Below are 72,089 nucleotides of genomic sequence, written 5' to 3'. Positions count from 1 at the left end.
ATTTCACTGTAGAAAGCATATACATCCATCATGCTTATGAATTCAAAACATGCCTTTATTAACCTTTCAGAAGAAATGTTTTGTGTACAAACAGAATATTGCATTTGAAGTAGTCCTATCTTCTCTTAAAATATTATGGGTATTTAAACGTTCAGGGAAAAAAGAATCCTTTTTTAAATTAGACAAATATAATTGATGGAGGACATGGAAAAATATTTAACATTTTTGCAAGTATACTTTTCTTATAAAGTAAGACTTGCTTTCCTGACAGAATTAACCTTATTGATCTGTTTCTCTGTCTTGAATTTAAACGGAAACTGTATGTTGTCCAGAAACACATTGGTCATGAATTAAAAAAAAAAGTCAACTTGGCTTTTTACACATGATGAAATGGAGTATTTCAAATCCCTTAAATCGTTTCCAAAATCAAAACAGATGGTATCTCAGAGCAGAGTCCCCACCTGCATTTGCCTGAGATTTGAACCAGTGCTGAGAGCTGTGTGTGAGAAAACAAGGTTTACCCCACCTTTCCCTGCTGGTCTAGAGTAGCATACTAGGGCTCAGAAAACAAAACCAGCCATGTCTACATCACAAAATGGGGAACTATTATGAAAACCTAGAGAGTCCTTGTTTTTAGGGGTCACATGTTCATGAGATTTTTTTTTTTGTTATTGTTGTTCATTTGATTCTTCTTGACTCTGAAGATAACAGCATATAAACATGCAGAGCTAATTAGAAGTTGGTTTCAGTTCTATGGAGGGTCAACCATGAATTAGTCATGTGACCTTTTGGGTAGCTTCTTGCCAAACACTTGTTCCAGATGAGTTTGGCTATCATTAAAATTTTTCTATGTCCATAAAATAAGATATGGAACCACTTACTTTAAATAACACAAGAGATAAATTAGCAAACAATATTTCTTTCTTTGGCCAACATTTTAATCATTATTAAGTTTGTTTTGTTTAAGTTTTCCAGTGGCTATCAAAGCAAGCAGAGTGAAATTTGGAAATTCAAAATTGATCTTATATATTCCCATTTGGCATGAGCTGAGAAATCATATAAAATCTGGGTTCTGGCTACAGTCAGAGAGAACTTTTTTTCCCCCCATTCCCCAAACACAGCATGCACTCTCCCTCCTAAGGTACATGAAGTTCCTCTGCCCACTATCCCTGCAAGCCTGGCTTTCCAGTACCTTCAGATCTAGATCAATATTCCCTTAGTATGGAATTTCTGAATATTATATCCAAAGTTGATGCTCCCTGTTTTTCCCTCTTATGGATCTTATTCTTTCACTTTATAACACTAGTTACAGTAATTTTTATTTATATTTTTTCAACTAGTCTATAAGATCCATCAAGGCAGAAAACGCATTGAGGTGGTTTTGTTCTGAATAATCAATCAGTTCAGTGATGGGCCCAGAGTAAACACTTAATAAATATCTGTTGAATAATTGTGTTGGTTAATGTTTTCATTTAATTAAAAAAATACTTTCAACTTCCCACAATTTATTTCTAATAGGGAAATTTTATTGCAATGATGTTTAGCATATGTTTCTAGTAACTTACCAGTCATTTAGCACACTTCAGTACTAAATGTGAAAGTATAAATTAATGGTTTTAAAATAATGAATATTTAATCAAAACTTTAAGAGAAAAATTTCTTGTTGTCAGAATGTCAACAAATTTAAGACTGTGAGTGTTCAGTAACAATAATATATGAAAACTGACTGCCAAAATGTAGTTTTCTGAGCAATGCTCTCTTCCATATTCTCTCTGCCCATCTGTGGATTGAGGGTTTCCATGAGTCTTTTTCAGAGCCCTAATATACCATAAATACAAGAAATCAATGACAAGAGGAATTTTGGAAGCTATAAAAACACTTGGAAATTAGACAATATGCTCGTGAAAGACCAATGAATCAACGAAGAAATTTTTTAAAATTGAAAAATTTATTGAAACAAATGATAATGGTAAGACAACATACCAAAACCTATGGAATACTGTAAAAGCAATACCAAGAGTGAAGTTTATAGGTATAAATGCCTACATCAAAAAAAAAAAAAAGAAAAGAAAAACTTCAAATAATTGACCTAATAATAATCTTAAAGAATTAGAGACACAAGAGCCAATCAAACCCAAAATAAGCAGAAGAAAAATAATAAAAGTCAGAGCAGAAATAAATAAAATTGATGCAAAAAAAATCAATGGAATAAAAAAGTCGTTTTTCTGAAAAGATACACAGAATCAACAAACCTTTAGCCAGACTAAGAAAAAAAAAAGAGGTACGAATAAAATCAGAGACCAAAAAAATTAAAATACGGCAATAATTCAAAGGATCATTAGTACCTACTCTGAGCAACTATATGCCTTACAGCAGAAAATATAAAAGAAATTGATAAATTCCTAGACACATGCAACCTATACACATTGAAACATGAAGAAATTCAAAAACTGAAAAGAACAGTAACAAGTAACAATGATTAAAGCTGTAATAAGCAGAGCTAATACCAATCCTACTCAAACTATTACAAAAAAATAAGAGGATAAGTGATGACTTCCAAACTCCTTCTACAAGACCAGTATTACCCTTACAGCAAAACCAGACAAAATCACAACAAAAGGAGGAGAGGAGAGGGGAGGGGAGAGGAGAGGAGGGGAGGGGAGAGATTACGAAGGAACAGGAGGAAATTTCTGGGATGGTGGATATAATCATTATCTTGATTGTGGCAATGGTTTCATGAGTGGATGCATATATCAAAACGTATCCAATTTGTGTACTTAATATACAGTTCATTATCTTCCTATTATACTTCAGGAAAGTTGTAAAAAGGGAAGAAAGAAATGTTGCTCATAAATATAGCATGTAACAGAATAATTCATAAAGATAAAAAGAGGATATATTTGTATTAATCCCTAGTGATGGGGCTGCTACTAGCATCTAATGAATAGAGGTCAGGGATGCTGCAAAACTTCCTGGAATGCACAGGACAGGCCTCACCACAAAAATGTATCTGATCCAAAATATCAGTAGTGCACAAGCTAAGAAACTCTACTTATTCAAATGTATCAAGGATCACAGTCTGGTTTCTTCCAAATCTGCCCTTGTTAATTTGTAGCACAATCTCATTTGTGACCCCTCAAAATTTTAATACCTTGGAATTGTCACAATCTACCTTTTCCATTAAATACTGACAAAAAGAAATTGTCATTATTGTGGTTTTTTGACAATCCTATATATTTAATTTAGCCTTCATATGTAAATTACAGCATTCAATGGATCATTTACAGCAGTAGTTTAAATTCCTGAATTAGTCTTATGTCAAATACAATTCATGTTTTTCCTCATAATTCAAAGCTCTGAAATGGCAGTGGCTATGATGTTGTTTTACTCTGTCTTGTAGAAAACTAGTTTCACAAACAGATAAAAGATTAAAAAATAAAATATTTAAATGAGTATTCTATTTTCTCTCTGTCTTTCCTCCTGTTATTCTATCTCACTAGAATGCCTGTGTCTAGCCCATCTCTGTTCTCACAAGTGTGCCCATTATTCAATCCAATCTTAAATGACACTCTTCCTAAAAGCCTTTGGGATAATTCCAATCTGAATCAAACTCTCCCTTATCAATGTACCAAAAGCACAAATATAAAAAACTCTATTATGGCATGTTGCACAGAGTAATTATTTTGGATATTTCCTTTTTCTTCTAGTATGTTAAAAACCACAAAGAAAAGGGAGCATTTCATTCATTCATTCATTCATTCATTTTTCTATTCTACACAGCACCTAGCATAGTGTCTCAGACATTGCGTATGCTTGGTCAATACTTCTTGACTGTAATTCTTTTGAATACTTGTCACATTTATGGCATTCAATAAATCACACATGTGTAAATAGCTTTGAAGAATCAATAAGAAAAAGATAAACATGCCAATAAAAAATGGCATATGAACAAAATTCACAGAAAAAATAGAAATGGTTAGGAAAACAAAATTCCGAACAGTGGTAACTTAAGCCAACAAATGCAATACTAATAAAAAAAACTCTCCTTATTTTATGCCAGGTACTATACTGAGAAATTTATACATATTGACTCATCTAATCTTCATGACTTTTTGCAGTATATGATATTATCCACTCTCCTTTTTTGTTTTTTTTAAATAATTTTTTATTTTTTAATTTTTGTGGGTACATATTGGGTGTATATATCTATGGGATACATGAGATGTTTTGATATAGGCATGCAATGCATAATAATTACATCATGGAAAATGGATGTAATTTTCTCAAGCCCTTTTACAAAGGAAGGAACTGTGGCATAGAAAAGGCAAGTAATTTGTCCAGCGCAATGTGATAACATTGCAGGTAGTTAGACCAGCATGGGTGGGACAGGAGAGGGATATCCCCCCACCTACTAGGAATATCAGGTGGTGGTTTGACAATTATCACACTGCCTCTCTAAAATGATATTTGGCAACCCACCCAGGGCACCAGGAGAGGCCATTTCCTGATAATCTATAGCTATTAACATTAAAATGGTAATTGAATATAGATGCCAGGGAGAAGAAAACTTCCTGGGCATGTGCACTAAGAGACTAAATGGCAAAGTATGGTCTTCTGAGGGTACTCCACCGGAAGAAGAAAGCTTCAGATGGGCCTGCATACAGCATCCCAAACACACTGCATGTGCTCACTTCCCAAGGATAAGGAGAGCACTGCACATGTGGGAAGCCCACTCTAAGGAGGAACCATGGAAAAGAGGTGAGCCTGTAAAGCCCTAGGATCAAGGTCAAATGCTCTCTTTGATCTTCAGGCACCCTCTTGGATCTCTTCCAAGTAAACTTTCCTGTTCTAAAGTCTTATTAAATAAACTTCCACTCCTACTCTGAAACTTGCCTTGGTCTTTTTTTCTGTTTTATGCCCCTCAGTAGAATTCTTTCTTCTGAGAAGGCAAGGGCTGAAGTTGCTGCAGACTGGCATGGATATGCTGCCAGTAACTCAGGGTAACTCTGATCTCTTGCACCGGTAACAATAAGTCACAAGGCTGACATGCAAACACAGATACTTTGGCTCCAGAGCCCAAAGAGTTCACCTAAGATTATGCCATTTTGCCACGTTTGAGAAATACATGTTCAATTATAATATTCAGAAAAATATAAATGAATATTTTCATATTAGATAAAAACGTTAAATGTCAAGCAAAAGAGTTAAAAAAAAATACTATAAAAATCCAGAAAGTCCAAGCAATTTAGTTTGATATTTTTTAGTAGAATAGGGAAGAATCCATTTTGACTGAATTACTTTAATCTCACCTAGTATCTTCATCCCTGATAGTACCCATGACAATCTCATTGAGACTATAACTATCTACATCTTGGCATACTGAGAAAGTAACCGTAACAGTGAAGATTACTCTCAAGCAGAGAATACAAATGAACACAAAAGAAAAAGTTCCAACTTAATTGAAGTGTGGTATGTGTAAAAGGTTAAAATAAATCCACCAACTCAATGGGTGAAAGTGTGACTTGTTTGGGGATTCAGGTAATTCTTGGGTATACATGCCACACATAATTACCAGTTGTCATGTTAATCATGACATTCAATATTTCAGGGATACTTTGTAATATTTAAAGTTTGAGTAATAACTTTGGACTTAGGCAAATAGGAATGCTCCTAGGGCATCTAAATGTCCAGGTTGTGTTTTGTTTTGAGTTTTGAAGTACAACTGTTGTCTTCACTATAACCCATAAGGCAAATCACAAAAATTAAAAAATGTATCCTTAAATGTTTTCTTATCCTTGGAAAAATTTGCCTATTCTGGATGTGATCATTGTTAGCTAATTTGTCTAACAGTTTGCTTGAGACTCATTATCTAGTATTTAAATTTCCTACAGCATTACCCAATAAAAAAGTTAATTTGTATAATTTGAGTAGACAATTTGAAAAATTAATAAAATAGATCTTTCTTACCTCCTAACAGAGAAAGGCAACTGAAGACTATTTTGCATTATTTTTACTATATATAAATTGTGGTTATGAGGAAAAATGTAAATATAAATATAATATATAAATTACTTATTTTGTCTTGCCAAAAGTTGTAACTCTGGCATTAGAGTAGTTTGTCTTCACTATTTAGTGGGAAGTAGACAGAACAAGCCACACCTCCTTGACCTTGGAAGTTTCCAACTAAGAAATAAATTGCCAACAACAAGCTGATGGCTACATGAGGAGCAATACAGAAAATAAGCCCATAGTTAAGATAGAAAATGTGGATATAAGTTTTCAAACTGACACTTTTTCTCTGAAACCTTTGCCAAGTCATTTAACCTGGCAAGATCTCTTATTCATCTGTAAAATGAGCCCGACTAGTCCCTGTCAAATTTCCAGAACTTTTAACCCAAACAATGAAGTAATTATCTCAAGAGCAGAAAACAACCTGTACCCCTTTTATCTATTATTGAAAATACACAAAAATGCGGCCAAGAGATGTTTTCCTCAGTGTTGCGTTTTCTGTTTGTTGATCACTGTTAGTTTCTCTACAAGGTTTTAAAACTCTCAACAACCCCATGAGATCTTGAACAAGCTACTTAACCTCTCTGTGCTTTAATTTACTTCTGTAAAATTGATGTAATAATTGAATATTCTCAAAAGGTTGTTGTGAGGATTCGATGTATTAATTAATATAAAGCTGTTAAAAACAATGCTGCACGTATGCTAAGTGATCAATTGAAGTTAACTCTTATGCATATTAATACCATCTTACAAATGAGAAAATTGAGGCTTAGAGATGTTTACTTACATGTCCCAAGATCAGAGTTTGGAAATGGTAGAAACAGGATTTGAAACCAGGTATTTTGTCTCCACAGTCCAAATCCAAGCACTGTCCTGTAGTGTTTTCCTTTGAACGTCCTGAACTAAGTAATGAGAAAAAAATGTCTGTTTACATATTTATTGACAGAACACAGAGAGTAGATACATAAGAAGATACAAATTACTACAATAGATAACATTTAAAAGAAAATAAGAGATCCTAAAATTTGTTATATGAAAGGCTGAGAAATCATATTTCCACAGTAAATACTGTAGTTATACGATTTTCCTTATTACTAGTAGAGAAACATCCACAGATGTGAAGAGGAAAAGCTACCATAAATCAGAGCTGAATAATCAACCTAAACCATGAAAAAATGCCAACAAGTACTGAACACATTTGTCTGCAAAGCTGTAATAAATGCAGTCTTATAAATATTATGCAATATAAGGTATAAATTATGCTGCTTTCTTTAAAAAATTAGTTTAAGTGCAAGCTGGAAGAATTCCCTGTGCTTAGGCTGATATAAAATTCAGTAGATACAGAAACTTTGAAGGAAGAGAAAATAATAGTAAAGACTTCTAAAAGGTTATATGAATATTGTAATTATCTGTGCATAAATGAGAACATTTTTTCTTTCTATGCCTAAACAGAAAATGAGTACAAAAAAGTATCCCCATGGGAAAATTTCTTCCAAAACCATTTTGAGAAATTGAACCATTTTCCATATACAAGTACTTAAACATTCAAGGTAAAATTTGGAATAAAAGAACATTGATTTTATCATACATATTTTAATATTTTTCTTTTAAAACTTTTATATTTCATATATAAAATTATATCTCAATAAGTGGAATATAGGTTCATATAGATGACTTCAGTGGAGACTTTAGCTAATGATAGAAAACAAGATTTAAATTGAAATAATTAGGGGATCATATACAATTAAGAGTTAAAATGGAATATGGCTATTTAGAATAGAGGCTAACAGATCGAAGTTGGTCAGGATGGGATATAAATTCCTGCTCTATGTCTTACTACTAGCTATATGACCTTAGGAAAGCTGCTTAACACTATTGAAAAGAAAAACCAAAATGAGAATAAAACTACCTTACAGATTTTTGAGAATTAAATGTAGTAATATTTATAAGGTATTTACAATACTGTCTGGCATATAGTTATATATTCAATAAACAGCAGTTAATTCAGTTAATATTACTACCTAATAGTAATATAAGAGATTGTAGTATTACAATTGTATTATCACTACTTAATACTACTTAGTAGTAATATTAACGCCTAAAGAATGGCACATGTGTAACTGAGGTCAGAAAATTTCAAGAGCAGGCAAATTATAAAGTTGTTGCTCTGGAACACAACAGGAGTCAACTAGTATTATCCACATCTACAAAAATAGGGCAGATAAAAGAGCCATCTCTCTAATGGCAATTACTAAAGAGCCCTGGCATTCCAGATGCAATCTGGAATCTAGAACTCTGCAGAAACACACTTCAGACACATGCCTTCGAACTGGGCTTCTCCCTGCAACACCTACAGCTTACTTTTAAGTACACTGCTGCATGATACCATCACATAAATAAACTATTAAAATAATTGTATGTATAACATTTAACAAAATAATTTTTATCATAGAAAATGAGTCGCATTGTACAAAGGGATGAATCTATTTGGAAGAATAATTAAAGTCATAAATATGTAAAGTCCAGAGAGAATCTGGAATCACAGATATCTCAGGGGGGAACAACAAATTGGGCTCTATTTTCTTCAAATGAGTATCAGGAGATATTTTGAGAAATGCATGCAGCCTGCTAAGGAAATAGATATGTTCATTTTCTCCTTCTGTCTTCCTAACTTTAGAAGTGGTCTACAATCTCTTGTACATGGTAGGCATTCAATAAATGTTTGATAAATGAATTAGTCAATTAAGAAATCCATATTAGCTTACTAAAAATACAGAATTAAAAATAAATACAAGGGTTTTAGCTGGAAGAAATTTAAAGGTCATTTTAAGCCAATTCACACACATGACATACTAGACTCAGAAAGGTAAGGAGATGTGTTCAAGGTCACTCAGTTAATTTGTGACCAGGCACTGCTACCAGAAATCAAACCTCAACTCCCAATTTAACCAGAGACACATGTAAACAGAATTAAAGTGGTAAAAAATGCTTGTTGAATTATAACATATTAAGGATTTGTTAGTAGTAAAGATCAAGTAAAGATCATTGATAACAAAATTAATATCCTGTATTTCTACAATGCTCTGGAGGCAGTGAAAAGGACTTCAAAGAAGTATAGAGGTTTAGTTTTAGTTCTGATTTTGCCTGAGTATGCCTAAGTGACCCTCAGTTTCTAAAGAGGTAAAATAAGGGATCTATATAAATAATACAATCTAATTCCCCTCCAAAATTTTATTAAGTACCCACACTATTTCTTGCCCAAGCTAGATACTGAGGATACAAAGAGACATAAAATTCAGGTCATGCTGTGAAAGGCATTCTCTGGTAGAGAATAGCACATATTTAATTCAAACTTTGTTCTGGACTCCTGGCTCTGCTATTTACCAACTGAATGACCTTAGGCATTTATTTTAATCTTTCTTGGCCTCAGTTTCCTCCTCTGTAAAGTGGAAATAATGATGAGAATACACCTAATTTATAGAGTTACAAGGACTACATTACTATGTATATGGTACTCAGAAAAATGCCTGTTACTGTTCTATAAATAATAGCAGTTTTTAACCACATGGAATCCATAATATAACATGGGAAGTTATATATATATATATATATATATATATATATATATATATATGTAGCTATAATCAACACAAGCTAACATAATGCTAAGTCACCAAAGCAAAGCATAAAATGTTGTCATAAGAGTTTTAGGAATCACTTTATTCCAACAACAAGAAAAAAGACAGGAATTAATGGAAGCATTGTTTTTCCTTTGAAGAACAGAATGATTAGAAAAGAAGGTGATGAAAAAAGCCAGAAAAATTATCAGGATGAGTTATGAATAGTGACTCCTGTATTTAGAAATTTGGTGGTCTCAAAGTCATTTTCAAGTTTTTGAAAAATCCATTCCTATGGAAAAGACAGGCAAACTATGTAATTGAAACTATGAAAGAAGGTGAGAAAAATATAACAGTAAATATAGAACACATTTTAATTTACTCATTCACCCACTCACTCACTCACTAGTTAATTCAACAAATAAGACAGCCTACTGTGCACAATATTTTCAGCACTCTGGCAAATATCTACCTGAAGTGTACACCCCTCAAAGGGGGATGATCACTGTCTTTCTAGATCTTAGCATATAGAAAAGAGTCCTCAGTAGAAGGAATACCGAATGTCTAGGCCTTGAGAAGTCTAGTATTAATGTAAATGAAAAGAAAAGACCAAGTTCTAAAGCATGCTATAACTGTGAAGCATAGCAAGAGAAATGGGTTCCTGGGGTTCAGTGAACATCAACAGGTGGAGGAAGTATTCCAGGAAAAAGAAACGTGCTAATGTTAAATGTGAGTTCCAACAGAACATGGTGGAAGAAAAGGAAAGGAAGGGGAGAGGCCAGGATGTATTGGTATGGGGTACAGTAGAAGGTGATAAATGTTGGTAGAGGAAGGTGTGAAGGAAGGAATGAAAAAAGAGGACACGACCTGTAAGGATCTTGCTGGGTTTGCAGTGGCAGAACAAGTAGGTGGCTGGTAGTGAGAAGAATTCTGCTTAGGGAATCCCCGATATTTGTTCCTGTTCTTTGATTCTGTGATTATCTCAAAAAAAGAAATGCAATTGAACATCTTAAAAACTGAAACAACATATGTTTCAATGTGTGTAGTTAATGAGCAATACTCTTTTCTTAAGGTGTGGCCTTAGTGGCTCATTTGGATTTCTGTGTTTCTGGCATCTGTAATTAAACACAGCTGCTTAACTCCAATTGTCAAACCAAAAGCCTCAGGAGACTTCAATTAGCATGACTGCTGGAGACTGGTGAAAGTTACGCCACTGGTTTCCAAGACCTAGTTCATTATTTGAACTTGAGCAAGCAAATTTAGTTTCCAACTATATATCTAGTAAGAAAACCATTAAATATTTTAAAGTTTGTCCTAAAAGCATATGCAGAGATAATAGTAATAAAGTTTGTGTTTTGTGATTTTGATGCTGCATAGCTTACAGGATCCTCACCCTGGAAAAGCTGTTCAATATTTGCCACATATCCAGGCAGGTTGCTCTCATTAAAACCAAGCACCATAATTTTACACTTGCTGTCATTCGTACTGTAATAAAGAGCAGAGCACATCAATCTCATGTGACACAGCCATATGCTCCTTATGATGTACAAGACTTACAAATGGAACTTCTACAGAGCTAAAGAAGAGCTTTACAGAGTGCCAGGCTTTAGAATTATTGATAAGAACTAAAAAAAAAAAAATCAGCAAAGAAATCTATTTTTCTCCAAAGTAAGAAAAAGTGGTGAAAAAACTGCACATACATGTACAATGCTAGCACAAGCACCCACATGCACAGTAACCCTATCCATTAGACTATATATATGGGAAAACCTTTTGTAGAATTATAAGAAGCACACCCGCTTTCTTTTCTCAAATGATGAACTGTAGAAACTCCCAGTTTCAACCATGACATAATATAGTAGTAACAGAATATTAATAGTAGGTTTCATGCCAGACAATGCTTCCACTGCAACTACTAAATATATATAAATATATATACATAGTATTAGTCTATTTTCACATTTCTATAAGAAACCACCAGAGACTGGGCAATTTATGAAGAAAAAAGGTTTAATTGACTCACTGTTCCACAGGCTGTTTAGGAAGCATGCCTGAGGAGGCCTCAGGGAACTTACAATTATGGCAGAAGGCAATAGGGAAACAGGAACATATTCACATGGCTGGCAGGAGAGAGACAGTGAAGGAGGAAGTGCTATACACTTTCAAACAACCAGCTCTCATAAGATCTCTATCATGAGACAGGACTAGGGGGATGGTGCTAAACCATTTGAAACCACCCTCATCATTCAATCACCTCCCACCAAGACCTTACCCAACATTGGGGATTACAATTCAACTTGAGACTTGGGTGGGGACACACAGCCAAATCATAAGTATATTATATATATATATATATATATATATACACACACGCACACTTATATATGTATATATATATGCACACACATATACATACATGCTAAATCATTAGAGAGCTATGAAGGAAAAGATGTACAATGGATTAAAATGTCAGGTGATAAAGGGAAGAGCCTCTCTTAGGGAGCAACCTGTTACTGGACACTTTCTTCTGTGATAAGGCTGCTAGATACACAGGCAACCCTATTCTGTGGGGACATTTGTCGATTTTACATGAAAGCTGAGAATGGCTTGGCTCACACAGAGGTACTCTGCTAGAAGAGAGAGAAACCTGAAAAAATTTTGACAGTCATGCAGGGCTATTGTAATAATATGGAAATGTCATGAGTTCTAAACATGCAATTAGGATTTCCTGATAGTGCACTTACTACTTTTCAGTGTTGCAGAGATAGTGACTCACTAGGCTCTCAGTAAAAAGCCTAGATAGGACATATCAGAAGAAAGAAAAGTCAAAGATATATAGAGTCTCAACAAACCTGCAATTCAACACTGACTCAACCCAGTCCCTATCTAGATTGAGATAATCAGCCCTCGCCCTATCATCTGTCTAATGGAAAAAGGCCAGTCCTTTCAGGTAAACAATAATATCATCTGGAGCTTCAACACAAAGTCTCCTTAAACAAAAAGCCCAGAGGTGGGGATAAGATGGCTATCTAGACAGAGCCAGGAAACAAAATACTGAGTAGAAAACAAAATACTGAGTAGACCTCCTACTGAGAGAAAACAAAATACCGAGTAGACCTTACACTTTGAACAGATCTCTTGAGAACAAACACTGAAAGTCAATAGAAAGATGACTCAGGGACAAAGGTTGAAGAGGCAGGAAGCTGGGAAGCCTGCATAGAATTACCAAGAATGAGGACCAGCTACAGGTCTGAACAGGACCTAAGTAAGGGGTGAGTGAAAAAACTGTGGGGCACCACACTCCTGTCACAGACCCTGGATCCTAGCTACAAGAGACCCACAACCCCCAGAGACATTTGAATTGGCAGGGGGAGCTGTCTACAGAGAAGGCAAAGGCAGAGGCTCAAACCTGTGCAGAGCTCGGGAGGTTTTCTGTGTGGCAGGCATGGTAAAATGCAACCATAGTGCCTATCCCCCAAGGCTCTCTGTCTGGCTCTGAGTGACTCTAGCCTCTGCTGAATGCTGGGCTGGGAGAGAGTAGGGCTTCCTTTCCCATGGGAGAGGGGAGCATCTGATCTGTTGTGGCCCCTTGTTTTCTGGTCCCTTCCAAGGCTCCTGCCTGACTGCTCCTGCAAGAGTATGCACAAAGCACAGCCTCCACTTGCCTGCCTAAGTCTTTTGCCAGTAGCCTGGGAGTAGTTAACAGCCCCCATCCCACCTGCAGTATAGTTGTGGCTGAACCTCAAGGGACCAGAGGACAAAGTTTCCACAAGCCTGGTCCCAACCTTCTAGGGTTCAGGCACACTGCACTCGGGGGTATTCAGCTTGGGTGTGGGAGGAGCCTCCAGTCTCAGAACAGTGAAAAGAATGAGGTGCAAGTTCAAGTGCTGGCATGGGAGCTGGGTGTTTCTCCCTCCACAAGAATGGTCCAGGAAGGGTGTAGCCTACAGGCCAGCTGCAGCCTCTGCCCAAGGGAGTCCCATAGCCCTGAGCACCTAACAGCCCAGCGATCTGGACAAAACTAGCTTGGTACAAAACTAGCAAGTTGGGCCTGCTCCTGGGGCAGACACCAGAGGGAGACCTAGTTGGGAAAGCATGAGCTGGCAGTCCCCACGGAGCTGTGGTATTGGGCAAAAAAACTCTGGGCCACATCTACAAATCTACAGCACCATGGCCTTGACTTTGGATCTTGTATCTTTGAATTACTGCATCAATAGACTACTCACAGACATACCCCACAACCTAGTCTAACTCTGTTAAGCTCAGAGGACCAGTGGGTCCCCAGGAAGCTGTGGGTCTCTAGGTGACCTAAGCTTCAACCTGGGCCACCCTGTGGGAAGGGGGAGTGTAGTCCTCCAGTGCCCACCTGGAGGCTAAGGAAATGTGGGTGTGGTGCCAGTGATTAGAGGGGGCTCTGCCAAGGTCCATGAATGGATTTGGTGAAGGGGTCATCTCTCATTCCCCTTGCCTGCCCCCTCTCCAGAGCACTGCTGTAAATGCACCAAATACAAAAGAGGTGCATAGGTGAATAAGAGCCTATCGGCCTGCCTCCACTCTTAAGAGTCATCTACTGGATCACAGCCCGAATGATACAACCAAACAAAAATAAATTCCTTCAGCACACATTGCCTACAAAACCCAATACATGAATGTGGCTACAACTAAGGAACCCATACACAGCCTGAGCCCTTTGAAAGCACCCAGAAATGAAGCCAATCAACTATGTACAACATACATCATAGGCAAATCCTCAGGAAAAAAGAATATAAAAAGAAAAAGCCCCATTCAAATGAAAACTTCAAAAAGATAAAGAAACCTAACCCTCTCAGATTAGAATAAATCAGCACGAGAACTCCAGCAATTCAAAAAATCAAAGTTTTTTTTTAACCTCCAAAGGATTGTACTAGCTCCCCAGCAATAGATTCTAACCCAATTAAAATGTCTGAAATAACAGACATAAAATTCGGAATCTGGATAGCAAGGGAGCTCAACAAGATTCAAGAAAGTTGAAAACCAATCCAAGAAATCCAGTACAATGGTCCAAGATTTGAAAGAACCAAACTGAACCAAAGGTAAACAAATGAAGACAGCTCTATCATGCAAACAAAAACCAAGAAGCAGCAGGGGTCATTATTCTTATATCAGGCAAAACATACTTTAAATCATCAAAAGTTAAAAAAAAAATTACAAAGAAGGACACTGCATAATGATAAAGAGATCAATTGAATAGTAAGTGATAACTATCTTAAATGTATGCACATCCAGCACTGAAGAACCCAGAATCATAAAACAACTACTTCTAGACCTACAAAAAAGGGTTGGCCACAGAATAATAGTGGGGGATATCAACACTCCCCTGACAATGTTAGATGAATCATTAGGCAGAAAAATAACAAAGAAATTATGGACTTAAATTCAACAATTGACCAATTGGACCTAATAGACATCTATAGAATACTTCACTCAACAACCACAGAATATACATCTTCTCATCTGCATGCAGAACACACTATAAGATTGATCATATACTCAGTCATAAAGCAAGTCTGAATACATTCAAAAAATCTAAATCATCCCAAGCATACTCCCATACCACAGAGGACTAAAAATAGAAATCAATACCAAGAAGGTCTCTCGAAACCACAAAATAACATGGAAATTAAACAATGTGTTTCTAAATGATTTTGAGGTAAACAATGAAATTAAGGCAGAAATAAAAAAACATTTGAAATTAATGAGACACAATATACCAGAATATCTGGGATACAAGAAAAATAGTGCTAAGAAGAAAGTTTACAGCACTAAACACATACGACAAGAAGTTAGAAAGATCTCAAATTAACAATCTAACATTTCACCTGAAGGAACTAGAAAAACAAGAACAAACTAAACCTAAAGCCAGCAGAAGAAAATAAATAACAAAAATTAAGCAGAAGTGAATGAAATTAAGACCCAAAAACCCATATAAAGGATCATAAAACTGAAAGTTGGTTTTTTGAAAAGATAAACAGATTTATAGACCCCTAGCTACATTAGCAAATAAATGACTCCAATAAATGCAATCAGAAATGACAAAGGTTACATTACAACCAGTCCCATATAAATAAAAAAGATTCTCAGAGACTGTAATGAATGCCTCTATGCACACAATCTAGAAAATCTAGATGAAATGGGTAAATTTCTGGACACACACAACCAGAGATTAAACCAGGAAGAAATTGAAACACTGCATGGATCAATAAAAAATTCCAAAATTGAATCAGTAATTAAAAACCTACCAACCAAGAAAAAGCCCTGGAAGAGGTAGAGGTGCAGCCAAATTCTACCAGACATACATAGAAGAGCCGATACCAATCCTACTGAAAGTATTCCAAAAACTCAAGGAGGAGGGACTCCTCCCTGACTCTTTCTATGAAGCCAGCATTATCCTGATACCAAAATCTGTCAAAGACACAATGAAAAAAAGCAATAACAACAACCACCAGAGGCCAATGTCCCTGATGAACATAGATACAAAAATCCCCAACAAAATACTAGCAAACTAAATCCAGCAGCACATCACAAAGTTAATTCACTGTGATCATTTAGGCTGAGACACAAAGTTGGTTCAATTTACACAACTCGATAAATGTGACTTACTATATAAATAGAATTAAAAACAAAAACCATATGATCATCTCAGTAGATACAGAAAAAGCTTTTGAGACAATCCAATGACCCTTTATGATAAAAATTAAAATAAGTAGGCATCAAAGAAACATATCTCAAAATCATAAGAGCTATCTATGACAAACTCTCAGCCAACTTCATACTGAAAGGGCAAAAGCTGGAAGCATTCTCTTTGAAAACTGGAACAAGGCAAGGACCACTCTCTCCACTCCTATTTAACATAGTACTGGGAGTCTTATCCAGAACAGACAGGCAAGAGAAAGAAATAAAAGGCTTCCAAAGAGGAAAATGAGAAGTCAAAATATTTCTTTACTGATGAAATTATTCTATGCCTAGAAAAACCTGAAATAAAAGACATCCAAATAAAAAAACAAGAAATCAAACTCTCTCTCTTCACTGATGAGATGATTCTATACCTAGAAAAACTTGAAGACTCTGCCAAAAGCCTCTTGGTATAATAAACAACTTCAGTAATGTTTCAGGTTAAAAAATTATTATCCAAAAATCAGAAGCATTTTTATAACATTCTAGCTGAGAGCCAAAATTTTTAAATATAAAAATTTTGAGCCTAATCACATTTACAATAGCCACCAGAAAAAAAGAAAAGAAAAGAAAAAAAAATACCTAGGAATACATCTAACTAAGGAGGTGAAAGACCCTCACAAGGAGAATACAAAACTGCTGGAAAAAAATATAGATGACACAAAAAAAGTAAAAAAAAAAAAATCTATACTCATGGACTGGAAACATTAATATTGTTAAAATGGCTGTACTGCCAAAAGCAATCTACAGATGTTATGCTATTCCTATCAATATAACAATGCCATTTTTCACAGAAGTAGAAAAACATATTCTAAGATTCAAATGAACCCAAAACAAGCCCAAATAGTCATAACAATCCTATGTAAAACAAAGCTGACATCACAGTACCTGACTTCAGACTATAGTATACGGCTACAGTAACCAAAATGGCATGGCACTGTATGGAAATAGACACAGAGACCAATGGAGAAGAAGAAAGAACCCAGAAATTAAGCCACACACCTATAACTATCTGATCTTCAACAGTGTTGACAAAAATAAGCAATAGAGAAAAGACACCCTATGCAATATATCATGCTGGGATAACTGGCTACCCATATACAGAAGAATGAAACTGGGCTCCTACCTTTCATATATAAAAAAATTAACTCAAAATGGATTTAACAAAATAAGATCTCAAACTATGAAAACCCTAGAAGAAAATCCAGAAAATACCCTTCTCAACATCAGCATCGACATTGGTTTTTGAGGACTTATGGCTAATTGCTTTTGAGGACATAGCCATAAGTCCTCAAAAGTGATTACAACAAAAGCTAAAATTGACTTGTGGACCCTCTACAAAGCTTCTGCACAGCAAAAGAAACTATCAACAGAATAAACAGCCTACAGACTGGGAGAAAATGGTCACAAACTATGCAATTCTCAAAGGTCTAATATTCAGACTTAATAAGAACTCATACAAATTGATAAGCAAAAAACAAATTACCCTTTAAATAGGTGAGCAGAATACATGAATAGACACTTCTTAAAATGAGACAACTATCCAACACATATATTTAAAAATGTTCATCACCACTAATCATTAGAGAAATGCCAATCAAAGCCACAAGAAGATATCATCTCACACTAATCAGAATAAATACTATTAAAAAGTTGAAAATAACAGGCGTTGGTGGGGCTAGAGAGAAAATGAAATGCTTAAACGTTGGTGAGTATATACATTAGTTCAGTCCCTGTAGAAAGCAGTTTGGAGATTTCTCAAATAACTTAAAATAGAACTACCATTCAATCCATTAATCCCATTACTGAGTATCTACTCAAAGGAAAATAATTCTGTGAAAAAGAATTCCATGCAAAAGACCTGTAAGTTTATTGTAGCACTATTTATAATAACAAGGACATGGAATTAACCCTGGTACCCATCAAGAGTGGACTGGATAAAGAAAATGTGGTATATATACACCATGAAATACTATGCAACCATTAAAAATAATAAAATCAAGTCCTTTGTAGCAAAATGGATGTAGCTGAAGGCCATTATCCTAAGTGAACTCATACAGAAACAGAACATATACCACATGTTCTCACTTATAAGTGAGAGCTAAATATTAGGTACACATGGATATAGAGATGGACAAAATGGACAGTGGTGCTACCAGAGAGAGGAGAGAGGGAAGGGACAAGGGTTGAAAAACTACCTGTTGAGTACTATACTCACTATCTGGGCAACAGGTTCAGTTATATTCCAAATCTTAGCATCACACAATACACGTTTGTAACAAACCCATGTATGTATTCCCTGAAGCTAAAATAAAAGTTGAAAAAGACTCTGAAAACCCATCATACAATCATATTACCAGACCCACATAATGGCAGAAATTGTGACTGATAACGAAGAAAACAATGGGGAAAAACTCAGCGATTGGGGTAGCCAGCTACCAAGATGGTCCACAATGGTGCATGCCTCCTGGTAGTTTACTCCTTTTCTTTTTTTTCTTGAGACAGCGTCTCACTGTGTTGCCCAGCCTCAAGTGCAGTGGTGCAATCTCAGCTCACTGCAACCTCCACCTCCCAGGTTTAAGCAATTCTCCCTGCCTCAGCCTCCCAAGTAGCTGGGATTACAGGTGCCTGCCACCACGCCCAGCTAATTTTTTTATTTTTTAGTATAGATGAGGTTTCACCATGTTGGCCCAGCTGATCTTGAACTCCTGACCTCAGGTGATCTGCCCACCTCAGCCTCCCCAAAGTGCTGGGATTACTGGTGTGAGCCACCACGCCTAGTGGTAATTTACTCTTATGTAATCCCTTCCCACACTGACTATGCCTGACTTTGTAACCAGTAGAATACAGCCAGAATGACAGCATGTGACTTTCAAGGTTAAGTCATGAAATACTTTGCATTTCTGCCATACATTGTTTCAGACTATTAGCTCGGGGGGAAGCCAGCTGCCATGTCATGAAAATTTCCAAGCATTCCCAGGCAGGCCTCCTGCCAACAGTCAGCAAGGGACTAAAGATTCCTATTAACAGCGACTCATCTTGTAAATGGATCCTGCAGTCTAATCAAAGCTTTGGTTGGCATCTTGACTGTAACCTCATACAATACGCCAAGCTAGAACCACTCAGTGAAGCAACTCCTGAATTTCTGACCACCACTACTATGCGAAATATTAAGATTATTATTATTTTAAACCATGAAGCTTGGGACTAATTATGTAATAATAAATAACCAAAATAGATATTGATACCTTGAAAGGGAGTGCTGCCATGACAAAATCAAAAAATAGGGGAGTGACTTTGCAAATGGGAGAGTACCCAAGACATGGGCAGAAGCTGGAAGGACTTTGAAGACAGTGTTAGTGAGGGCCTGTGAAGCTTCAACGAGATATACAGTAAAACGTAATGGTCTTTGAAGAGGCTACCGACAGAGAGACTACAGTCCCACTTTCTGTAAACAATGCTCTGCACTTAGGAAAACCTAGATGAAGAGCCTGAAAAATGCTATCCACCATCAAGGATCAGCCCCAGCGCCTCTGCATCTGAGCAGAAAAAGCAATGAACATTACTCTTCTATGCACGTAAGACTGTTGGTCATCCCAGGAATTACACACCACAATGGATTCCCTGTCAGAACCTGGCAGCAGCATCCAATCTGAGAAAACATTGTTTTCTCTAAAACATCTGTCTTCAATGTAGCAGAGGGTATTTTGCCCCTTAGTAGATGTTTGCCATGCGTGGACACATTTCTGGTTTTCACAACTGGAAGTCACTGGCATTTAGTGAGTAGAGGGCAGAGATACTGCCGAACATTTTACAATGTGGAAAACAGCACCCCACAACAAGGAACTATCTGACCTAAAATGTCAACAGTGCCCCAAGGTTGAGAAATACTGGCCTAAAAAAAGACATTTATTTATTTAGAATTGTAGTTTACTCATTAGTTTTTTTTTATGTAGTACTTTTGAAACATATTATAGATATTTTCTAGCAAGGACCCAATAGGGATATTTTTACTCTCATTTGCCCAGAAGAACAACTGCAGTTCTAAAATCTCCACTCTGAGGCTTTTAAAGAGCCTTCCAAGTACTACTAGTTTTTAAATAAATTTTACATACACACTTATCTAAGATTTAAAACTCTATCTTACATTGATTTGCATTTTCCCTAAGCTAAAATAATGGCAAAGTCTTTGAAATAATAAAAGCCTTTGATTCATTCTGGGCACACATTATGATTGAAAAAAGATCTTGAAAATTTTTAACTGAAATACAGTGCTTCATATTCATTCTGAAAAAAAATCTCTATGGCATAAACTAATTTTCACTTTAAAAGACACTCATATTATCCAGTTCATCTTATGTGTTTATTGATGAATAATATATTATTTTACTACTCAATGATTCACCCAATAACCAGATGCTAAAGAAAGAAAAGTAAACATGGTCACTTTACTGTTGTCATCTAAAATTAGTTTATTTTTAATTATTTGTTAGAGACATTAAAAAGTTTGTGTTTCCTAAGAGGAAGTAGAGTCAGTATGAAATATTGCTAATTATACAACATGGTCATTTTATTAGTGATAGCTACACAAAGGGCCTTTGATTTGGCCTTTGTTTATATAAAATATTATGAAGCTCTTTCTGGCATCCACTTTGACATATATTAGGAGAAAAAAGATGCAACTGTTGTAAGCTATTGAGACACCGTTATGATGAAGGCATTTGAATTAAGTGAATTTAAAATATAGCAAGGTAAATATAAGTCACTATCTTCTGAAGCAAGATATAGCAGTCTCTTGTTTTGTTACCTTACAGTTTATGAGAGACTGGGACAATAAAGTAAATAAAAATATGGAATGAGGAGAGATTTTTTAGTAAAAAAGTTGTAAAGACATGCTTTGCAGATGCATAGAAACTGAGTCACTTCCTTTAGTAAATTTATCTAACCCTCCAAGTTGTTACAGAATCAAAAATGTATTAGGGATGAAAGATCATCTTGTCTTACTTCCTCCTCTCACTAGAGAGGAAATGAATCTGATAGTGATTGTTTGACTCAAGTTGAATTATAGCTCTTGTTTCCCAATACTTGACTTATTAGTAACCTCACTTTGGTATAAAGCTTTTAGTTAATTTAGAGACTAAGTTTATACAACATTCTGCCAAATATTGGGAGATTTTTTTTTTAACTTTCAACATTCTATAGGAGATAGCGAAGCAAATAGAACAGTTGGTTTTATCTGGAAGGCCCCAGCAGCTCCTCCTCAAGCAGCCTTAAAGTCAGCTCTCTCAGTGGGGAGGTTGTGAGTGACAAGCCCTCCAGTTAAAACTAAAGTTGACATGGAAAGAGACATCAGAGAATGCTCAGCCAGGATGAAATCCATATTCTTAAGCTCAGAGTGTTCCAATAGGATGATTTCATTACTACAAATCTCCTTCAATATGAAAAGCTGCAGGGAAACCAGGTCTTTCTTCTAGAGCAAAACCATGTCACCCAAGAGTCACATGTATTACCAACCCTGCATCTGTAAGTTTCTTTGATTCTAAACCATGTGCCATATGTAGACTTGGCCCATGCCTATCAGTTGAACAGAAACACAAAGAAGGTTAAATAAACCTAATAACCTAATACCACGCTATGAGATATAAAATACAGAATATACAGATAGTTGTCTATTTAACCACTTATATATAGAATATGGTTCCAGGGTACTCCCAAGAGCAATATTATCTGTTTCAGTTCCACATTGGGGATACAATGTGTTTTGTACATTTTGTGTGACAATCACCCATAAATTGACCTGCTACAGTTTAAGAGAAAAATACGGAAATATGAGTTAGAAATGTGGTATGTAAAATACTGCAGCAAAATAAGATAAACTCCTATCACCACAAAACTTTCTTAGGAAGCATTTAAATACAAGTTGTTATTTGATTAAAACACTGGACTAGCTACATAATTCTTCCTGCCAATACACTGTAGTTTAAAGAGACAAGAGGATCTCAGATGCTACCATAGGCAATTTTGACAAGTGCGCAGTGAACTGGAATAAGTATTCTTAATTTACATAGATCTCATATCAGCAAGCAAGAACAAATGATCAAAGTAATATAAATGCGAGTGAAAAGTACATACATTAAAGTTAAACCAAAATTGCACAGTAATAATGTTATCAACACAAATACAATAAACTAGTCCAAGAGTGTGGGTTTGCTCTGTGAGGCCTCCTTTGTGAAATATCTTCTTTGGGAAAGAGAATGTCTTGAACAGTAAGCCTTGTTCTCTACGAGTATGTGTATTGCCCTCAGAGAAGACCTTCTTAGTCACAGATCCCCTGATTTATATAATAGCACCTTATAACCATCACTCTTGCCCTGCTTTCTTGTTTGTCATAGCCGTTATCTACGTAACACTTTCCTTGTTTGCTTGTTTAATACCTGCCTTACCCACCAGACTATAACTTCCATAGACACGGGGCCTTTGTTTTGTTCACTGCTTTCTCTGCAGTGACAAGGAGACTTCACACCATTGGCTCTTGGTATATATTTATGAAATAAAACTTATCAAACTAGATTGAACTGTGGATACTCTTAAAAGTGAATCTTTTACTTTTAGCAGGGCATGGGGAGGGTTACCAAATCCATACAGAAAAGAGAAAGATGCATTGTATTAAAAGGCACTGATAATTTAAAAGAAACTTCCCTTATAACACCTTGATGTTTAGCAAAATGTTATAAATTGTTGAAGTTATCCAAAACTTGCAATGCTAATTAACAGAACTGTATATATAAAAATATGTATTTTTATACATATGTAACATCTTTGCTTGATGGTGTAACTATATTTTCAGTTTTCCTCTTAAATCCTGAGTATAGTATGGTATATGGTACATATAAATAGAAATCCTATTTAGAGACATTTGTCTCCCAAACTCATTCTCATTCTAATATTTTCAAGCGAGAAAAATTGGATCAACCAAAATTCTAGTTTATCACCAGCTTCTCAAGTGTGTATTCTATGATTGATTTAGCTAATGTGTGAATTCAGGGGAATAAATAGTAAGAGTTGCTGCAAATTATGTTAAAGAGTGATATTTCATTTGTGCAAAGAAGGGGATCATTTATAAAAAGGATCTGTCATTGCTTCTCCTTCAGAGCAAAAAAAAAAGCAAGCTTTAATTTCCTCAGATACTGGTGACCAGGACACAGCAAGGATGAAAAAAGTTATGGGGAAAAAGACTTATTTTTAAAGGGCAGTTTTGCTATTTACCATCTTGTGCCCAGATAAAATAGTATGGGGCAGCTCCAGATAGCTAGTGGTTGAACCCATTTACAGAGATAAGACTAATGAGTCCTCCTTAAACTGTGGTGGGTGGTGGGGCAGCCAGGGCGGCGGGGAGGTTCTACTGTCCTTAAGACACCTCTTGTGTTTAATGATAAAAAAGAAAGCAACTTCTGATGAAAGCCTTCTTCCAGGCTATCAAAACAATGAACCAAAAAATTAAAATACAATCTTCTAACAGCTTTTTTGAGTAACTCAAGCCATATTGACTGTGCTCCCGTGATTCATTCTGATGCAATGCCTGGATACATATATTCCTTGCAGAGAAGCAATAAATAGTAGTTAAGGGCATAAGTTTTGTACTTTCAAAGACCCAGATTAAAATTCCAAGTCTGTCCCTGATTAGATGTCAAGTTATTTAACTTCACGAAATTCTAGAATCCTTGACTTGTTGATAAATGTACTTAGAGAAAATATCTGTGGCAGAATGAATTTGGGATACCACTTAAAACAGTGCCCAGCACATCGTAAATGCTCAATAAATGTCAGCTGTTACAATTAGCTCTTGTTTTCCACTCAGCTATGTTAGATAAAGCCCTTCCTTTTTACCTCACGAACAGGCAATTGAAATAACCTCCTAGCTAGTACCTCTACTTTCTTTTTCTCCTATATCACCTTTTTTCCTTACAATTACATTCTATAAGAGCATAATTTCAGAAAGAACAAAGAGAAAATGAGAAGCAGAAACAGAGATAGAGAAGAAGCCAGCAGGAGAGAAAATATAATGACAGATGGTATTATTTAAGCACTCACTCTGTGACAAGAGCTTTAAAACACTCTATAGGTATTTACAGATTTTATCCTCACAATAGCACAATGAGATATATACCAACTTTATCCTTCAGTTAAGAAAATTAAGACACAGGTGAAACAAATTACTTAACCAAGGTCATACCGTGGTATCATATAGTGGCACAGAGATGACATTCAAAACATAGAATAACAGAAGAAGCACAAACAATCAGAATGGAGAGAGAACCATCCTGGTGTATATCAGCCAACTCTCAGCCCAGTGCGAAAAAAAAATTGGCAGAGTTGGATTCAAACCCATGCACTCTGGATCCAGAGCACTTGCTCTTAATCATTCTACCAGAAATAAGATCAATAATAGAATATCATCCCATAGCTAACAGGACAGGTCAGTTTGTTTCATGGGGATAAAAATTTCTCTAATCGAGGAGATATTCTGATTCATCACATTGTGAGGACACAGGGTAGTAAATTCATTCTCAATCATTTTTATAAAACACTGCTATGCAATCACCAAAAACAGCAGCTCTTCTAAATACCTGTACAATTTTCAACCCACACATAAATCTGGTTTAAGAGCTTTTAAATAATTTTTTTTTAATTCAGTAGGAAAAGTCTCTAGTTGAAGATGAAAAATGCACCTTGTAATTTAATATTATTAACATCAACACACGAGACAACATATGTTGACTAGAAGATAGCTTTATGGAGCATAAAATTTCTAATTTTTTGTTTTTATACTCTCTTCAAATAGTCAGTAGAAGTTGATATACCCAGATTACAGATATGACTAAAAGGACACTTCTTTGCTTCATTGCCACATTTTGTGCAAATGCCTGTAATTTTGTGACACTAGCAGAAGAAAACATATTTAGAAGTTATGAAAGGGTCAAACATATTTAGAAGTTATGAAACTTTTGTTATTTTGGGCATATGTTACGGATTTTTTTTTAGAAGTTAAGGCATTTAAAATATCATATCTAATGTACATGCACACACTCAGGCATTAACTGCGTATACAGTGAAGTGTAATCAATGTTAAATAGAAATAACACATCGCTTAAAATCAGGATAGGTTTTCTAAAATTTTCAAGACTGGGTGGGAAGATTAGAAAGTAAAATTAAGAACAGAAAGTGTTGGTGGAAAACCATGATGATTATGTTGACAGCAATTCACAAGGCCCCAGATAGTGTGGTAATTGCTATCTACCACACAATCCCTGAAGTCACCAGATCCCCAGTGTGAGCTAACATTTATTTAACGTCTGATCAGACAACTATAAAAACACAAAGCAAATAGGGAATGAGATGGTGGGCCTGAAGAATCAAGAAGACATTGGGATGCTGAAACAGTCTGATATTCAGCTGTGCTATCATTAACAGATTGCTTACTCTTTGCTTTCCCTATCTTAATACTCTAACTAGAAATTCTGCCCAAATTCCAGGTGACAATAGAATCAGATTGCTCACGTAGCACTAAGATTGACAGAACTAGGTGGTAAAATAATACGGAGGTTTTTCTTAGGAGAAACTAATGTTGCCCTCAAATATTCAGTTGTGTAATTAGCTTTAATTCTCAGTTAATTGTTTTGTATATGATTCAGATCTCAGATAAAATCTTGTCAATCATCATCATCATCAATATTATTTAATAATACATGCATAACCCTTAGAAGTAAATAGTATGCTTTCATGTATACCATTCTATATATATACCAACCATTGTAGAGTTATTTCTAGTATATGGGTAAAGATAAGGATGCGTATATAGCCTAAAAAACTTGCCATAGATAACCCCAGATCTAAAATTTCCAAAGTTTTCTAGCATAAACTTTAAGCACTCTCTACCAATTTAGGATGTCTTCTAACAGAGTCCTTCCTCACATCTATTTCCATTGGATTCCTCTTTCTACCAGCAATTCAATGTCCTTATGCTCTGCCTCAGCTACCAAACTTCTCTTTGGCCCATATGTTTGCAACCCATGGGGTTCTGCCCTCTGGACTCTCTCTCCCCTACTCTTTCTGCATATAGTATGGTTGTCTTGTGTCCCAACTCATAAGGTCACTGCTCTCTACTACATAAAAGAATGTTAAAATAAGAAAATATTCATGTGTTTTAAGGGGATATGGCTTTATTATCCATTCTAGAGTTCACATCAGTATTCTGTGAAATAAAAGTCTTAAAGTAATTTAATATTAGAGACTTTTTAAATTATGGCAAACTTTTTCGTTACAATATTGCATTCTACATGTAGCTGCACATTCAAATTATTAGGAATTCTGCAGGGGTTTTTTTTTCCCATTTTTTTAGCCATGAAAATAGGTCATAGTAATCCTAAGATTTAAAGAGTATAAATCTTTCCTAATTAGCTTTTTTAATGTTCAGTCTGTTCTTATATAATATGAGCCATATTTATTCTAACATACTTCTTATAAGCTTCTATTTGAATCTTTACCTACATCACAGTCTTTTTCTTCCAAAGATTCTTACTACAGCTGGCACCAGCACAAAAATGATCTGTTAATCCAGATTGTTTTCTCAGAGATCTGCTAAGTACTATAAATTAATGTGCATCACAAGTTGAAGGAAGAAGACATAAGTGTAAAAGAGATTGGAAGGTATACATACAGGACTGAAAATCAAGGAAGATTTTTTTTTTTTTTACTATAAATAATGTTTTTCTCATGGAAGAAAAAAATGGCTCTTAAAAGATTATTCTAAGTAAAAAGGTAGTTTTAAAAAGGATCTGGGCGATGTTAGCCTTTCTGAATTAAGTTTACACCTTTCTCAAATTTTGAAATTTGTGAAATCTTAGTTTTTAATTTGGAGAATACCTTAGCCTACATACTGTTCAACTCCCATTCAGTATAAGAGTCGGCAATATCTGCAACTTATAATCATGCAGGTTCTAATTAAAACCATAATTCATTCTACTGAATTCTCCTCACTAAGATACTTGACCATTTCTCTTCATTCTGACATTAGAAGCTAAAAGAATAAGTCTAATCCTTCATCTACATATTACCATATCAAGTGATCTAAAACAATTAGTATTTTTCTCTTATCAAGCGAAAAAGCTCTTTTCTCTCCACCATTACATTTATTGGGGTTACCTCCCACTGTACATTTGTATACATAAGCTTTGAAATATAAAAAAAAGCAGCAACAAAAACATCTTTCTCTGAGAGGATTTTCATATTAAATCCTTTAAATTTTAAAGAAATCAACAAAGAGTAATTTTTAAACTGTAGTTTAATGTTTAAAACAATATAGAAATACTTGATTTTATGGATTGAGATTCAACAAGCAAACCTATTCAGTGCTATAACTTTGACAATTTACTATACTCTGTAGCATTAAAAGATAAAAAGAAAGAGTGGGAAAATTCTAAGTAAACATTGGTTCACACATTTTAGTGCAGAAATGCCTGGTGTAATACTAGGTGCAATGGGAAACTAGTGTTGAATGTTGGAATTTAATAAATGATAACTCAAAAAAGAGAGGAGGAAACTTTTACTTTCAATGCTAAAAATGAAGCTAGTTGATTTCTAACTTGACATTACCACAGGGATCTTTACAACTACAAGAGAATTGCCACTTGAATTCTCAATTCTAATTAGGACATTCATCACTTCAAACATTTATTATAGATTTGTGTCAGAAAAATTTCAAATATAATCCTCTAGTTGTTTTGAAATATGCAATAAAATATTGCTAGCTATAGTCCTCCTATTGTGCTACCAAACATTAGATCCTATTTATGCTATCTAACTGTATTTTTGTACCTATTAACCAACCCCTCTTTATCCTCCCCTCTTCACTATTCTTATGAGCCTCTGCTAATTATCATTCTACTCTCTTCAACTCCATGATACCAATTTTTAGCTCCTACATATGATAAAGGCTATATATAAGAAACTCACAACTAATATATTTAACAGGAAAAATAATGAAAGCCTTTCCTCTAAGATCTGGAACAAGACAAGGATGCCCACTTTCAACGTTTTATTTAACATAATACTAGAAGCTCTACCCAGAGCAATTAGATAAGAGAAAAGAATAAAGAGCATCCAAATTAGAAAGGTAGAAGTTGAATTATCCTTGTTTGCAGACAATACAATCTTATATTTGGAAAAACCAAGCCTCCACCACAAAAACCATTCAATTGATAAATGATTTTAGTAACATTGCAGGATACAAAATCAACTGACAAAAATCAGTAGCATTTTTATATGACAACAGCAAACTTTTTCTTAAAAAGTAACCAAGAAAGCAATCTCATTTACAACAGCTACAAAAAAATGTAAAAATTAACTTAACCAAAGAAGTGAAAGATCTCCACAATGAAAACTATAAAACCTTAATGCAATGAATTTAAAAGGACACAGAAAATTGAAAGATAATTCATGTTCATGGATTGGAAGAATCAATATTGTTAAAACGCCCATACTATCTAAAGCAATCTATAAATTTAATGCAATCTTTTTCAAAATACCAATGACATTGGTATTTTCAAAATACGAATGACAGAAACAGAAAAAAAAAACTCCTAAAATTTATGTGGAAGCACAAAAGACCCAGAATATCCAAAGCCATCCTGAGCAAAAAGCAAAACTGGAGGCATCACATTACCAGACTTCAAATTATGCTACAAAGCTATAATAACCAAAACACCATGGTTCTGGCATAAAAGCAGAAACATAGACCTATTCAACAGGAGAGAGAACACAGAAATAAATTCATGCATTTACAGCAGCTAGTTTTCAACAAAGGCACCAAGAACATACATTGGGGAAAAGACAGACTCTTCAATAGACGGTGCCAGGAAAACTGGAGATTTATATGCAGAAAAATGAAACTGGACCCCCATCTTTTTCCATATACCAAAATAAAATTAAAATGAAATAAGACCTAAATATAAGATCTAAAACTATAAAATGACTTTAAAAAATTGCAGAAATGCTTCAAGATATTGGTCTGGTCAAAGACTTAGAGTAATATATCAAAAGCACAGGCAACTAAAGCAAAAATGGACAAATGGCATCTGTATCAGTCTATTTTCATGCTGCTGATAAAGACATACCTGAGACTGGGCAATTTACAAAAGGAAGAGGTTTATTATACTTATAGTTCCATGTGGCTGGGAAGCCTCACAATCATGGCAGAAAGTGAAAGTGGAGGAGCAAGTCATGTTTTCCATTGATGGCAGCAGGCAAAGAGAGAGCTTGTGCAGGGAACTCCCATTTTTAAAACCATCAGATCTTGTAAGACTTAAACTGGGAAAAACCTGCCCTCATGATTTAATTACTTCCCACTGAGTTCCTTCCACATGTGGAGGTTACAATTCAAGGTGAGATTTGGGTGAGAACACAGTCAAACTATTATTCTGTCCCAGATCCTCTCAAATCTCATGTTCTTACACTGCAAAACCAATCATCCCTTCCCAATAGTCCCCCAAAGTCTTAACTCATTTCAGCATTAACTCAAAAGTGCACAGTCCAAAGTGTCATCTGAGACAAGGCAAGTTCCTTCCACCTATGAGCCTGTAAAACCAGAAGCAAGTTATTAACTTCTTAGATATAATTGGCATACAGGCATTGGGTAAATAGAACTGTTCCAAATGGGAGACATTGGCCAAAACAAAGGGATTACAATGCCCATGCAAGTCTGAAATCCAGCAGGGCAGTCAAATCTTAAAGCTCCAAAATGATCACCTTTGACTCCATGTCTCACATCCAGGTCACACTGATGCAAGATGTTGGTTCCCGTGGTCTTGGGCAGCTCTGCCCCTATGGCTGTACAGGGTAGAGCCTCCCTTCCAGCTACTTTCATGGGCTGGCATTAAGTGTTTGCAGCTTTTCCAGGTGCACAGTGCAATCTGTCAGTGAATCAACCATTCTGGGGTCTGGAGGATGGTGGCCCTCTTCTCACAGCTCCACTCAGCAGTGCCCCAGTAGGGACTCTGTGTGGAGGCTCTGACTCCACATTTCCCTTCTGCACTGCCCTAGCAGAGGTTCTCCATGAGCACCCCATCCCTGCAGCAAACTTTGGCCTGGGCGTCCAGACATTTCCATACTTCTTCTGAAATCTAGGTGAAGGTTAACAAACTGCAATTCTTGACTTCCGTGCACTTGAAGGTTCAACCTAACATGGAAGATGTCAAGGCTTGGGGCTTAGACCCTCTGTAGCCACAGCACTCACTCTACATTGGCCCCTTTCAGCCACAACTGGAATGTCTGAGATGCAGGGCACCAAGTCCTTAGGCTGCATGCAGCACGGGGACCCTGGGCCAGACCCACTAAACCATATTTTCATCCTGGGCCTCTGGGCCTGTAATGGGAGTGGCTACCATGAAGACCTCTGACATGCCTTGGAGATATTTTCCCCATTGTCTTTGGATTTAACATTTGGCTCTTCATTACTTATGCAAATTTCTGCAGCCAGCTTGAATTTCTCCTCAGAAAATGGGGTTTTATTTTCTATCACACTGTCAGGCTATGAATTTTCTGAACTTTTACGCTCTGTTCCCTTATAAAAATGAATGCCTTTAATAGCACCCAGGTCACATTTTGAATGCTTTGCTGCTTAGAAATTTCTTCTACCAGATACTCTAAATCATCTATGTCAAGTTCAAAGTTCCACATATCTCCAGGGCAGGAGCAAAATGCCATCAATCTCTTTGCTAAAACATAACAAGAGTCAACTTTGCTCCAGTTCCCAACAAATTTCCCCTCTCCATCTGAGACCACCTCAGCCTGGACCTTATTGTTTATATCACTATCAGCATTTTGGTCAAAGCCATTCAACAAGTCTCTAGGAAGTTCCAAACTTCCCCACATTTTCCTGTCTTCTTCAGAGCCCTCCCAAGTGTTCCAGCCTCTGCCTGTTACCCAGTTCCAAAGTCGCTTCCACATTTTTGAGTATCTTTTAGGCAACGTCCCACTCTACTTGTTCCAATTTACCGTATTAGTCCATATTCACGCTGCTGATGAAGACATACCTGAGACTAGGCAATTTACTAAAGAAAGAGGTTTATTGGACTTACAATTGCACATAGCTGGAGAGGCCTCACAATCACAGTGGAAGGTAAAAGACAAGGAAAAGCAAGTCACATTTTACATGAATGGCAGCATAAAAAAGAAAGCTTGTTTAGGGAACTCCCATTTTTCAAACCATCAGATCTCTTGAGACTCATTCACTATCACAAGAACCATGCAGGAAACACCCTCCCCCATAATTCAGTCACCTCCCACTGGGTTTTTCCCATGACACATGGAAATTGTGAGAGTTCCAATTCAAGATGAGATTTGAGTGGGTACACAGCCAAACAAGATCAGTATAACATCAAGCTAAATAGCTTCTGCACAGCAAAGGAAACAATCAATAAAGAGACAACCTATAGAATGGGAGAAAATATTTGCAAATAATTCAACTGAAAAGGAATTAATAACCAGAATACATGAAAACAGTACTTTAGTATCCTGTTTCTCAACATCCCAATTAAACTTTTTAGTATTTTAAAACTCTAAATGTTTCTTAATGACCTAGTCAGTTTATCATATTCATACAAATTAAAATTTCACTTCTGAAAATACAAATAAACCTGTGTTATATAAATCTCTCTTGGTATATCTTGGGTAATGCTTTTCTCCTGCATGGAATTCCTATAAATATCCACTTATTCTTCAAGAAAATCGGCCTACAGTCATGGTTTGCCCAAGACTCTCCTGATTTTCACACAGGAAGTCCCGCATCCCTAGAAAACCCTCAGTCCCAAGCAAACTACAACAATCCATTCTACCTTCTGGACCACGCCTAGTGACCTTCAATCCTCCACTTTATCAACCTATTCACTTCACTGAATAGTAGAACTTTTCACTCTCCAAAATTGCTTACCTACTAAATGCTTATAATAGTTTATCTCTACATTTATTTTATTTTATTTTTGAGAAAAGGAAAAAAAGGAAGTTGCTTCAAGAGCTCCCCACATGTTCAGTGGAAGCTGCTGTTTGTTGTACATGGGCAGTGATTTCTTTTTTTTTTTTTTTGAAGACAAAAAAGGAAAGAAAGAGAGAAAGAAAAAAAAGAATGAAGAAGAGGAAGAAAAAGGAAGAGAAAGACGGAGAGAGAACGGGAGTATTGCTTTATTGCCCAGGCTAGAATGCAGTCTAAAAATGGGAATTGAAAACCTCTTTTATGCCAATAATTGTGCTTAACAATAGAGACAGGAAGGAAGAAGGGAAGAAAATAACAAACAAGCAGCCAACCGATATTTCATTTAAACCTATGAAATGCTATGCAATTACTGAGGAGTGATTTACTTCCAATTATATAATCGCTTTTGGAATAGGTGTGATATGGTACTGATAAGAATGTATGTTTTGTGTATTTGAAGTGGAGAGTTCTATAAATGTGTATTAAGTTTACTTGTTCTGAGTCTGAGTTCAAGTCCTGGATATCCTTGTTAATTTTCTATCTCGTTGATCAGTCTAATATTGACAATGTGATGTTTCAGTCTCCCACTATTATTGTGTGGGAGGCTAAGTCTCTTTATAAGTCATTAAGAACTTGTCTTATGTATCTGGGTGCTCCTGTATTGGGTACGTGTATATACAGCATCATTAGCTCTTCTTGTTGCATTGATCCTTTTACCATTATGTAATGTCCTTCTTTGCCTCTTTTGATCTTTGTTGCTTTAAAGTCTATTTTAACAGAGGTGAGAATTGCAACTCCTGCTTTTTATTTGTTTATTTATGTTTGCTCTCCGTTTGGTTGGTAAATCTTCTTCCGTCCCTTTGTTTTGAGTCTTTGTGTATCGTTGCATGTGAGATGGGTCTGGATACAGCGTACCGACGGGTTTTTATCTAGTTAATAATATATATGAGTTTAATGCTGCCATTTGATGCTAGCCGGATATATTTTTGGAAAGGCTGATACTGGTTGCTCCTTCATATGTATAGTGCTTCTTTCAGAAGCTTCTGCAAAGCAGGCCTGGTGATGATGAATCTCTAAGTACTTGCTTGTTTGCAAAAGATTTTATTTTTCCTTCACTTTTGAAGCTCAGTTTGGCTGGATATGAAATTCTGGGTTGAAAGTTCTTTTCTTTAAGGATGTTGAATATTGGCCCCCACTCTTTTCTGGCTTGTAGTGTTTCTGCTGAGAGATCTGCTGTAAGTCTGATAGGTTTCCCTTTATGGGTAACCTGACCTTTCTCTCTGGCTGCTCTTAGTATTTTCTCCTTCATTTCAACCCTAATGAATCTGACGATTATGTGCCTTGGGGTTGCTCTTCTTGAGGAATATCTTTGTGGTGTTCTCTGTATTACCTGGAGTTGTATATTGTCCTGTCTTACTAGGTTGGGAAAGTTTTCCTGAATAATCTCCTGAAGAGTATTTTCCAACTTGGATTCATTCTCTTCGTCACATTCAGGTACACCTATCAAACGTAGATTAGGTCTTTTCACATAGTCTCATATTTCTTGGAGACTTTGCTCATTCTTTTTTATCCTTTTTTCCCTAATCTTGACTTCTCGTTTTATTTCGTTGTTGGTCTTCGAACTCTGATATCCTTTCTTCTGCTTGATCAATTCGACTGTTAAAACTTGTGCATACTTTGCGAAGTTCTCGTGTTGTGTTTTTCAGCTCCATTAATTCACCTATATTCCTCTCCAAATTGTCTATTCTCATTAGCATTTCGTCAAACCTTTTTTCAAAGTTCTTAGTTTCTTTGCATTGGGTTAGAACAAGTTCTTTTAATTCACATAAGTTTCTTATCATCCACCTTCTGAAGCCTACTTCTTTTAATGGAACGCACTCATTCTCCATCAGGGCTTGTTCCATTGCTGATGAGGAAATGTGATCCCCTGTAGAGGAAGAGGCATTCTGATTCTGGGTACTCTCAGCCTTTCTAGGCTGGTTTCCTCCCATCATTGCAAATTCATCCACCTGTCGTCCTTGCAATTTCCAACCCTCAAATTAGGTCTCTGAGTGGAAGTCCAACTTGTTGATTCCCAGCGCCAAAATCTAAGCAATCCACTGTGCTGGCCAAAACAGCGGCGTTAAGATTGATGGTGCTTTTCTGCCCGGGAATTGGCCAAAAGGGGACCCAGTCCCGCTCACTCCGCACCAAGAACCGCCGCGCTGAGGTGCCAGCAAAACCGCTGTGCCAGCCACAAGAGTCGTGCTGGCGACCCATGGGGCTCCTCCACTGGGAATCTCCCGGTCAGTGAGCAACAAAAATTCGTCTGAAAGTGTGGCGTCCTCTCGCTCTCTGCACTCTCACTGGGAGCCACAATCCCGAGCTACTAGTGGTCAGTCATCCTGGATCTCTCTCTCCCTATATTTATTTTTGAAAAATGTAGCATAACTTTCATACTTCTTTACAGTAAAAAAAGAAAAAGAAAAAAAAACTCATACCAATTGATTTCTACTTTGTACCAGATATTCTCTGTACTCTGCACAAATCAATCTGCTCCTTCCTCTGCCACCTATTCTCTGCCCCCTTGCAACTCTGATGTTTGGTGTTTGGGTGAGGTCAGCCAATGAGTCAGGGTCATGATATCACAGGGTAGGAGAGTGAGTTTAAGGAATGTATTCTCCTGTTAGTAGGCTTCTCTTAAAGTACAAAATGCTCTTGTTTGTTCCTCTTTCTCTCTCTCTCTCTCTCTCTTTTTCCTCTCTCTTGTTCTCTCCTACCCCCAACCCAACTTCCTTCTCTTCCCTTAATTTTTAGGTTTAGGAGAGGTAACAGCCCCCCACTGTTGTTAATCCTGGGAAGCTTTACCATGCTTTGTGATTTCTCAATAATGCTTTACCATGGCTTATTCATTGCCCAAATATCAGCATATAAATTCTTAGCTTTTACCTCTTTTAAGAATATCATCTATTTTCTACTGGAAACTGACTAATACGTTCATTTTTTCCAAGTCTATTAATCTTATTAGCTGTATATTTTCCCAAATACAATTTTATTTACAAATTAGTTATTTTAATCTCTATCTCACTAACATCCTCAATCATCTCACTTGTTTGCTGTTCTGGTTATGGCCATTCAGTAATTTCTCTAAACATGTATCAAACTAATCATATGCTTGCTATTTTTTGTTACCCCAATGGTTGAACACAGCTGGTAAAAATCACACACTCAAGCAGATTGGTGACTTTTCAAATTAAGCTGTGGGTATGGCCAAAGTCGTTAGACTGGAGGCCAGAAGAGATTAGAAGAATGGTCAAGATAACCTTCCACCTGCCTCCCCAAACCCTCAAAATAAAACCCAAACACCGTCATGCATGGAAAACCACCCTAAAGTTCATCTACTAAAACTGTGAGCAATATTACAGATGGCCTAACAGAGAAGACAACTGAATATGAAGTCACTAAGGACTGAGCTTTGAATGCTTAAATGTCACCTACTTGTGGTTCAGAGTATCCTAGAGCATGAAGCATAGCTGATCATTTATGTGAGATCTGGTAGCGAAAAAGAAAAAAGTGGTATAAAAGAGTGAGGAAGAAAAGGCAGATGGAGCCTGGATGAATTAGTCAGAATGTGACATCACTTCTAACCCCAGCTCATATTCATATTCCAAAATAACTGATAAATCAGAAAAGATTGAAGAAAAAAGAGAATTAAACAGTACTGAGTGACACTAAATTTAACTTATTCCAAAAAAGGCATAAAAACTTTATAAAAGCTATATCTTCAAGGAACTAGAATAGATCTTTAAGGAACTTCTTTGAGTAACAAAAGAAAACTATTCCCTCTCATCCCCACTGTTGACCCCAGCATGTCTTTGAACAAAAGTATTCTCTATATTCATAGTTTTTAGAGAGATTTAATTAGTGGTCACTGCATTTTTATTTAAAATGAAGATAGATTTGGCCACCATGTGAGTAACATGATGTAAAATTATTTTGTTTTTCTTAGATAACACAGAGAAGAAATACAATTGAGCCATTTCATTTCTGAAGAGGAAAACAATGGCTTTAGAAACTAAGAATCCTGGGAGCTACATTTCCTAGAAACCTTTTTAATGCAATGCCTATTTAGATCTCACCAACAAGAGGCACTTGTTGGAAAGCCAGAGGCCATTATCTTTCTATTTGTCCAGACTTGTGGGCTTTAGCAGATGGATAGTTTTGCTAAAGCCGTCAAGTGTTCTCCCATGAATCATCTGCTATGACATTGAACACAAATGTGCCTATTGTAAATGGTTTTCTAAATCTCCTTAGCCAGATAAGCAGAATAACTTCCTGATTCATGGAAAACTAACAGAAAACTTGAGATTCAGTGGTAGCCTTCCCAGACCTTCCCTGATCTTCACCTCTACGTTTTCCAATTTCTTCACAGCTTCTTCCCTCTATTAACATTCTGTCTTCTCAAAATACCTAGAGAATTCTGTTTTCTGACCAAAACCTGAGTGACATTAGGTTTCTTTTCCATGATCAGACATCTAACCAACTTTTTTATTCTACAGTACAAATTTTTAACCATCAGGCAAAATACATAATAATATACTCTGTCTCATATAATGGCAGGAGTACAAAGTGACTAAGTAAAAAAAGTGAGGCAAAAGGAGTCAGGGCAGTTAATGCCACCCTCTCCCTACAAGTAGATTGATGATCAAAGACTAACATTGAGCAAAGGAATGATAAAAATCAGTTGATTCTCAGGCAACATTGTAAAACAAACAGAGTTATAGCAAAAGAAAGGAAAACAATAACTGACCAAAAGGATTTTGTTCTCTGAGAGTTTTGCTCTGAAGTTCAAGTATAGGTCATTTGATCTCATCAAAATTGAAATCACTTTTCTCCATAGAATTTCATGGTTGTTCACCTAACTGGTCAATTCACTGCTCTTTAGAAAGAATAGGTGGGTAGCTACAAGGCTGGATATGGTAATTGGTGGATAGAGCTACTTCCCTGGCTATTTAGTGAAATTATCTTTTGTGATTATATAGTTAATCTTCAGGTTTAGGAGAAAATAGTAAAGCACATATGGTAATTGCCTTGTGTTTTTTCATTTCTTTTTATTTCAATGACAATAGAAAAATTATATTGACATAATCTCAGTTCAGTGATAATTATATTTTTCCCTTAAAATGCATCTGGCAAGATGAATGTGTTGTATTTTTAATATTTATTATTTTGTACAACTAAGAAAATTGAAGGTACTGAATAAATTATGTCTCCTTCCTCTGATCAGGCTTAAAAGTAATTGCAGCTATGAGTTTCCATTTCCATTTCTGATAATAAGCCTTGGAGGAAAGGAGCTATTTACAGGAACTTTTGTATCTAATAGACAGGTGCTGGAGACTGAGAATGGTAAAATAATGGGGAAATGCTATGATATTAGCTGAAAGAATACCCATTAGAGAATAGGTTGTTATGAGGTACATTTGGATAATGTCTTGACACCCACCTTCAGTCCTCCTCATTTTCCCCATAAGAATGAGAACAATGAACAGTACACAGGGATGCTACGCAACCAAGTCACATCACATTCGTTGCCAGACACATGCATCCTGAAAAAGAAGAATTCCTTCTATGATCTGAATGTTTGTCCCTTCCAAAACTCATGTTAAAATTTAATTGCCATTGTAATAGTATTAAAAGGTAGAACCTTTCAGAGGCAATTAGGCCACGAGGGCTTCACTGTCATGGGTAGAACTGGTGCCATTATAAAAGAGTGTATTTGTCACTTTCTTGTTATCTCTTGCCCTCTCACCTTCTGCTATGTGATAAAGCAGCAAGAAGACTCTCACCAGAGGCCAACACATTGATATTGGACTTCTCAGCCTCCCGAACTATGAGCCAATAAATTTCTGTTCATTATAAATTATTTAATAGCAGCATAAAAATGGGCTAAGATATTCCTATAACAAGAGTCACTTTCCTTTAAGCCAAGAGTGGAAGAGTAAAGGATGAATTAATAGTACTCTTATTTTTCCCCCTTAAAAAAAAAAATAACCCTCTTCACCATTCTGGTGTGTGATTTTAAGACTGCTTAACTCAGTGGTAATAATCAGGTAGGTTAGAGCATACCAAAGTAAGCTGTTGAAGTACACCAGCTCAGCGGTCATTCTGCAACAGCTTACATGTGCATTTCCTTCCTTTAGAGCTCTCTGTCCTAAAGGTGAATTATTTTTTATCCAGATTTTTCAAATCCAGAAAATTTCTCAACAATTCTCATTTTATAAGTAAGTGTCTGGAAAAGAAGGAAATAACCTGCAACTCTCTCTGGCAAAGTGAGAAATTTGGCTATGGGTCAAGCCATAGATATTGTGGATGGTTCTTTTTTTGTCCCCATTAAAGGCTTCTTCAGGCTGACCTGTTTGTTATAATATATTCAGAAAGGAATTGTGTCTTGACATTTTCTTGGCAGAGATGATTTTGTATGCTCCCTGTTGCAGGTGGGTTTTCCAGAAGCAAACAATAAGAAAGTGCTTGGCATGCAGGATAACCATTAGAGAATATGGTAAAGGGAGGAAGCAGGATTGGACAGAGCGAGGAGTTGAGCAGTGATGCAGTCCACCACAGGCCCACTTAACCCCATGCAGAGCTCTGGTGCATATGGCCCATTCCTCAGTGGACCAAAATGGCTGGGCCTTTATCCACCATCATGCTTAGTCATTTGAGGTAGACTGTACTGGGAGGGCCGTTGCTACAGTGAGGTAGCCCTCCCAGGCTTAGGCAAACATTGCAGAAGCTTACAGCTGGAGGCTATCTGCTGACAACTGGAACAAGTCTTACCTTGAAGGGAGATATGGGAGAGCATTTCCATGTTCACCACAGTCCCTTCCATGTATTGATTACAGTTGTTTTTAGTAGGAATTAGATTTCAGTGAGACAGGCTTCTTGATATTTCTTACTTTCAAGTCCAGAATAATTTATCTGGTTAGGTTTCAAACAATAAATAAAGACATCTAATCTCCAAGTCTGTTAGATATGAGCTGTTTAAATTTTTAGTGTTAGTCTCCTTCTAAATTGGGTACATACATTAATTAAAATATTTTTAAAGTCCAAACAAGTGGGGCTCTTAAACATACCTATGACATTTTAAAACAAGTTTAATTCTACAGTATAACTTCTCTCAGCCAACTCTTGGCTTAATATGGTTTCAATAAATCCACTCTTGGCTTTGAAACCTAGATTTGATTTATCAAGCCTGTCAAGACCAAGATACATCTCTCTTTTTAAAAATGGTTCTGTCTTGAATGATGTGCAGAACATGATTTACTAGGTAATGTCATCAGCCACAGCCATTGTTGATGCTAACTACGCAGAATATTGTGTACTGAGAGGCATATTTAGCTTATCCACTTCAAAATACTGGCAGAACACAAAGAGCCTGTGCTCACTTGGCTCTCAATAATCATGCAACCAACAGTGGACCGTAAGGTGACCCACCAAAAAGAGCCAGCAGGCTTAAATAGCACCCTTTTAATGGCCTTCTTTATTAGAATTGATATTGTTCAAGTAGTTTCAGCATAAAATGGGTTTGTGCGTGAGCTTAAAAAAATGGCTAGATCTCCTCCCTTATTAAGTTTTTATGCTGGTAAAAAAAAATAGATATTTTTGGTTATTGTCTCCTCTTTTATTATTCAGAACACTCTACTTTGAAACTTTCCAATTTGAATAGGAGTTATTTTCACTTTTCCAAACATCTGTCAGTGCACAGCAATGCTCTACCAATTGTTATTTTGTGGGTGTTTAGGGCAATTCTATTCTAATTACTCCTACCTGGTTGGATCTTGAAATACAAAGACATTTTCATAACCCAGGCCCTAGTGCCTATCTTATCAGTTAGAATTTACCCAATATCTATAGATTCCCATAAAGATGGAACACTTTATTTCAGAAAAGAAGACTCTAAATAATTCATTCCTCTTGCAAACGGATGAAAGCAGATGTTTTAAATATCTGGCACAATTCAGTCTTTGCATGTTAGGTATAAATGCTTGAGGACATTAAGAGGGCTGGTAGATGACACCATTATTATCAGATCTAAGATACCATTGATTGTAACATGAAAATTAATTTCAGAGAATATGAAAAACTAATGAAATGCAGTAATATGATATACTTATTGCCCCTGAGCATCATTTTTCCCTTAATAGGTTTTAATTGATGAAAATTCTTATAAGGATTACTCTATGCACAATCTTTGATTTATTGCTGCAAATAGTAAGCTCTGGCAAGGGCAGAGCACACTAAGAATGTACCTGCAATGACGCATGTATGAGCAGATGTGTATTGTCAGTCATGAGAGCAACAAATATTTTAATAGAATTCAGTCAGCTGACCTAGAGTAATATTGCTTATTAGAACATTATCATTTAAATTAAAATTATAGAGCAACATTAAGCATAATTTGAGATCAAATACAGACATACTATATTGATTCTGGCGACAACAATAAAGTATTGCTAGGCAAAATATGGGGCTGAACATTTGAGCATTCAAAGGTCATGATAAAGGAGTACTGATTTTTATAGTACTAAAGAGAGCCCCAAAGAAGTTATTGCTTTTATAAAATGTTCAACTCAGCCTCTCAAAAACAGAGAGAGAGAGAGAGAGAGAGAGAAAGAGAGAGAGAGAGAGGAAGAGAGAGCACTGGATAAGGAAATGAATCTTCATGCTGGGTATTTAATGCATAATTGATGGAAAAATGTTGTTTTAAATGGATTATAATATTTTCAGTCAATGACTAGCCAACTAGGGAACAGAAATGTCTCATCTTCTTCCACTTACACATGTATATGTCCAGAGAGAAATCTACGTTGTCCATTTGGGAGTTCTCTATAAAACTTACGATGTCCCTAGAAATGGCAGCAAGTGCCTGTAGTCCCACCAACTTGGGAGGCTGAGGTAGAAGGGGTTTGAAGCCAGCCTGGGCAACATAATGAGCAAAAGTCAAGGTGTCTTAGACTTAATTGGACTGGACTCTGGAACAGGAAGAGTTCTGTTTTCCTAGAATGAGACTGTCTCTTCAAAATTGGACAGGGTCATGAGTCCTTGTCATGGTAATCCTGACAGTCATTTCTTGAAGTATGCATGTAAGAAGACATTCCAGTATTTATGGCTTATTATTGAGTCAATCTATAGTTTAGAACCATGAACAAATGTAAAGACAAATAAATATTGTCACCATATACACCTTGAGGGTCATACAATCATCTCTGCCTCCAGTTATTTTGGGCCAGCTAAGCAATGGCATCTAGGCAAAGATGATTTGATCGTACAACAATTTAAGTAAAGTGCAGAATACTGCAATAACAGAACAGCTTTTTTATCACCATCAGTTATATTTACCTATCATTGTCACAAAGTATGCTCTTTCAGATTAAGTGAGATTAGAAATGTAGAAGGTAAAAAGATCAACATAAAAACTGAGAAACATGGATGATATTTAGGTAGCTAAATCCTATGTCAGAAACAATTGAAATCCTTTTCTTCTTTTTTTAATAATGATGTGTGCCTCAGAATCATTCTGGAAAGCAGTGAAGAAAAGCTGTAAGAGAGCATAATCTTGGGAGCTATTTGCATATTAAATGAAATGAGAAAAAATGACCTGGGAGAACCACCTTTTGTGACCTCTATAGGACTGGTCTCAGTGTCTAAAGTGGTCATTTTTGATTTATGTTTTAGTACTAACTTCTGGAAGTGTCATGCCATGGAATGTATCCACGCAACCCAAAGAAAATGCAGTTTTTAAAATGAGGAAGTAAAAGAAAAATATGTAATTGGCACATTTCAAAAAATTTATCACATCTCACAGAACCCCCTTCTGTTTGATTTGTTTTTCAATATTCCCATATAAATAGAAAAAGTGAATTATATTTTTCTATCATACTATTGTTTCCATCAATATCTTCTGTTGCAGTATTTACTGCTTTCATATTGTAATTTCGTCACTTGGTATATGAAGGAACAAATAAAATATGGCAACACAGTATTTCAAAGCCAGCACTTAAAAAACTATAAAAGAAACACATCTCTTGAGGCAAAGAGGAATGAATTGCCATAAAACTATTCACATTTACTTTGTTACTTTTATATCCTAAGTATGTCTGAAAATCTTTGTAAAAAGAAGTTAAAATGGGTACTCATGGGATTTTTGTAATAAACCATCTTCATTATTTAATATTTACTCTTGGTGCTAAATTGATGCCAGGCTTGACGAGTTAATATATTTTCCTAAGTTACTGAAAGAGTATTAGATCCACTAGACTGCAAATCTTCCTATGGCAGGGATTCTATCTAATCTAAACATAAACCTTTGCATTCACTGTATATTGATAAATCCTAATAAAAGAAAATATTGGAAATTCATAATGATGGTGACAATAGTGTCATTTTTCAAAAACAGTACAGCATCTTTATATTTAGGTATTTTATTTTTTTTTTTTATTTTTTTTTTTTTTAGAGAATGGGGAGGAGGAAAAAGGAAGAGAAAGAAAGAGAGAGAATGGGGAGGAGGAAAAAGGAAAAGAAAGAGGGAGAGAGAATGGGAGTATTGCTTTCTTGCCCAGGCTAGAATGCAATTTAGTAATGGGTATTGAAAACCTCTTGTATACTGATAATTATACTTAATGATGTAGTCAGGAAGGAATAAGGGAAGAAGATAACAAACAAACAGCCAACCAATATTTCATTTAAACCTATGAAATGCTATGCGATTACTGAGGAGTGATTTACTTCCAATTATATAGTCACTTTTGGAATAGGTGTGAGGTGGTAATGTATGTTTTGTGTATTTGAAGTGGAGAGTTCTATAAATGTTTATTAAGTTTACTTGTTCCGGGTCTGAGTTCAAATCCTGAATATCCTTGTTAATTTTCTATCTCGTTGATCTATAGAATCTTTAGCTATTCTTGTTACATTGATCCTTTTACCATTATGGAATGTCCTTCTTTGCCTCTTTTGATCTTTGTTGCTTTAAAGTCTACTTTATCAGAGGCGAGAATTGCATCTCCTGCTTTTTGTTTATTTGTTTATTTTTACTCTCTGGTTGGTAAATCTTCCTCCTTCTCTTTGAGTCTTTGTGTATCACTGCATGTAAGATGGGTCTGGATGCAGCATACCGATGGGTTTTGGCTTTTTATTCAATTAAAATATATATAACTTTAATACTGGCGTTTGATGCTAGCTGGCTGTTTTGCCCATTAGTTGATGTAAATTTTTCACTGTATTAATGTTCTTTGCTTTTTGATATATTTTTGGAAAGGCTGATATTGGTTGTTCCTTTATATGTATAGTGCTTCTTTCAGAAGCTCTTGTAAAGCAGGCCTGGTGGTGGTGAACTCTCTAAGTGCTTGTTTGTTCGCAAAGGATTTAATTTTTCCTTCGCTCATAAAGCTTAGTTTGGCTGGATAGGAAATTCTGGGTTGAAAGTTCTTTTCTTTAAGGATGTTAAATATTGGTCCCCACTCTTTTCTGGCTTGTAGGGTTTCTGCTGAGAGATCTGCTGTAAGTCTGATAGATTTCCCTTTATGGGTAACCTGACCTTTCTCTCTGGCTGCCCTTAGTATTTTCTCCTTCATTTCAACCCTAATAAATCTGGCAATTATGTGCCTTGGGGTTGGTCTTCTTGAAGAATATCTTTGTGGTGTTCTCTGTATTACCTGGAGTTGAATATTACCTTGCCTTGCTAGGTTGGGAAAGTTTTCCTGAATGATATCCTGAAGAGTATTTTCCAACTTGGATTCATTCTCTTCATCACATTCAGGTACACCTATCAAACGTAGATTAGGTCTTTTCACATAGTCCCATATTTCCTGGAGACTTTGCTCATTCCTTTTTATCCTTTTTTCTCCAATCTTGTCTTCTCGTTTCATTTCACTGAGCTGGTCCTCGACTTCTGATATCCTTTCTTCTGCTTGATCAATTCGACTGTTTAAGCTTGTGCATGCTTCGCGAAGTTCTCGTGTGGTGCTTTTCAGCTCCATCAATTCACTTATATTCCTCTCTAAATTGTCCATTCTCATTAACATTTCGTCAAACCTTTTTTTAAGGTTCTTAGTTTCTTTGCATTGCGTTAGAACAAGTTCTTTTAATTCACAGAAGTTTCTCATCACCCACGTTTTGAAACCTGCTTCTGTTACTGGAACACACTCGTTCTCCATTAAGCCTTGTTCCGTTACTGATGAGGAATTGCGATCCCCTGTAGAGGGAGAGGCATTCTGATTTTGAGTATTCTCTGCCTTTTTAGGCTGCTTTCTTCCCTTGATTATATATTTATCCATCTGTCGTCTTTGTAATTACCGACTTTCTAACTAGGTCTCTGAGCGGACGTCCACCTTTTTGATTCCCAGCGCCGAAAACTGAGCAATCCACTGCGCCGGCCAAGACAGCGGTGTTAAGGTTGATGGTGCCTTTCTGCCCAGGAATCTCCGGACTCTGCACCAAGAACTGCCGCTTTAAGGCGCCAGCAAAACCGCCGCGCCGGCCACAAGAGTCGCACTGGCGACCCGTGGGGCTCCTCCGCTGGGAATCTCCTGGTCCGTGAGCTACAAATATTCGTCTGAAAGTGTGGCGTCCTCTCGTTCTCTGCGCTTTCACTGGGAGCTACGTGCCCGAGCTGCTAGTGATCAGCCATCTTGGATCTCTCTCCCAAGAGATTTTATAAACAAGGCTATTATATTTCAGAGATGCTGTACCGATTGATGTGTTTTCTCCCTTTTTATTTCTGAAATCATTTACATTTAATTTTTAAAAATATGTACACCAGGTGCCTATATTAACCAATCTAATCACAACTCATAAACATGATCTAACAACTAAATAGCACTAGAGATATGGGGACCTCCTTATGCTGAAAAAGAAATACCAAGACGAGCAACTACAGTAATATGATGTAAATCATGAGAGATAATTTGGAGGTTAAAATAAAACTTTCAAAAAAAAAATCTGAGTTAATTACTTACCTCAAACCTTAGCCAGTTTTCATGGTAACTAGGACCCTGTGTCTGCTCCAGCTAGCTTCATTTCCAACCCACAGCTACATGCTTACATTAATCACCACAGAGAGGCTGGTGCCAGACAGGCAACTGACTGCTGAGGGCTCTACTTCCTGGAACGTATCATCTAATCAAGTAACAAAACTGTTGTCATGTAGAGAGGTGATTCCTTTACCACCTTCAGTGAGATGAGTGGTAAGAACATGTCTCCAAAACAGCATTTGAAGTCCTGAAACTCACTTATTAAGGTTGCACTGAGACTTAACCACTGGTTCTTCCACCCTGAGCAGGATATAACTGGAAGGAAGACCAGTAACTATCCCCAGGGCCACTCTATCACTGTCAGGGAAATCATTCACTTAGTCTTAGACAGAATTCGCAAATGGCTGATGAGTGCAGAGATCTTTAAAAATTATTGGTTTTACCATAACTTTGGAGGGGGAACAAATTCTGGATTTACTTTCTGCTTATGGAAAGCTGCTGTTGAATAAGGTAACATGTCAAAGCTCACATTCTCTATTTGCGTACACCTCACAGCTGTAACTGAACTACATGCCCGTATTACTCCATATTCAGTCCCCACACTATCCTGCGACTGTCATTGTGTCTCTAATAGAAATTAAGGTATATACTTCTCAGTATGGAGTGCCCAAACTACACTAAACTTAACATCTTTATTAGATAGATAGTACTCCATAACTACCTCCCTTTAGTTGAAAATTCCTTTAATGTGGACCTGCCAGAATTTCAGACCAATCTTAAATGCTATCCTTTATCTAATTCACTGTAGCCACGTAAACCACAGTCACCCCTGCCTAGAAAACTTGTGATAAACAGCTTTCCATAGCAGAGATTGTAGAGCCAGCCAACCACATGGTATAAGGTGACTCTCACCATAATATATACATGGACTAGGAGATGGAATGTGACTTTTGCTATGTTATACGTAGTGCTGCTGTGGTTCCCAAAAGTGTTTATTCTGCCTTTCTGTCATCAAAAGAGTGTAGCATTCAGTTTGCATGTTGGTACCCTATGGGCTTCCGGGTTGCTGGTAAAGACTTGACCAAGGTGCTCCTATTGCTAAAGATTAGACTCACTTGGTCATAGGTTTGCCCATCCTATTTCAATCATACCTAGGAATGTGCATATGGGTTGGACAAGGGAGAGTATGCTGGGCATTTAAGAACATTGCTATCCCAGAAAAGATAGTGAGAAATTTCTTTGATGTGTGTAGGGTCTGTTGATGGAGATAGGAAGGGGAGGAGCACTAGTTACTCTTCCTGCCTGTCCATAGCTTGTCTCACCCAGAGAACCTCCATCTCCAAGCTAATGAATAGTCAGCATAGCAATAGCTATGATTAGGTTGTCTTCACTTTCATCTGTAATTTTTTTCCATGTATACCAGTAAAACTTTGACATTATATCTCTGAAACTAAAGGTTTTGTAATGAAAGGATATAATTAGCAATCTCAGCCTATGCAAGTAGATACTAAAACCGAAATTCTAGAAGAGGCCATAATAAAAATATGTAAGAAAAGAAGAAAAGCTTTCTGACATGACATTAAAAATATATTAACTGAAATTTAAAATTTAATAGAAGGAAAAAATAGTAAGATAAACAAAGATGAAGACAAAATTTTTGTTCTTTAAGACAGAGCTAAGGACTCTCAGAGCAGCTTAAGTGGGGTGTGTTAGACACTATAATGTCAAAGTGGAGATTTTTGCCTGCTTTCTATTGTATTTATAAAGCCTAGCACTCAGTATTTGTTTCAGAGGCATTCAATAAATATTTGTTGATATATTAATCAATTAATAAATAATTATAAAGCATGTAAATTGGTAATTTAAAAAGCTGTAAATTATTAAAATGAAGAGATAGATAAAATGCAAAAGGATAACTTCTGTCTTAGAAGAATTCTAGAAATTAGGATGTAAAAAAATGGGGAAATTTTAACATATATATTTCCTGAGATTAAGGAAAATGTAATCTCTAGAATTAAAGATCCTATTTTATGCCAAAACTATGAATTAAAAGTTAATCTATACAGATGCATATCCTAGTAAAATCTCAACACCAAAATAAAAAGAATATGTTCAAATTTTTAGAAAATAAATCTAGATTACCAAGGAAAAAGAATCTGGCATCAAGCTTCTCATTAGCTGAAATGAAAGCTAGGACACAATGGACCAATACCTTTGATATTTCCAGGGAATAATTAGTTAAAGCCTGAAATTTTGTACCCAGTCAAAATATCAATCAAATTTAAAGATAAATTAGCAGCATTTTCAGATCTCAGAGATTAAGAAATACCTCCTTGCAAGCATCCTTCAATAAATAAAATTACTTGAGTTTATAGTCCTGAAAGACCAAAAAGGAAGTCAAGAAAGAGAAGCACACTTGAATCCATCGGATTTATGTAATGAAATCTCTGTGCCATCAGTACAAATAAAAGCAGGAAATCAGTGGCTGCTATAAGAAAGAAATCCTTAAGGAGAAAATCAGTTACATTCTACAATCTGTATGATTAATATCTAAACTTTTATGGGTATTTTGTTGCCAGTAATAACAAAGAAACAATTAGAAACTCTTGAGAACAAAAAGCTGTATAAAAAACCACAAACCACATATTGAGCACATTAAAATATAATTTTGAGCATCAAGAACTTGGAACGTTCTCTTTTTTTTGGCACAGTTTCAATTAGGAGTACAACCTTTTTCAATGGGTCCCTTTACAGTACTTTGATTGAAATAATATTTATTTGTTTTTAATGTTGTTTGTGCATAATATTTATCACAGTTACATAATGTTAATGTTTATGAGGTTGCTTTGTTTTAGTTTTTAAAATCAACCTTTGGTGAAAACACAGATGATAACATAAGACTTGACAGAATGAAACAGAACATAAGCTGACCAAATCAAACAGTGGCACAGCAGACAGAACTTAGGAAATGTATATAAAGGTCAAGAAGAATGAAGGAAAAATATATGTACACTACTTTCCTCTTCTTATGAAATGTGAGATAAGCAGCTAGGTTTAAATTACATGAAGAGGAAATGTATATAAAGGTCAAGAAGAATGAAGGAAAAATATATGTACACTACTTTCCTCTTCTTATGAAATGTGAGATAAGCAGCTAGGTTTAAATTACATGAAGCAAGAAATGTTTGTTAAAATATTACTTAAAGTCAAAAATGTAATACTCGAATAATCATCATAAAATAATAAAAATTGCATATAGAAATTGGAAATATAGAAGTCAGTGTGATGATCTAAACTCATCTTTCATAGCTGCAAGTTAGTAGATACTGTCTAAAACTGGTAAATCGAGAAGTAGAAATTAAAACATAAAATTTAGAGATCCCATGATAACTAGATAAAAGCTGAAAACAAAAAGCAATTTTAAATGGTTACAACTGTAGATTAAAGCTGGAAGTATCGTTAGAGAAAGGAACTTTCATTTGGTTTGATTTTATTTTCTTTAAACTACCTTAAGATATCTAAATACAGACATATTTTGCTCTTATTTATGCATTAGACAATTATTTATTTTAAAGTTATCTGCACACACATATCACTGACTACTTTTTCTCTATTGACCAAATTAATTAGAAGAGCAATTCCTCTTGGTTATTATTATAATTATTATCCTACCCTACATTTTAGAGCATTCTGCAAAGTTTTTATGCACATTCTCTCAGTTAATCTAACAAGTAATTTCTTATCCCCATTTTATAACTGGCAAAATTTTGTTTCTGAGCAGTTCAATAATTTTTCACGTGATTAAATTTTTTAAAAAGCTGTGTGTGTCAGAAACTGAGATAGGCACAGGAACTCCTGGGGTCAGGGACACAGATGAAGTTCCCACTCTCAGGGATTTAACAGTCCAGTTAAGGTGTCAACGTTGATGACACAAATCAATATTCAACTAAAAATGGAGATAAGTTATCCAAAGGAAAGCAACATGTTTCATGATAACATGTAAAAACTAATCTGTTCCAAGTGGGAGTAGTGGAAGTTTAAAAGGCAAGGAAAGGAGTGCTTCAGAGAGAACAACAGAGCAACGGTCCCGTGAGAAGGAGCATTGTCTACTCAATGAACTATGGCTGTGGTGGCTGGGGCATGTTCATAGCCATGATGCAGGTACATGTGTTTCAGTACTCACAGTACATGTGGGTCAGCACTGAAACATGGAGCTGGATCATGCGGGAACTATAAGCAATGTTAAAAATTGTTTTCTTTATCCTAAGGACAATCAGAAGGCTTTAAAAGACAAGGAAACATAATACAATCCAATCTGCATTCTAAAATAAAGATTCTGTGTGGAGAAGCCACTATGTGAAGGTCTGGAGTTTCAATGCAGATACTTAGTCTTTAAGTCCTGTATTTTTTCCACTGTAACTGCCTTTTGAGATATACCTATTTATCAGATGACTAAATAACTTACATTCATATTTTCTTCTTTTAGCACAACTTCCAGCCAAATGTGAAGAACTGAACATTATTACCATTTTAAGTATTACCCAGACCTGTACCTTACACAGAGAAGAAAAATAAATAAATTCTGGTTTAAAAACGGATATATTTATTCTTCATAAACTTTTAAATCACTACATCAAAATAACATTCATATATCTCTTTGACCTATACTTCCTTTCCATGAAATACCAATTATTTCTCTTTGCTCTTCTCCTCCCACAAATAAGGAAAATATGTCTTGGGTGTTTTCAATTCACAATAGTAGGGACATTTTTATAAAATACAGAGGAACAAACTAGGGGTAAGAAAAAAAGAAGAAAAACTAAATTCTCAAATAGCAATTTAGTCTAAGAAAGGCTTACATCATTGAAAAGGGTTATATGAACCGTGTATTGGGGAAATAAGGTGATAGGAAGAGAAACAAACAAACAAACAAAAAAGCTGGAATTCTGAGGAAGTAGTAATTAGTGAGCATGGAATGAAATGGATAATCACATTAACAAGGAGACACAAACACAGACACACAGAAAGCCCACTTATCATCAGTCATGCAAACAAATATATACATGTAGGCATGGCTACATGTATGTACACAAACCTCAACAAATACAAACTCTACCAGCAGTTAGAAGATAGCAATTACACATATAAAATGGCCAAGCACGGCTCGGCACAGTGGCTCACGCCTGTAATCCCAGCACTTAGGGAGGCCAAAGTGGTCAGATCATGAGGTCAGGAGTTCAAGACCAGCATGGTCAACGTGGAAACCACATCTCTACTAAAAATACAAAAATTACCTGAGTATGGTGGTGGGTGCCTGTAGTTCCAGCTACTCGGGAGGCTGAGGCAGGAGAATTGCCTGAACCCAGGAGGCAGAGGTAGCACTGAGCCAAGATTGTCCACTGAACTCCAGGCTAGGTGACAGAGTTAGACTTCATCTCCAAAAAAAAAAAAAAAAGGTCAAGCACACAATTGAATGCCAAAGAAAGCTGGTATTATTCTCAACCTGAAGTTTATATGTGTACCTATGTGTGCAAAGATGTTTCAGGTGACAATAATATATATAGCAAAACTCAGAATGCAAGGCAATGACAGGAGGCAGCTGTGATTTTCTACTTAGAGATGCTGAAATCCTATCCTTAAATGAAATACGGCCCAGTGACTTTTGTCTTGTTAGCTCCTGGTTTATCATGTGATGTTTAATATATTTACCTGAAATATCAGACATAGGCAACAACTAGTCATTTTCGCAAAAGACTTCAACACATTCACTTGGTGGAAAAATGTTTAAGAAGCACCTTACATTATACTCTTATATTTGCTTCTCAGTTGATGGAGTCTGTAACACCCACACATACAATTCAGTTAACAATGTGCCAGAAACTATTGTCGTTGCTTTTACCTTCCCACACATAATTGTATCCCTTCTTCCACTAAACTTGTTTTTCACATTGTAGAAAGATTGGAACATAGTGTCTATTTCTGTTACCTTTGAAGACAAAGCTAATAAGATATACTTCCAGCTGAGAAAGTATATTTTAAAAGTTTATGTTCATGGTTTATAATAATGAAATAAGAAAGATTGAATCATTTGAAATGGATTTGCGTTAAATAATTATTAAAAGAAAATCTTGCACACGTTAATATGTAGAAATCTTTTGGCATATAAGACAGTTGAAAACGTATCAAATATTTGATTTTTTGGGGGGATACTTAATGGAATATTAATAGGATAAAATTGTCTATAAGATTCGGAGATATATTTTGGCTTTCACATAAACAGAATTAAATTATCAGTTTATAATGTTAATTAAATTAACAAATTCTCTATGAAAATGTCTCCTATTAGTAATAGGCCCAGATTTGTAAGGGAGGTCATCTTTTATTATTGACTCTGTGATGGCAGAACCTGACAGAAGAATAGACCGAAGCTCTCTCTAGTACAGGTCTCAGGAGTGTCTCCAAAGGCCATCTGAGGGCCTTCTTGTCTCCTGAGCTCAATGACCCAGTTGCCTGAGAGATTTTTTAAAAAGGTTTCCTGATTTTTTATCAACATAACACACATAGTGTATTTTGTTCTTTGCTGGGGCCATATTGAAAGTGAGTCTATCAACGAGGACTTTCTGATGGTGAAGAAAATTAACCAACTCTTAACTTATGTAAGAAGCAAGAAAGTTTAGAAAGAACTGACCACCCGAGCTATGAAAAAAGCAGGGAAGCAACTGAAATTTGCAGATGATCCTCCTACGAAACTCATTTGATGGTTTAAACTGATGACATTTTGTATTTGTATATTTCCACGTGGGAATACAAATTCCTGGGGTGACACCTAATTGTCCTTGGGTTGGTCACCTTCATATTTCGGTAAACCTAAGGGGAGGTTTGTTTGGGGGTAGGCTATGGTAAAATGCATAAAAGTCATCTCCCCAAAGAAGGAAGGATACTACCAGAGCAGATGGGCCAGAGAAAGAAACATGATGTGTGCATATGATTGTGTTATCCCGCCTCCGAAAATGCCCTCAATAAGTCACATGTCTTTGTATAGTGCTATAGTTTGAATGGTTCTTTCATAGGTCCAAATTCATATCTTGAAACCTAATCCCCAATTTGATGCTACTTAGAGGTGGGGCCATTGGAAGGTGATTATGTCATGAAAGCAGAGCACTTATGTATGAAATTAGTGCCCTTATGAAAGAGACCCCAGAAAACTGCCATGCCCCTTTTTCTATGTGAAGACACAGCAAGAAGATTCCATCTATGAACAAAGAAACAGGCCTTAACCAGACATTGAATCTGCCAGTAACTTGATCTTGGACTTCCCAGTCTCTAGAAATAAAATTTTGTTCTTTATAAGCTACCCAGTCAATATAGTATTTTGTTATAGCACCCCAAATGGACTATGACATAGTCTCCTGAATGTTGATGAGGGCTGGTTTCTCTGACCAGGAGAATATTGTAGAAATGAAGATTTGTATCTTCCAAGCCAACAACATAAGTTCACTGGAGCATCCGAGTCTCTTAAATTGTTACTCTAGAGAAAACCAGCCTCCATGCTATGAGGACGCTCAAGTGGTTCTATAGACAGTCCCAGGTAAAGAGGAAGGAAAACACCTCACACTGTCTTTAATAACTCTAAATTGTCAGCCATGGAAATGAACCACCTTGGAATCAGACCATTCAGGCCCAGTCAAGGCTTCAGATGACTGCTATCCCAGCCAGCACCTGACTGCAATCTCATATGAGACCTGAACCAAGAGCTGCACAACCAGACTGTTCCAAATTCCCAACCCACAGAAATAGTGAGAGATAATAAATGATTATAGTTAAGTCACTAGGATTTGGGTAATTAGTTATATGACAATAGATAACTTATATAGTGATCTTTAGCCACTAAAGGGGAATACAAATTTGAGAGAGTTATAAGTCAGATCAGCAGGAATTAATGTGTATTAATTAGATATAGTCCCTAAATAAGTGTATACTAAGCACCTATGACATAATGAGTCAGTATCATATAGTAATTAGGAGTATGGATTTTGGAACTAGACTGCCTGCATTGGTGGGGGGGGCAAGGGAGGGACAACAGGGAGGTGGGGAAGTCAGGGAGGGATAACATGGGGAGAAATGCCAGATGTAGATGATGGGGGATGGAGGCAGCAAACCATATTGCCATGTGTGTACCTGTGCAACAATCCCGCATTATCTGCACATGTACCCCAAAACCTAAAGTTCAATTTAAAAAAAGAGCAAATTACCTCAGACTATTGTAAATTCTATTAATAGTCTCAAAATTCCATTCTACTTCTATGTTTACAAAGTTACCATCTTAATTTCCAAGTTAAACTATGCTGTCAGGTTCATGACTACACCAGTTATCATGCTCAGGGTCAGGTTCCAGCCCATGCTGAGGTCCAAAGGGAGTGGGTGGATGAGCAAAAGGAACACTGGGGAGCTAAAGGCAGGTGAATGATTTTATTTAGCAGCAGCTCTCATCCACAGCTTTCTCACACTGTCTGCCCTGTCTTGGATGCTTAGTCTGGTGGCCCCCACACAAGCTGTGCGGCCAGCTCTCCCTTGCCTTCAGGGACAGCAGTTTAATTATTTCTCTCTCTGGGCATGAGCAAGCTGAGCTGTGTCATGGCTCCCTCCTGTCCGTCTGCAAAGATGGACACCTCTGACTCTCTCTCTTTCTCTGGGCACCAGTGCGCTTGCTATGTCAAGCCATGTTGAACTGAGCTGAGTGGAGCCAAGAGCTCCTGTAAAGTGTCAGCAAGACAGTTAGACCTTTTACAGACAATAGTGGCTTACAGCCAAGTATGAACTTACACAAACAGGTTATACGACAAGTGGAGATATGCACTTGCATGCCAAACTCGCTGAGTCCTGCAGGCCTGGATATCCGCCTTGGCCTATTCCTTGACCAAAGCACATTCATGTACCTTACACATGTACATTCAGTATTATAAAATTATTTTTATTTTACATAAACCAATTTATATTCTCTGTTCAATGCCATGCTCACTCTTGGTTATATTTTATTGCCTATTTATTTTCAAACTCTAACCAGATAAAGTTTTTGGAACATTGAGGAGAAAGTATCTACATGATAGAAGTACTTAATATATTCCTGACTAGCTTTAGCCAATCTTAACGTTACCGTCGTTTTCATCTATAAATTAGTCAAATGAAGTAGAATGCACCTGCTGACAATTCAGACGCTACTGCCAAAAAAAGCTTCCTCTTTTTAGCCAATTAAAGTAATTAGTAGTGGCTTCCTGCAATGCTGTGGAGAGAAGTCTATTCTCATCTGGGCTGAGGTTTGTCAATGGTCTACCAAGGATATGAACTGGAGCAGGACCAGCAGATGCACTTTCTGACTCCGATTCTCATATCATTTACCATGAAAGAATTATTTTCTTTAAAAAAATTTTTTTTCTCTTTTTGTTTTCCATGTTTTGGGGAGCCAAATATAAATTATGAAAAGGGAATTTAAGAAAAAAGTAGAAGAGGCAAAAAAGAATGCAGAGTAAATACAGGCAGGTAGAATTTGCAGGGTGACGACAGTGAGAATTGGTTGCTTTACTTCCCATATTCCCAGTCAGTCCTTGTCATGCTGAGCCCCTGTTGACTTCAGTGGTGATGGCACTGGGTTCATAAAGCCAAAGAAGAGACCCAAAGCCAGAAAATAAGACATGGGATTTACATACAAGGGAGAGAGTCCAGTGGCAGCCAGCTGAGCAGGAAAATCACATGTGCTTGCAAACAGCGTGCAGTTTACAAAGTGTTTTCACTTAACACCTTCCCTTAATAACCTCTACCTGGCAGCCTTCATTTAGGCCAAAACTCAGAGCCTCAATTCCCTGTATGGCCCATGTTCCACAGGATGGGAGCTCAGATGTTCCCCATGAACAGGGAACGAATCTATCTCCAGGTTGGCCACACCTGAATTTCCCAGCTCAGACACAATTCAGGTGCATTCGCCACACAGGTTCATTCTAAAAATGCAAGTTAGTGCTACCAGGTGTGTTTACCCTACAGTCCTGACAGCTTTCATCTGTTATAGATTCTGTGCATCTAGAGTTTGGAAGCAAATATAGTGGCTTATTAGAGTTAACCTGTCAAAATCAATATTGATCTGATTTTCAGTTTAACCCAGACTATTCACCATATCATACATAGCTATACAGTATTAGGCAAATTAATCCTTCTCTGATTTAATTTCCTCATCTTAAAAGTGGGGTTGATAATAGCCCCTATCTCACACAGTCGTTATTAGGATTCAATTAAATGATATGCATAAAAGTACTTAGAACACAGAATGTACTCATATAAATTTTAACTACTACTACAATGATGATGAGGATGATAATTTTCAACCAACTCCTTTCTTCCCTTGCAGAAAATTTCCAAAATGGAAATAGAAGTTAATCTGTTGTTGATCTGTTCAGGTGAAAGTCTATATAAAGTTTGGAGTTAATTAGCTCTATTGGGGCGTGAAAAAAGATTACATCCCTCACAATAAGCACATAATTACAATAAAATAATAAAAATTTAAAATTACAATATTGGTTCATGCACACAATATTATTGACACTTACTTTCTTTATATGTTCAATGTCAGACCTTTGTTAAATTTGATAATTTTGGTTGGTGATATTTACGAAAGAGTACATGTGTCTTACTTTAAATGAATGATACTGTCAAAGGTTATACAATAAAAACAATAAAAAGATGACTTATATGTATCCATGTTAACATTTGCACACAAACACATATATATTTGCTGACAAATTCACAGCTAAATATTTGCATTTACTTACGTAGTAATTAGTGTGTCATAATTTTCTTAGACATTGCATATATAAATACATAGCCAAGTTAATATTTATACAGTGTTCTCTATGAACTAGTAATGAGGCAAACCCACACAGAAACACATTCCTGAGATAACACTTATGTATATACATTTGGTAGCTGTGATGTAACGCACACAAAACATAAATGTGATTTAGAGTTTTTAGCCTTTCTCTCACCGTTTGTGAGCCAACATTTATCACTGTTTCCCACATGCAATCTCAGAAGACTCCTTAACCTGCCCCAGATTCTACTTTGCTTCTAATAGTAATAGTAGGTTGAATAGTATCCTCAAAAATTCAGGTCCACTTGGAACTTTAAGACGTGAACTTAATTGGAAATAGCATCTTTACAAATGTAATGAGTCAGGGTAAGATGAGGTCATACTAAATAAGGGTAAATGCCTGTATCAAATCATTTCATGTACTTCACAAATATATACACCTACTATGTACCCACAAAAAATTTTTAAAAGTAAATAAAAATAAACAAGAGTGGAGTCTAAATCCAGTGACTTTTGACCATCTAAGAGGAGGGGAGGCACATACAGACACAGAGGAGAAAGCTATCTGAAGATGAAGGCAGAGATTAGAATGATGTAGCTACAAGCCGAGGAACAGCATCATTGTGGGGAGCCACCAGATGCTACAAAGAAACAAGGAAGGATTTTTCCCTAGAGCTCTCAGAGGGAGCGTGGCACTGCCAACACAGTGATATCAGGCTTCTTGTCTCCAGAACTGAGAGAATAAATTTCTGTTATTTAAAACCACCAAATTAAATAGTAATTTTTTATAACAACCCTAGAAGACTAAAGCACCAACTTTATAGGCATTGTATTTAAGGCAGGGTGTGGTGGCTCATGCCTGTAATCCCAGTACTTTGAGAGGCCGAGGTGGGCAGATGGTTTGAGCCCAGGAGTTTGAGACCAGCCAGAGCAACATGTCAAAACCCTAGCTCTACTAAAAATACAAATATTTGTACTACTTGGGAGCTACTTACAAGGCTGAAGTGTGAGAATTAGCTCAGCTTGGGAAGTTGAGGCTGCAGTGAGCCAGGATTGCACCACTACACTCCAGCCTGGGCGAACAGAGTGAGAGCCTGTCTGAAAAGAAAAGAAAAATAGCCAGTGCAGTGGCTCACGCCTGTAATGCCAGCACTTTGGGAGGCCAAGGTGGGCAGATTACCTGAGGTCAGGAGTTTGAGACCAGCCTGGCCAACATGATGAAACCCCGTCTCTACTAAAAATATAAAAATCATAGGCCGGGCGCGGTGGCTCAAGCCTGTAATCCCAGCACTTTGGGAGGCCGAGGCGGGTGGATCACGAGGTCAAGAGATCGAGACCATCCTGGTCTACATGGTGAAACCCCGTCTCTACTAAAAATACAAAAAATTAGCTGGGCACGGTGGCGCGTGCCTGTAATCCCAGCTACTCAGGAGGCTGAGGCAGGAGAATTGCCTGAACCCAGGAGGCGGAGGTTGCGGTGAGCCAAGATCGCGCCATTGTACTCCAGCCTGGGTAACGAGCGAAACTCCGTCTCAAAAAAAAAAAAAAAAAAAAAAAAAAAAAAAATCACCTGGGCATGGTAGCAGGCACCTGTAATCCTAGCTACCCAGGAGGCTGAAGCAGGAGAATCACTTGAACCTGGGAGGTGGAGATTGTGGTGAGCCAAGATTGTGCCATTGCACACCAGCCTGGGCAACAAGAGAAAAACTCTGTCTCAAAAAAAAAAAAAAAAAACACAAAACAACAAAGAAAAACAAATTATATTTAAACAGGTCATTAAAATGCAGGTGGGTATGTCTTTCTCTAAATGTAGGTTAAATGTACCCAAATGTAAATATAGGTTAAAGAATCTTTGCTAGGAAAAAGAAAAAAAAAAAATAGCCTGGGAAAAAGGAATATATCCTTTCTAGGAGGTTTTGAAGATATTTCAGGAACCCAAAAACCCCCAGGTGTTTATTCTGGGCTACAAGTCAGAAGCAAAAGTCTGGAATGGTTAAGTTGTCAAGAGAATAAGGGAGACCTGGAAATCAAGGATCCCTGTCTTGCTTGGTAATAACATAACTTGTCCTGGAGATCTTTTAAATTCTAGGGAAAAATGAATGTGTTATTCCACCTGAGAATCTCATTACTTGAACCAAATACAGGTGATAATCCAAGGTCAGTGCCACAACAGGGAAAGTAGATTGGTCCCAGCTGGAGTCTCCAAACATCATGCATCACACATGAGTCAAAGGTTCATGGTCTCACTCTCCTGAATTGTGTTTATCAGCAACAGCAGATTAGATTATAAAAGTTAGTGGTGTGCTTTTAGTAACTGCAGAGGAAAGGTCACTTCAAAATTGATGTATTTGGAACAGCTGTGCTCCACATTCTATTCTTTGTACCTCACTGCTTATTATTAGAAATTTACAAAGGAGAGTAGCAGAATAGCAAAAAAAGGGTCATTCCTATGGAATTTAGATATAATTCAATTCATTTTTATAAAAATAACTAATGCTTCTGAAATTCTCCAGTTGGCTTTTGATGATTCACAGAACCACAGTGCAGCATGAGAACAAGTTTGTTAAATGTAGTCCCCAGACTTTGAACAGAAAAAAAAAAAAAAAACTGAGAAAGGTGGCTATTTTTCAAATGATATAACATATGCAAAGTGCCAGGAATATAGTGTAAGTACTCACTAAAAATTAGTTCCCGTCACAGTTACCCAAAGCCTTCTTCCTTCTCCTCTTCCTCTGCCTCCTCTGCATCCACCTCCTCCTCTTCTACTTAACAATCAGAGATAGATTGCCTTGGCAATTCCAGAGTCTCCACAAGCCACAAATTCAAAAATAAATTTCTAAATTCTTGGCCATTTGCCATTGTCCTGTGCTTAGTAGTACTAATTCTAACAACTATTATATAGCACATCAAACACTTTAAGGCAATTAAGTGTTTCCTCACTTTTTCTCTACAGAACATTAAAAACTTAGTTCTTTATAAGGTACTCATGGGCTTATTGTTTTGTGGTTTTTCTTGTGTTCCTGCTAAGTTCTGAATGTTGCTGTTTCCCAAAATTTATATGGACGAATCCTAATCCCCAAGGTAGTGGTATTAGGAAATGGGGCCTTTTAAAGGTAATTAATTAAGTCATGAAGGCCCAGTTATAATTAATGAGATTAGTGCCCTTAGAAAAGAGATCATCATCATCAGTCATTAGAAAAATGCAAATCAAAACCACATTGAGATACCATCTCATGCCAGTTAGAATGCCGATCATTAAAAAATCTGGAGACAACAGATGCTGGAGAGGATGTGGAGAAATAGGAACGCTTTTACACTATGGTAGGAGTGTAAATTAGTTCAACCATTATGGAAGACAGTGTGGCAATTCCTCAAGGATCTAGAAATAGAAATTCCATTTGACCCAGCAATCCCATTACTGGATATATACCCAAAGGATTATAAATTGTTCTGTCATAAAGACAAATGCACCCTTATGTTCATTGCGGCACTGTTTACAATAGCAAAGACCTGGAACCAACCCAAATGCCCATCGATGATAGACTGGACAAAAAAATGTGGCATATATACACCATGGAATACTCTGCATCCATAAAAAATGATGAGTTCGTGTCCTTTGTAGAGACATGGATAAACCTAGAAACCATAATTCTCAGCAAACTGACAAAAGAACAGAAAACCAAACACCACATTTTCACTCATAGGTGGTTGATGAACGATGAGAACACTTAGGCACAGGGAAGGGAACAACATTCACAGGGCTACGTGGAGGGTGGAAGGGAGGGGAGGGGAGGGACAGCAGGGGGTGAGCAGGGAAAATGGGGATGGATAACACTGGGAGAAATGCCTGACGGGGGTGGGGGATGGAGACAGCAAATCACCATGGCATGTATGTACTTATGCAACAATCCTGCAGGATGCAGGATGTGCACATGTACCCCAGAGCCCAAATACAATAAAAAAAAAAGAGAGATCCCAGAAAGCTACCTTGCCCCTTCTGCCATGTGAGGACAAAGCAAGAAGTCACCACCATCTATGAACCAAAAATCAAGTTCTCACCAGACGCTGTATTGGCTGGCACTCTCATCTTGGACTTTCCAGGCTCCACAACTATGAGAAATAAATTGCTGTTACTTACAAGCCACCCAGACTATGGTACTTTGTTATAGCAGCCTGAATGGACTAAGACTTTTCTATCAGAGACTTTTAAAGTTTTCCTACTTTATGTGAGGGTTCAAAAAAGATTTAAAAAAAAACCTGAATTGTGGAGTATGTCCATGTCAAAGAGACATGGGAGCTAACTAAAGGAGTTCCTAATGACCAGAGCTGGAACAATTTGAACAATAAAATTAATAAATTAGTGTTGTATAACAGCCCCATAAAATAAATATCCATGAGTTTATACTAATATATACATCTGTGCACAGAAAAGCACAGCAGGGAGACAACCCACCTGGGAGTGACATGTAGCCAAGGCAAGCCCCACCCCCAGCCAAAGGAAGTGGTGAGTGAACGTGCGACCCCAGGAAACCACACTTCTCCCACAGATCTTTGCGACCTTCAGATCAGGAGATCCCCTTGTGAGCCTGTGTCACCAGGCCTGGGGTCAGACACATCATTCCTGAGATGTGGACTGCACATAGCGGCATCCTTGCAAAGAATACATTACAGAAAGGGTTGGGGAGACAGTAACTTTACAGTGGAGAAGCCTGAGAAACGCTATCTAGCCAGATGATCAAGGTTAATAACAATGATAAGGTATGTTGATAGTATGAAGCCTTGATATGATGTGATAAGAATGGCACTTTATTTCCCCTCCAATACACATAATCCCAGTTGAAGCATGTGAAAAAGATTAGTTGCACTCCTCATGAAGCATATCCTGTCCAGTACTTCCCAAAACCATCAAGGTCATCAAGAGAGAGGAAAATGTGAAGAACTGTCAAAGGCCTAGAGTAGCCTAAAGAGACATCACAACTAAATGTAATGTGTTATCTTGGATGGAATCCCAGAAGAGAGAGAGAAAAAAAGGATATTACTTGAAAATCAAGAAAATCTGAATATGGACTTCACTTAATAATAATGTGTAATTTCACCTGGGCACAGTGGCTCATGCCTGTAATCCCAGCACTTTAGGAGGCCAAGGTGGGCGGATCACAAGGTCAGAAGATCAAGACCATCCCGACCAACATGGTGAAACTCTGTCTGTATTAAAATAGAAAAAATTAGCCGGGCGTGGTGGTGTCCATGTGCTTGTGGTCCCAGGTACTCGGGAGGCTGAGGCAGGGAAATTGCTTGAACCCAGGAGGTGGAGATGGCAGTGAGTCGAGATCGAGCCACTGCACTCCAGCCTGGCAACAGAGCGAGACTCCATCTCAAAATAATAATAATAATAATAATAATAATAATAATAATAATAACAATGTGTAATTCTCATTAATTTTTATAAATGTACTGTATTAATTTAAGATATTACTAATAGAGGAAGCTGGATAGAGGATAATGGGAACTCTCTGTACTATATTGGCAATTTTTTTGTAAATCTAAAACTATTCTAAAATAAAGAATTTATTTTAAAAAATATATACACAGATGTACTCTTGGTTTTCTAAATATAGTTAGCTAGCTTTCTCAGGAAGCTCACCCAACTAAGCACTGAATTAAACCTCAAAAAAATCCTTATGAGGTAGATACTATAATTACGGCATTTTTACAGATAAGCTAACAGACTTAAAGAGTTTAAATAGCTTTACCAAAGACCTACCCAAAAGTAGCAGAGCTGGAATTGAAACACAGAGAGCCATGTTCTGGAACCTATACTCTTAACCATTGTCTTGTGCTATCTCATAATGTGACAACATACATAGAAAATACAAAACAATCTACACATATGTTTTTTAATTTAATATGTTATTTTAGGAAAGTTATTGCTTAAAAGGTCAAGACAGAAAAATCTGTTATAGAAGATGGCCAATTAGAAGCAGCTGCACTATGTGACACTCACAGAGAGAAATGACAAAGGGAAAAGCAAATACACCACCTTCACCTAAAATATCCAGTTACTCACATTGAGACTGATCAGGGAAACAACTCAACCCATGGAGAAGAAAGAAAAGCAGGGCAGGGAGATGGTCCACCTGGGAGTGACATGGAACCAAGGCAACCCCCATCCCCAGCCAAGGGAAATGAAGAGTGAATATGCAACCCCAGGATACCACACTTCTTCCACAGATCTTTTCAACCTTCAGATCAGGAGACCCCTGCCTGGTGATACCGTGTCACCAGGCCTTGGGTCAGACACACAGAGCTGTGTGGAGTCTCAGCAGAGCAGCTGATCAGGCATGTACAAAGACCCAGGAGCTTTACATACTTCAGCCCCAGGATTCCCAGAAAAGGTGACTGCAACTCAGGCAAGGCAGGAGATCCATACATACCCTTTGGAATGGGGCAGAATCCAGGGGCCAAGCTGCATCACTTCCACAGAATCTCACAAGATAAGACCCATTGGCTTGGAATTCCAGCCAGCCAGTAGCATTAGGGTGGAGGCTACCTGAGACAGGACAGATGCCCCAGTGGGAAGGGACAGGCTTCCTTCCTTGCTGTTTGGTCAGCTCAGCTGTTCCAACCTGCAGACTTTGCAGAGTTTGAACATTTCAGTCAAAAAAGGGTTCCCCTACCACAACACAGCTGCTTTGTCAGAATGTGACCAGATAGCTTTTTTAAGTGGGACTCCTATCCATTTCTCTTCACTGAGTGGGACCTCCCAGCCAAGACCTCTAGCCACCCCTGCCCAGCCATATTCTATGGACAGAATTCTAATTTCTCCCTGGGACAGGGTGCCCGTGGAGAAGGGCAGGCCATCATCTTTGCTGTTTAGGTGACTCAGCGGTCCAGCCTGCCAGCTTTGGATAGTCCAAGCCAACCAGGGCAGAGCTGGTTCCCCAGCACAGCATGGCTGTTTTGTCCAGGCATGGCCAGACTGCTTCTTTAAACAGGACCTGGATCCATCTCTCCTCACATGACAGGTCCTCCCAGCTGGGGCCTCTGGCCACCTCCACCTGTGTTTTACAGCCAACAGAGCTCTAATTCCTCCCTGTGATAGAATGCATGGAGGGGCAAGGCAGGTCACCATCTTTGCTGTTTGGGCATCTCAGCCAATCCAGCCTGCAGGTCTTAGAGAGCCCAAACTAATAGGAGGCTAAAGGGATCCCCAATACAGCACAGTTTCTCAACCAAAACACAGCCAGATTGCTTCTTTAAGCAGTTCCATGATCCCGCTCCTCCTGAGTGAGACTTCTCAACTGGGCTCTCTGTAACCTTTTATAGGAGCATTCAGGCTAGCAACAGGTCAGTACCCACCTGGGACAGGGCTTCCAGAGAAACCAGCAGGCTGGCATCTTTGCTGTTTCACAGCCCTCACTGGTGATATATCTAGGTACTGGAAAAGCCAAGGAAACTAGGGTCTGGAGTGGACCCCCAGTGTACTGCAGCAGCCCTGTGAATGAGTAGCCAGACTGCTAAAAGAAAAACAAGCAAAAAACAACAACAAAAAAGCAAATCCCTATCCAAAGGCTGGCAACCTTAAAGATAAAAGGTAGATAAGCCCACAAAGATGAGAAAGAAGCAGTGCAAAAATGCTTAAAACTCAAAAAGCCAGAGTGCCACCTTTCCTTTAAATGATCACAAAACCTCTCTAGCAAGAGTACCAAACTGGGCTGAGGCTGAGATGACTGAAATAACAGAAGTAGGCTTCAGAATGTGGATAAAAATGAACATTGCTGAGCTAAACGAGCATGTTGTAACCCAATGCAAAGAAGTTAAAAATCATGAAAAAACAATGCAGGAACTGACATACAAAATAGCCCGTTTAGAGAGAGATATAACCAACCTGATAGAGCTAGAAAGCATACTACAAGAACTTTATGATGCAATCACAAATATTAATAGCAGAATAGACCAAGCAGAGGAAAGAATCTCAGAGCAGGAAGATTGTCTTTCTGAAATAAGACAGGAAGACAAGAATAAAGAAAAAAGAATGAAAGAAATGAACAAAACCTTCGAGAAATATGGGATTTTGTAAGGAGACTGAATCTACAACTGATTGAGTTACCTGAAAGAGATGGAGAATGGAACCATGTTGGAAAATATACTTCAGGATATCATCCAGGAGAGCTTCCCCAATCTAGATAGGCAGGCCAACATTCAAATTTAGTAAATAAACAGAGAACCCCAGTAAGATACTTCATGAAAAGATCATCCCCAAGACACATAATTATCAGATTCTCCAAGGTCAAAGTGAAAGAAAAAATGTTAAAGGCAGCCAGAGAGAAAGCCCAGATCACTTACAAAGGGAAGCCCATCAGACTAACAGCAGAGCTCTTAGTGGAAATTCCATAAGCCAGAAGAGATTGTGGGCTAATATACAACCTTCTTTAAAAAAGGATTTTTAACCCAGAATTTCATCTCTGATCAAACTAAGCATCCTAAGTGAAGGAGAAATAAAATCCTTTTCAGACAAGCAAATGCTGAGGGTATTTGTTATCATCAGAACTGCCTTTCAAGAGCTCCTGAAGGAAACACTGAATATGGAAAGGAAAAATCATTACCAGCCACTTCAAAAGCACACTGAAGTACACAGACTAACTAGTGACACTATGAAGCAAACATATAAAGAAGTCTGCAAAATAACCAGCTAGCATCATGATGAAAAGATCAAATCCACAATAACAATACTAATCTTAAATGTAAATGTGGTAAATGCCCCTATTAAAAGGCATAGAATGGCAGGCTGGAAAAAGAACCAAGACTCATGGTATGCTGTCTTCAAGAGACCCATTTCACATACAAAGACAACACAGGCTCAAAATAAAGTGGTGGAGGAAAAATTACCAAGCAAATGGAATATGGAAAAACAGCAGAGGTTGCAATCTTAGTTTCTAAAAGAAGACACTTTAAACCAACAAAGATGAAAAAGGACAAAGAAGGGCATCACATAATGGTAAAGGGTTCAATTCAACAATAAGAGCAAATTATCCTAAATATATATGGACTCAATGTAGAAGCACGCAGTTTTGTAGAGCAAGTTCTTAGAGACCGTCAAAGAGACTTAGACTCCCACACTATAATAGTAGGAGACTTTAACATCCCACTGACAATATTAGACAGATCTTAAAGACAGAAAATTAACAAAAATATTCAAGACTTAAACTCAGCTGTGGATTAAGTGGACCTGAGAGATATCTATAGAACTCTCCACTCAAAAACATTCTTCTCATTGCCACACAGCACTTAACTCCAAAACTGATCACGTAATTGGAAGTGAAATACTCCTCAGCAAATGCAAAAGAACTGAAATCATAACAGTCTCTCAGACTACAGTGCAATCAAATTAGGACTCAAGATTTAAAAATTCATTTAAAATCATACAATTATATGGAAACTGAATAAGCTACTTCTGAATTACTTTTGGGTAAATAATAAAATTAAGGCAGAACTCATGAAGTTCCTTGAAACTAATGAGAACAAAGAGACAACATATTGGAATCTCTGGGATGTGATGTAGCCAAAGCGGTTTATTAAGAGGGAAATTAATAGCACTAAATGCCCAGATCAAAAAGCTAGAAAAATCTCGTTAGCAACCTAACATCATAAAAATAAAAAAAAAAAAACTACAGAATCAAGAGCAAACACTCCCCAGTGCTTGCAGAAGACAAGAAATAACCAAGATCAGAGCTAAACTAAAAAAGATAGAAACATGAAAAAAACTTCAAAAATTAATGAATCCAAGGCTGGCTTTTGAAAAAATTAATAAAATAGACCACCAGCAAGACTAATAAAAGGAAAAGAGAGAATATTCAAATAAATACAATCAGAAATGATAAGTTGGATATTACCACTAACCTCACAGAAATCCAACCATCAGAGAATATTATAAATATATCTCTGTACATAAACTAGAAAATCTAGAAGAAAATGAGTAAATTCCTGGATGTATACACCCTCCCAATAGCCTATCAACCAACAACAACAACAAAAAATACCAAGAGCAGATGGATTCACAGCCGTATCCCACCAGAGGTAGAAAGAAGAGCTGGTAGAATTCCTATGGACATTATTCCTCCCTGATTCATTCTATGAGGCCAGCATCATCCTGATACCAAAATCTGGCAGAGATACAACAAAGAAAGAAAACTTCAGGCCAATATCCTTGAGGAATATTGATGCAAAAATCCTCAACAACATACTGGCAAACTGAATTCAGCAGCACATCAAAAAGCTTATCCACCGTGATCATCCTCTGGATGCAAGGCTGGTTCAACATATGCAAATCAATAAAAGTGATTCATCATATAAACAGAAATAAAGACAAAAACCACATGATTATCTCAATAGATGCAGAAAAAGTCTTTAATAAAATTCAACATCCCTTCATGTTAAAAACTCTCAATAAACTATTGAAGGAAAATGCCTCAAAATAATGAGAGACATAAATGACAAACCCACAGCCAATATCATACTGAAGAGGCAAAAGCTAGAAGCATTCTCATTGAAATCCAGCACAAGACAAGGTTGCACTCTTTCACCAATACTATTCAACATAGTAATTGAAGTTCCTTCCAGGGCAATCAGGCCAGAGAAAGAAATAAAGGGTATTAAAATAGAAATAGAGGAAGTCAAATCAGATGGCAGGTTCCTACATCTAGAAAATTCCATCATTGTGTCTCAGCCCAAAAGCTTCTTTTTTTTTTTTTTTTTGAGACGGAGTTTCGCTCATTACCCAGGCTGGAGTGCAATGGCGCGATCTCGGCTCACCGCAACCTCCGCCTCCTGGGTTCAGGCAATTCTCCTGCCTCAGCCTCCTGAGTAGCTGGGATTACAGGCACGCACCACCGTGCCCAGCTAATTTTATGTATTTTTAGTAGAGACGGGGTTTCACCATGTTGACCAGGATGGTCTCGATCTCTTGACCTCGTGATCCACCCGCCTCGGCCTCCCAAAGTGCTGGGATTACAGGCTTGAGCCACCGCGCCCGGCCCCCAAAAGCTTCTTAAGCTGATAAACAACTTCAACAAACTATCAAGATACAAAATCAACAAGTAAAAATCACTAATATTCTAATATACCAACAGCAGTCAAGCCAAGAGCCAAACTAAGAATGCAATTCCATTCACAATTGGCACAAAAGGAATAATCCTAAGCAAAAAGAACAGAGCTGGAGGCATCATGCTCCCTGACTTAAATCTATACCACAGGGCTACAGTAACCAAAACAGCATGGTATTTATACAAAAACAGACACATAGACCAATGGAACAGGATAGAGAACCCAGAAATAATAGTGCACACCTCTAACCATCTGATCTTCAACAAACCCGACAAAAACAAGCATTGAAAAAAGGAGTCCCAATCTAATAAATGATGCTGGTAGGACTGTCTAGCCAAATGCAGAAAACTGAAACTGCTCCTCTTCCTTATACCATATACAAAAATCAGGTCAACAGGATTAAAGACTCAAAGGGAAAACCCAAAGCTGTAAAAACCTTAGAAGAAAACCTAGATAATATCTTTCAGGAAATAGTCACAGGCAAAGATTTCATGACACAGACACCAAAAGCAATTGCAACAAAAGCAAAAATTAACAAATGGAATCTAATTAAGCTAAAGAGCTTCTGCACAGCAAAAGAAACTATCACCAGAGTGAACAGACAACTTACAGAGTGTGAGAAAAATTTTTCCAACTATGCATCTGACAAATGTTAATATCCAGCATCTATAAGGAACTTAACAAATTTACAAGAAAGAAAAAAAATAGCCCTATTAAAAAGTGGGTGAAGGACGTGAACAGACACTACTCCAAAAAAAAAAAAAAAAAAAAAAAAAAAAATATATATATATATATATATATATATACACATGCAGCCAAAAATCATGAAAAAAGCTCAACATAACCAATCATTGGAGAAATGCAAATCAAAACCACAATGAGATACTTCACATATGTCAGAATGGCTATTGTTAACAAGGCAAAGAAACAACAGATGCTGGTGAGGCTGTGGAGAAAATGGAATACTTTTACAAATATTAGTGGGAGGGTAAATTAGTTCAATCATTGTGGAAGACAGTGTGGCAATTCCTCAAAGATCTAGAGGCAGAAATACTATTTGATCCAGCAATACTATTACAGGGTATATCCAAAGGAATATAAATTGTTTTATACACCCATAAAATTTTTATTTTATACCCAAATTATAAAGATGCACATACATGTATGTTCAATATAGCACTATTCACAATAGCAAAAACATGGAATCAACCTAATCCCCATCAATGAGAGACTGGATAAAATGTGGTATATATCCACCATGGAATACTATGCATCAATAAAAAGGAACTAGATCATGCTCTTTTAAGAAACATGGATAGAGCTGGAGGCCATTATCCTTAGCAAACAAATGCAGGAACAGAATACCAAATACTGCATGTTCTTGTATATACATGGGATCTAAATGATAAAAACACATGGACACATGTGGGGAAACAACACACTCAGGGCCTGTCAGAGCGTGGTGGGCAAGAGGAAGGAGAGGACCAGAAGAATAGCTAATAAATGCTGAGCTTAATATTTGGCTGATGGAATGATCTGTGCAGCAAACCACCACAGCACACATTTACCTATGTATCAAGCCTGCACATCCTGCACATTCATCCATGAACTTAAAATAAAAGTTGAAAACTAAACAAACAAAATAAAATACATATGAACAAAAAAATCTATTATATTTCTGAAAGTTCTCATAATGATTGACTAGAAAATAAAAATGTTAAAGAACGTACTATTTACCATGGCATCAAAATTATGAAATATAGTAAATCTAAGACCAGATATGTAAGATTTCTATATAGAAAACAATAAAACATATTGTAGGGGTATATAAATATAAATGTAGGGGTATAACATGTTTATTTGGGAAAGACTTGATATTCTGAATAAATAAATCCTTAGATTATTCTAAAACTTCTTTAAAAAGTCAATAAAATTACAACAGGATGTATGGGTATGGAGTGTGGTGGTGTGTGTCTATCTTAACAAATTATCTTAAAATTTAAATGAATGCAACAGACTCAGAATAGTCAAAATACTATTTGGATGGATGAAGGCAAAGGAATTATCACTGAAACAATTAGATACATCATTGGAAAACATTAAATGTAGTTCTGGCTCACACCATAAACAAATATCTAAACTAAGTATAATGCAGATATAAATGTAAAAGATAAAACTAGAAATTTTCAGAATGGACTATAAGAGAAAATCTTTATGACATTGGGGTAGGAAAAATCTTTTTGAATAAAACACAAAAAGTACTAAAGAATAAAAAGTTTTTGATTGGACTACATGAAAGTTAAAAACATATCTTTCAAAAGATATAATCAAGGGAGATAAATGCAAGCCACTGTACAGAAGAAAATATAACACACATATATGAATATATAAAGAACTTCTACAAATCAAAAATAAAAACCCAGCCAAAATAAGCAAGACAGGTGAATGGTTACTTCATAAGGAGGATGCCCCTAATGGCAAATAAATATAGGAAAATATTTTAATTTTAGAAGTAATCAGAGAACTACAAATGAAAATCCCAAAGAAATACCACTAGAAACCCATTAATGACTAAAATTGAGACTGAAACATTTTAACAAAGATATAGATTAAGAGGAACTATCACACAATGCTGGTGCAATTATAAACTGGTAATACCATTATGAGAATAGTTTGTAGTAAGCTACTAATATTGAAATTCGCACGTACTATAATAGAAATTTCACACCCATCTACATAACCAAGAAAGATGTGGACACGTGCAGCAAAAGATATATACAGAACTGCATATTAGTTATAAACATTTCAAACCAGAAAAAGCCGAAATGTCTACCAACATTAAAAAAGAGGAAGATGAAGAGAAGTTGATAAATGAGTAAAAATAAACAGTCCAGTTGAAGAAATAAGAACTAGTGTTAGATAGATCAGTAGAGTTAACATAATTTTCAGTCATCTATTATACATTTCAAAGTAGGTTTTTGAATCTGAATTCAATTTCAAATAGAATTTGAATGGTTGTGGCATAAAGAAAAGACAAATATTGAAGGTGATAGATATTCAAGTACACTGATTTGATCTTTACCAATTATATGAATGTATTAAATTATCACATGTATCCTACAGCTATGTACATCTATTATGCATCGATTAAAAATAAAATAAAATGAATAACAATTTGTGGGATAATAAAACAATGAAATACTATGTGTCAATGAAGATGAACAAACTGTAGCTACATGCAACAACATGAATGAGTCTCACTAAACATTGAGCAAAAGAAGCAGATAAAATGAAACATTTACTGCATGATTTGATTTATATGAAGTTTGATAACAGATGAAACTATAGTGTAACAAAAGAGATTTGTACTTCATTGAAAAACTGCAAAGAAAAGAAAGCATATATTAAAAAGTCAGAAGCATGTTTACTTTGGAGGTTGGAGTGGTGAATCAGTGTTTGGAAATGATCGGTACTGGAAATGAGAGGGAATTTTGTGGTGGTGGCATGCTTTGTTTCTTAATCTATATGGTGAATTTATGGTTGTTCATTTTGTACTTTATTATTCATTGGATTATGATTTTTTTGTATACTACTAAACAGAATATATTTTTTAAATGAAAATATAAATTACTTTATTTGACATTTAAATACATATTATTTCATACACTTAGGGCATCTAAATATTATAAATATTAAATATATATAATTATAGTGTATTAATTATATGATTATGTACATTGTGTCTTATAAAACTTTTAAATATATAAAATAATATTTACTTAAATGTAAAATAATTTTACGCTTTCATTATAAAATAAGGCACATTTTATAATAAGACATTTTCTCATGCTTAACTGTTGCAGACTACAGAACAAGAGACCCTTGGGATCCCATTCCCAGATATACCTAACTTGCAAAATACCTAACCAAAATGAAAGTGAAACAGAATTTTACTCTAGATTAAAGATATATCTACCAAGGACGATTAGAACTTCTTCTTCTTTAATTATGAATTACTCATGGCTTCCAAGAAAGCCTTTCTGTAGAAGGCAAGACTATAATCACTCTCAGAACTATACAGTGTCCCCATTGTGCTATTAGACAGATGGTAATTAACATGGTCACAACTATAACTGTCAAGCACAAAAGCAATGCTGAGTGTATTTCTGATCCAGCTGCTATCAGCATGGGGTACAAAGATTGACAATATTCCAAGAAGTAAATCTTCATCAAAATTGAGCTGGCTTTGAGCAGTAGTTCAGAAGCTTTCTGAGAACAAATACAAGTACAACTAATTGCTACCAAGAAAATTAATATAGAGGGCTCTATGCTGTATTTCACCTGTGGTTTATGTGCAGGTGTTCTAAATGCTTGCCAAGAAAGTAATGCAAGTTGTCTCAGGAAGCAAAAAAGAGGTGAATGGCATCTCTCTGGGTACACAAAAGAAATACATCAATTGTCAAAACTAGTTACAATCAAGATCAGTTTGTTATATTTTGTTATATAAAGCTTCTCATTTCTATAAATTAATATTGAATGTTACTGGCACACTAAGCAAGCAGTGAGGGGTCATTGGTATGAAGAAGGAATCAGAGATCAGTGTTCTCCAGCAGAATATAGAGTAAGATGACTAGCCAAGAAGAGGACTGCACAGGTTATATACCCTACTGGCTGCCTCTAGGGTATGTACTCAGGGTCACAAACAAATAAAAGTTTTGTTTTTTTTTTCAGAGTCCCTTTCTATAAAAATAATTCGATTAAAAATA

Source organism: Aotus nancymaae, unplaced genomic scaffold, assembly GCF_030222135.1.
Source record: "Aotus nancymaae isolate 86718 unplaced genomic scaffold, 86718_ANA_hifiasm-v0.15.2.pri h1tg000006l, whole genome shotgun sequence".
Taxonomy (NCBI): domain Eukaryota; kingdom Metazoa; phylum Chordata; class Mammalia; order Primates; family Aotidae; genus Aotus; species Aotus nancymaae.
The sequence above is the reverse complement of the archived record's forward strand: the minus strand, read 5'-3'. Positions refer to the sequence as shown.